The following is a 72,089-nucleotide window of genomic DNA, read 5'->3' on the forward strand; positions in this document are numbered from 1 at the left end:
GTACACACACTCTCGCAACATGCATCCATCAGTTTGATGATGGCTGAACTTGACAAAAAAAAAAATCTCAATGTATACATCGATGTCTGTATCCTTTGCTCTAAGTAATGTTTTTAGAGCTACATATTTGTATTTGAATATGCCATTCATTCTGTTTGTAGGACTGAATAATGTGACCTTATATGATTGTATCACAAAATATTTATCCATTCTCTTAATAATAGACATTTGGTTTAGTTCAAGCGTGGGTTATTATGAATAAATATTTTTGTGTATATATGCATGCATCTTTTTTCTAAATATCTGTTTTTATTTACCCTGTGAAATGAGTACCTGGGAGCAGCTCTGCTGGGTAGATATGTGCTAAGTGTTCCTTCATTTTCAAGGAGATTTCTTGGGGGATATTTTACATGCCATAAATTCACTCATTTAAGCACAAAATTTTTTGGCTTTTGTGTGTGTAAATGTGCAGAGTTGTGTCTCCCTCACAATCCCATTTTAGAACAATCCTATCACAGGAAAAATTTTCTCAATCCACACTTTTCTTTATCGGCTTCATTTGACAGAGTCAGTCTCTCTCCCTCTTTGAAATGCTTCCATGATATAGATTCCAGTTCAATACATTCTACCATTTTTATAATTTTTTTGTTGTTGTTTTCTGCATTTTTTATTTTAAGAACTCAGTGGCCTTTCCTTCTGTGACTCCGCTGATGGTTTCTACTTTTCTTTCAAACCCTTTAGCATTAGTTTGACCCAGGAATTAGGTCTTGATTCAGTTTCCTCTCCCAGCCACTCATCTCCTTGCTGACCTCATCCAGACTTGTGGCATCCATGACATCTAGACTGTCATGATTTGAAATTCACTTCTTCATTCCAAACTTTCCCAGACATTCTAGATTTATGCCCACCCAGCTGTCTCCACACCATCTGCCGGTGGACATCTAACAAGCCAAAAACAGATTAACCATCTCCTCTGAACCTGCTCTCCCTCATTCTCCCCATTTTGTGACAGTAACTCCATCCTGACAGGAGCTCAAACCCTGGTTTTGTGGTCTTTCTTGACTTCTCCCCTCTCTCCACCTCATCTCCTCCCCATCAGCAAGGCCTTCATGTTCAATTTCAGACTGTGTCCCTCATTGGCCTCCCCCTATTCTACCTGAGCAGAGCTGCCACCACCTGCCACTAACCACGCTCCTTCCCGGGCCCTCACTCCTGTAGGCTGTTCTCCACCCAGCACCAGAGGATCCAGTCAGGTCACTGCTCAGCTCCTTCTGCCCAAAGCTTTCCATTCCTCACAGATGAAGCCAACATGCACACAGCACCCGTGAGTCCCACGTCATCTGTCAGGTGGTTCCCTCTCTGGTCTAACTCAACAGCCTGGCCGGACCGCACTCTGCTCCAGCCTCACAGGCCTCCTTGCTGCTCCTTGATTGTGACGGGGTGCTCCTGCCCCAGGGCCTGGCATTAGCTCTTCCCTCTGCCTTGAATCCTCCCTGGACACACACATGGTGGTCTCCCTCCTTCCTTCAGGTCTCAGCTCAAATGCCTGCTTGTCTGTAAGATCCTCCCCAGTAGGAACAGTGATGACTGCCCCATGCGTCACCATCCGTCCCACCTCCGTGCCTCATTTCCCGTCAAGGTTTTCTTACCATTTCCATGTAAAGTACAGGCTTGTGAATTGTCTAATTATTAACTGAATTGGAAGTTTCACAGGGGAAGGTTTTTTTAAACTGCTTTGTTGCTGCTTTATCCTGAATGTCATGTTCATTACATAATAAATACAGTATAAATGCAAATGAAAGGATGTCTCAATTGCATGGGAATAAAATATATGTTTCATTGTACTTTAATGAATTTCTCAGTTTTTCCAAACTGCGTGTGGACACACATGCCAGCAGAGTTCAGGCGCTCTGCAGTCCACTGATATAAAGTTAATTTCTTCAAGATCTTCTTGGGAAGTAACTGTAGGGTCTGGAAAATTTAATGAAAATATTTGAGGAAAATCTAAATGAAATGAATAAATGATTAATAAAGACTAAAGACGATTTTTTAAATAACAATAGAGTTAATAAGCCACAAGCTAACTATTTATATTTAAGTATATAAACTTAATAATATAAAATAATGTTTACTGCAGCACAACAGGCACTAACTATGGGTCAGGAGTTGGAACTAAATTCTCTACAAAACAGAAACAGACTCACAGACACAGAGAACAAACTGATGGTATCCAGTGGGTAAATGTGGTGGGAAGGGGTAAATTGGGAATTTGAAAATTGCACCTCTTGGGGAGCGATGAGAATGTCAGCTGTCCTGACCGTGGTGGTGGTTCATGGGTGTGTACATCTATCACAGTTCATCAAATTGTACATGTGAAATATGTCTCATTTACTGCACAGGACTCGTGCCACAATAAAGCAGCTTAAAATATAGAAATAAACTTGAAAAAAAAAAAGAGCTGCAGCTGACGCAGTGCGGGAGCTGAGGTCCGGTGCTGAGATGGCGCAGGTGGTTGCTGCAGCCCAGGCCTGACGAGAGCTGTGATGTGCGCATGCTCTGTCCCTGGACCTGGAGCTGCCACATGTGCTCATCCTACTTGCTGAGCTGGATCAAGAACCCTGACTTGCGCCTGCCTTTGCACTGGAGCTGGGTTTGGTGCAGGTGGTTGTTCCATGTCTTGAGTTTGCATGGAAGCTGTGGCGTGAGCCCACTCTGGGTCTGGAGGAGCTGATGCTGGTGCCTGTTCTCGCCACTGGGACTGAACGGGACCTGTGGCTGCAGCCTGCCGTGGGTCTGCAGCTGTCGGGGGCACTAGAGTGGGAGCTGGTGGTAGCTCCTGAGGTGGTTCTACATCTTGCTCTGGAACTGGTGCTGCAGCTCCAAGAGCAGAAACTATCATCGACGTGAGTGCCTTTGCATGTGCCTGCCAAGTACATTCATTCCAGTCAATGAAGTGTGAGGCCAAGATCCCACCCCTAGGAAGTCTTCCAAGACTGCAGTCCATGGGAACAGTGATCTGAGCCTGCTCACTGCTCCTGACCCCACCCCAGCCTCTGGAGGCTGGAGAACAGCCCTGTATCCCCAACACATGCCCACAGCACCCACCCTGATTTCCTCACCCTCATTCTCTGCCTCAGCAAGTTTGAGTTGCTCCATCAGTGCCAGAAGACTGTGGACATGGTGTTCCAGGCCCAAGTTGGGAATTTTGATACCTGAGGGCCATGTAGGTCAATGGCAATGTTCTCATGGGGAAATTGGGGAGCTGGTGAAAATCCACAGGAAACTGGTATGGCCAGGATGGAGGAAATGGCCCTGGGGCAGAGAGGTGGGCAACAGAGTCAGAGTCCAGGCCTTTCTTTCTTCACTAAACTTCCAGGGCCTGTTGGGGCCAGGGCAACTGTGCTTCTTGTTCCTGCCCATCCAGGGGCCAGTCGTACCCCTTGTCCACCTCTCACCTGGCAGTCCTGGCAGACGCAAGCCTGGTCACCAAGGAGGTGACGGCAAAAAGCCTCCATTGAAGGGAGGCTTTGATCAATGGAGTGAGGGCCTCTCCCCTTCTTCAGGGAAGCCTGGCACACTGCTGTCTGTCTCCCTGGTCTGCTTCCCACTGGAGTGTCACCTCTGGTGTCAGCTGTGTTCCTGGCTGTCACTGGCACGCTGGAGGTGCTCCATGAAGACCTGATGGGCCAGGGAACAAATGGTCTCTTTCTCCTGCCCAGGCTCCCAGGTGCTACCTGAATAGCTGCAACATTTACTCCTGTGTCTGCTTGTTGCTGACCCCACTAGGTTCCCCATGCAGGGCTTCTCCTCCTCCCAGACACTCATCTTCCACAGGGAGGGCTCAGCCCGCCCCTGAGCACCCACTGAGCCCTTGCTGCAGAGGTTCCACCAGATCAGTGAGAAGGACGCTCTCCACTCCCCCTATTATAGCTCCCAGGACGGGGAGGCAGGCCGGGATGGGAAAGGGATGGGTATGGACTCTGACCTCCAGCCCCTCTCTGCTTTTCCGGGCACCCAAAGCCTCAGTTACAACTTTGACTCCCTTCCTCAGACCTTTGCCTTCTCTCAAGATCCATGATGTGTGGGATCCAAGATTCTGCCAGCACCTCCCATCCACAGTCCCCACACTCCTTTCAGCTCTTTGGAGAAGGGAACCCCTCCACTTGATCCAAAGCTCACTCACATGGCAGCTGGTCCAGGGCTCTGCTGCCGTCAGCAGAATGCATCAGGATGCACCCACGTCTGGAGGAGGCGGCCAGCTGGGGGCACACGGACTGCACTGTGGGCACTGCCTGCTGGTAATGTGTCCTGGGACTGTGTGACTCCCGACTAGGGTGAAGCCCTGAGGGCAGGGTTGTCTGCTCTGTGCACTGGGTTATGGTTTGTGCTTGGAAAAGGGCCTGCACCCAGCGGGGATTGCTGTACATTTGATGAGTGAATGAGTCCCAGCCAGCCCCACCTCAGCTGTCCGAGTGGGCCTGAGGCCTCTCCAAATGTCCCCAGGGATCCCTGAATGGCTTCACCCAGGACAGGAGCACCCTAGGTGGAATCTCATCTCTCCTCTTCAATAGGAAAAAACAGCTCAAATCCAAGGCCATGGAGACAGCGAAGGATGAGGCCAAGCCCTGAGGAAGAAAATACATTGGCACAAGAGATCCTCCAGCAGACCTACCGCAGGGCCAGGAACCCAGACAGCACTTTCAAGGAGGACCACAGAGTCCCCACAGTAACCCTATGGGGTTAACCCTCTATTCACCCCACTGTGCAGAGGAACAGCCTGAGGCTCTAAGAAGTGTAGCGACCTTCTGAAGACTCACAGCTGGCAGGTGCCCGAGGTCCCACTCTGCTGTGGAGAGACAGGGCCCTCACCTTTGGAACAGCAGGTGTCAAAACTGATGGGAGATGATAGATTCTCGGTAAGTGCATGGAAGGTTGGGGACACAGGGGATCACTTACCATGAAATTGGGTACCAGGTGTTCCACTAGTTTTCCAGCCTGCCTGGCTGGAAGGTGCACACCATGCAGGCTTCATTCCTGTTCACCGTTGATCCACTTTTGCCCTGGGATGGTGCAGAGGAGGGACATGCAGTCAGGGAGAGCACCATGGGCCACCAGGAAGGAGGGTTAGGGGCTGGAGCTCAGGCTCAACCCCCAAACCTCATGTCTTGTGACAGGAAGTGGGCCAACGAGACAAAATTCCTAAGTATTAAATGTAGAATTTGAGGTGGAGAATGACTGAAAATGTTAGTCCTGAGGTCATTTTGTTAGCTGAGTGCTGACAGCACCTCCCTGTATCAAGCACATCATTTCAGTGAGTCCTGATGAAACATCGCATTGTGGAGATGAGAACCCAGAGGCTTCTCCTGGGGAGGAATCAGGTATCAGGACATGCAGGACGCTCAGGGCAGCGCTGCTGAGATGGCAACAGAAGGAACCACATCACAGCCCCACATCAGGGAAGGGCTGGATGTGGTGGTAACCGGTCTCCCTTCTGAAATCTTGTGCAGCTCACTGAGGTCCCAGATATCTTTGGGCCTTTTGACCCCTGAAAGTTCTTGGAGTATTGTTTAAGTAGAAGTAAACCTTGATGTCTAAAAAACAAACAAACAAACACAAAATATAAAAACAAACAAAAAACAGGATCAGCAAAATGCAGAGAAATAAACATAGTTCCATGAGCTCCATGTCCTTTTGGGTAAAAGCACTCCCGCCAGTCACAGGGAGGGGTCAGACTTGGAGACGAAGTGGAAGGATTGTCTCGCCAACAAGGACACCGGGGGGTAAGTGTTAAAATAAGAAAATCCATAGAAAAATGCAAAAATACTCTTGACTTAATGTGAGATGACTGCATCTTGCAAGTCTCTTTTCTGACATTTGTACAAACATGTGGGCAGTCACTTTCCATCTGGCTAAGGGGGGGGGCTGGGCGGTGAGGGCGGGTTTGGGGAGGAGGTGAGGCCTCAGGTTCCTTTTGGTGAAACACTCTAGGAGGGAGCCTTGGGGAGCACAGGGTGTTCTGGGGCCCCCTCAGCACCAGCACTCACCCTGAGCCAGCGCTGGACTCGGGGGGGCGGGGGTGGGCACCTGCCCCTGTGGCAGGGGGATGGAGCAGGCGAGCAGGCGGCAACATGGACCAGGTCCTGTCCAGTCTCCTGTGTGCATCCCAGTAAACCCAGTGCCCAGCAGCCAGGCAGAAAGCTCAGAGCCTTGCCCGGCTGGATTTGCTGGTTCTCAGACCCACAAGATTTGTCCATCCAGACACGAGCACACCACTGACTGCACGCATCTCCACAAGGAGGGAGAGAGATGACAGCCTGAGGGTCTATGGTTCCCACTGGCACAGATAAGAGGTCCCTCAAGAATCCTCCTTCCCCCACGCCAGCCTGTCCTGGGGGGTGAACATGACAGGACCACGAGCTTATCAGCTGTCCGCCTACCTGTTCCTACCCTGAAGGGACCCTCCCCTCCTGTCCCTCTTCCTGTGACATGAAGGGGAGAGGAAGGGGCACCCAGGGGGGGCTCCCAGAAGTGCCCTAGGCCACCCTGTGCTGCTACCGGACGTCCCGGTAAATGACCAGAGGCGTCGGGGATGAGGGTTGAGCCAATATCTGCAGCTCTGCAGCTTCTGAAAAGCCTTTCACTCCAGCGTTTCCTGAAGCCGAAGCCCTGATAATTCGTGAAACAGCAGGAGGACACTTTGCACTATGCAGTGTCTCTGGCCCTGTGAGCTGGGAATGAGGCTGTTGCTAGAATGTGGGTGCCTGTTTACAAGGGTTCCAAGTTCTGTTAGGGCCATTGTCATGAGAGCGTCTTCCCTTCTGAGGTCCCCTTACCTGAGGCCTCTCTTGGACAACATCAATCCTAACAGTCTTCTCCACAGCCCCATGGGAAAGTCTGGGTGCCCCCAGGGCCCCGGCTTGAGACGGACCTGGGTGCAGACTCAGCTCCCCATTCTTACCTGCTCTTGGTCCTGGAGAAGCCGCCGTGCCTCCCAGGGCCTGTCTCCTCACCCGCACAATGCGGACCGTTCCAGCGATACTTCCCAGGGATGTCTTCTCATGTATGTGGGACAAGACCTATAAACCTGGAGGAGTTGTGTCACATGCAGGTAGGAGCCTCCAACCTCTTTTCTTCCTCTTGTCACCTCCCCTGTGTCTGCCCCTTTTCTGACCCAAGGCCACAGTCCTTACATCTAATGTCGTCTAGTGTGTGCGCTTGTGTGTGTGGGTGTGTGCGTGTGTGGGCGCGCACATGCCAGTGCTCGTGTCCTGGGTGCCTGAAAGAAAGTAGCCTCATGTAGGGAGGAAAGGGCAAGTGCTTTCAAGATCTTAAGCTTTCTAATTTCCAGAGCAAACCTTATAGAAGAGGGTGGAGCCTTGGCTTAGGAGGTCAGAGCATCCCATTACCTCGGGGCTGCACCTGTTGTGTGCCCTGGGCCAGTGCCTGCCTCTCTATGGGCTTTAATTTCCCAGTTATCCAACAAGGATGAGATTCAGAGCTGCAGGAGTGCGAGCTCAGCAGTAGGGTGGGCCCAGGGCCCTCCCCCCTGGGCGGGGTGTGGGTGGGAACGCACTGAGGAGGCTCCCCCGACCTGGGCTCCTCCTCAGAAGAGAGCTGGCCAAACACCCATCTGGGCTGCTGGAGGCTCATCGTCCCCCCCACGGCCATCTGCACGTCTGTGCCCAGTTACACCAGAGCCCCTGCGACAGCCTGGATGCAGCCAGGGCCCAGCTTGAGGACACAGAGATGGGGTCATACCTGCTCCGCCTTCTTACCAGCTGTGATTCTGAGCAAGGCCTCTCTCAGGGTCTTCCCTTCTCCCCTCAGTGACTCCCCACAGTTCCCACCTCCGAGCACACACATCCCTGTGCAATCCCTTCCCCTCTGATGTAGACTGGACTTAAAATTCCATAGAAGCTGGCAGAGTGAGCCAACATTAGTTACTTCCGTGATTTGATTATAAAAAGCCAGTGTCTGAGCACATCCTCACTCTGATGTGAGCTCCCTGTGTAGGTGTGTGTCTCTCTCAGGCCCCTCAGTCTGGGGGGCAAGACTCTGGCTTATGAGTTGTGGTTAGAAAGGCCCACGTGTCCCAGCACTGAGGGAGAGCGACAGACAGAGAGGGACTCAGGCTTTCAGCCCAAACTGAGTCCCACAAATGCCCGCTGCACGGGCTCCAGGCTTGAGTGGAGCAGATCCTGCCGCAGTTCAGGCCCCAGCCCCAGCCTCCTGAGAGACTCAGCACAAGCTCCCAGCTGGGGCCTGCGGGGCTCCTGGCCTACAGGGACTGGCAGTAACAACTGTTTGGTGGTTAAGCCACTACGTTCGGGGAAGCATTGTCACATAACAATAGACATAAGTCACTAATGCTGTCCTCCTGCACCAGGCCCTGCCCTGCCCTCCCCAGTCCCCCCCACCCCCGGCTGTCGTCCCCAGCTCCTTCCAGCCTCACTGGCCTCCTTTCCAACCTCCTCTCTGGCCAAACTCACTTCTGCCTCCACGGTCCTGCACTTTTGTGCCTTCTGCAAGGCTACATATCCCCAGGCTGTTGACCAGCTGGCTCCTTCTTGTCATGCTGCTGGAGATGCAGATGTCACCTCAGGGCAGCCTCTCCAGAGCCCCTCACCTAGTGGGCCCCACGTCAGGGCAGCTCCTTGCTTTGGTTCCACTTAGCATTCGCTCTTCTCATTCACATGTTTGAGGGGTTCTCATGGTCCTGCCCATCTTCCTCTCCCAACTGTGAGCTCCGGGAGGGCAGGGCCTTGTGGGGGCTTCCAGCACTGGCACCACCTGAGTGCTCGGGGCACCGATGCTGAGTGGGTAAGAGGATCCGCCCTCGTACTGACCAGCTCGGCTGTTAGAGCCAAACTGACTTCAGTCTTTTAAATCTACTAGGTTCATCACGAGTTAAATTAATCCTGTGACTTAAACCTATTGGGGGTATATTATAAGTTTATGGTGAATTACCAAATAACCCCCCAAATCTCAGTAGCCTATCACTCTATGGTTTCCCACGTAACAGTGCTGGGTGGGTGTTCAGGTAGGAGAGACTGCACTCCTTGGTGTGGTCCTTCAGGAACCCAGAGTTCTTCCATTTTGTGCCTTCTCCACCCCTAGGACCTCACCACATCTGCACCCATCAGCATGAGGGAAAGAGGGGAAAGAAATGCGTGGAGCGGGAGGATATTATCAGTCAGGTCTAGAAGGGCACATGTCACTTCTTTCCTCTCCCACTGGCAATGACATCAAATGCCTGCGATGGGGGCCGGGGCTGGACACAGAGCCCAGCTCTGTGCTGCAAGAACGGGGAAATGGATTCTTGATGGAAAATTAAAGCAACAATGTGTAACTCATTTAGGTCTACTGTGTTTTTCAAATCGTCATTGAGTTTACTGATGACAAATTCAAATTATAATGGAGTAATCACAGTTCAAGCACACAAAAATGGATCAGGGCGGCCACTGGAGTTTTGGTCTCAGATATGTCCTTGCACCACTGAAAACCTGAATTTTCTCTGAGCTGTATCAAACTCAAGGACGCCACTAGTGGTTTCCAAAACAGTATCTGCCAGCAGCTGCTAGCTGCAACCTTGTAGTTCCAGAGTTCACTCCCCTTCACAACTGTGTAACCATTTCAAATCCACAACCAATCCTTACTTAATAAGCACCCTTAAATCTGGTGAGCTCCAATCCTAATTATTTTTTGTTTGAGTTTTGTGTTTTATTATACAAATACAATGTTATAAAAGATTATTACTTTTATTATTTTAACTTCTGTGTGTCTGAGATCCCTCAGCCACGGCAAAATCATAAAATGAGGTGTTTTGAGTTTCTTCAAATGGTGGGAGGAACACTGACCTTCTTACCAGGAGAATGGGATTCCTGATTCTGCCACCAGACTAAGCTGAACATATTTAATCCCCCTTGTGTTTAGATCTAAAAAGAAAATCTGGACCACGCTTTCTAAAAACCCTTTGTCTTTGATTTTATGAGGGTCTAGAAATGAGTTTCAAGACATAGACATCAGTTTGCAAGACTATCTGTAAATGGTCCAAGCTCTTCTATTTACTCTACCAGCACCACAGGTCCTTTTTCCTTTCTCGTGGCCTAATTTAAGGATAGGACATGAACTTCTACAGAACACTGGGCAACTGGAGTGCAGGTTTCTTTCTTTATTCAGATACAGTTGATTTATAATATTACATTAGTTTCAGGCATACAATATCTTGATTCAAAAATTTTATGGATTATATTCCATTGATGCTAGTATAAAATTTTGGCTGTGTTCCCAGTGCTGTACAATGTATCCTTGTAGGTTGTTTATTTTATACCTAGTAGTTTGTGCCTCTTAATCCCCTATCCCACCTTGCCCCTCCCACGTTCATCTCCCCGCTGGCAACCACGAGCTTGTTCTCTATACGGATGAGTCTGTTTCTAGTTGGTTATAGTCGCTACTTTGTTTTATTTTCTACATTTCAGATACAAGTGATATCAAATAGTATTGTCTTTTTTTGTCTGACTTCTTTCACTAAGCATAATATCCACCAAGTCCACCCATGTGATTGCAAATGGCAAAATTTCATTCTCTTTATGGCTGAGTAATATTCCATTGTGTGTGTGTGTGTGTGTGTTTGTGTGTGTATACATGAAGAGATACATTTATATATATTCATTTTCCTTTAATCTGTCAATGGATATTTAGTTTACTTTCATATCTTGGGTATTGTAACTAGTGCTGCTATGAACAGTGGAGTGCATGCATCTTTTCAAATTAATGTTTTCATTTTCTTGAGGAAAATCAGGAGTGGAATTGCTGGCTTATAGGGTAGTTGTCTTTCTAGTTTTTCAGGGAAACTTCATACTGTTTTTATGGTGGCTTCATCAGGTATACTCCCACCAACTGTGTATAAGTGTTCCTTTCTCTGCACATCCCCCCCAACATTTGTTACGTGTGGTCTTTTTGATGATAGCCATTCTGACAGGTGTGAGTGGTTTTGATTTGTTTTTCTCTGATGATTAGAAAGGCTGGCCATCTGTATGTCTTCTTTGGAAAACTATTCAGGTTTTCTGCTCACTTTTTAATCAGGTTTTTTTGGCTTTTTATATTGAGCTGTATGCGCTGTTTTGGTATTTTGGATATTAACTTTTTATCAGTCATATGATTTGCAAATATTTTCTACCATTCAGTAGCTCATCTTTTCATTTTGTTGATGGTTTCTTTTGCTATACAAAAGCTCTTAAGTTTAATTAGGTCCCATTTGTTTATTTTTGTTTTTATTTCCTATGCCTTAGGAAACAGATCCAAAAAATATTCCTACAACATGCATAGAGTGTTCCCACTATGCTTTCCTCTATGCGTTTTATGGTTTCCAGTTTTAGATTCAGGTCTTTAATCCATTTTGAGTTTATTTTTGTATATGATGTTAGGGAATGTTCTAACTTCATTCCTTCCCATGTGGCTCTACAATTTTCCCTGCACCACTTATTAAAGAGACTGCCTTTCCCACTGTATATTCTTACCCTCTTTGTCACAGATTAATTGACCATAAGTATGATTTCTTTCTGAATTCTCTATTCTGTTCCAATGATGTATGTGTCTTTTTTTCTGCCAGTACCATACTGTTCTGTTTACTGTAGCTTTGTAGTATAGTCTGAAGCCAGGGAGTGTGATTCCTCCAGCTCTGGTCTTCTTTCTCAAGATTGTTTTGGATACTCAGGGTCTTTTGTGTTTTCATGCAAATTTTAAAATTATTTGTTCCAGTTCTATGAAAAATGCCATTGGTATTTTGATGGGAATTGCATTGAATTTGTAGACTGACTTGGATATTATGGTGATTTTGACATTAATTCTACCAATTCATGAAAACAGCATAACTTTTCTTCAAATAATGAGAAGCATATTTTAATTGGTCTCTAGAGGCCTCTAAATGTAACACCAATAAAACTGCCTCCCTCCAGGCAGTAAATGAAGGGTTGACTCACACTCTCCCTAAACTTGAAAAATCAACTGAACTTTCTTGTCCCTCTTCTACCTGCCTCCCAATTCTGCATCTTCTCCTCCATCCCTTTACCGGCCTGTTTTCTAAACTCTTTTTCTTTATTTGACTGCCCCGACCTTGTCCTCCTCCACTACACCCTCTTCCTCCTCCTCTTCCTTCTCCACCATTGACACCCAAAGCCCCTTTTAGAACTAAACCCACTAGATGGGGAGAAAACCCACCCATGTCCTCAGCGATACCCCAGAGTCTCCTAGAAATAAATCAGCAGGAGGCCAATATTCAAAGGCTAATGGCGACAACTGTCTTTGTCTTGCAAATATCTACAAAACTAGAAGTACAAGTCTGGAAACAAGTCAAGTCCTACTTATCTTTACCAGTCCTGAGGCCTCGTGTAGTTCTCTCAGAATGCTTGTAGGTATTAGGAAAGATCAGGATTTTAGGGCAAAATTGTCCTGTACTTAAAAAGAAAACTAACCAAAGTGTTTTCAAGTTCACATGGTCTAGCATAAACTCCAAAAACTGAAAGCTAATTTTAAACTTGGTTTAATTAATTCACATATGCCTTCAAGGTTAGCATTAAATATAGTTGAGAGGAACAATTTTTGTTGTACCTGCGTTTACTAGTCAAATGGGATAATGTTGTTTTTGTTAAATGGGAAAAGAAGCAAAGGACAAATTAAAATAGACACAGAAAGTTGTCAAAGATTTGTGAAAAAAGGAAAGTGAAAAAAGGAAATATAAGAAAGAAACTTTAATATGAAAATGCATATATGTATATTCATGCATGACTGAAAAATTGTGCTGTACACCAGAGATTGACACAAGATTGTAAACTGACTATATCTCAATTTAAAAAAAAGGAATTTTGTGTGTAGTGAAAAATGGATAATATTGGAATAAAGTTAATTGAGTTTTAATATCAAAAATATAAAATTGGATTTCTCTTTGTAAAATTTGTTTTTCTGTTGTTATGCTCTTGACAATAAGAGATTAGGATGGACTTTTTTTACCTTTAAACAATCCACCTAGGGTGGAAAAAACCAAACAGATTGTATCTCATCAAAATGTCACTTACATTCTGTGTTATATGTGTCAGGCTTTGACGGCTCAGGTGAAACCAGCCCTGTCAATAGTAGAACTAAGCTTTGCTCAAAGCCATTTAACCTTCTACATTTGAAATTTTTGTTATTTTGCTTCAGTGAATAAGTAAGCACTGTTTCATAGTGACCTATTTGGCTACATGTTTTAAAACATTTTTGATATTATTGACAAAATTCCCCCAAATCAAATTCTAAATGAAATGTTTTTGACTTAGAACTCACTTTGAGACATGTTCTCTCTCCTTCTAAAAAGAACGATATTAAAGCAATTAGGCATATTTGATGTATTAAATGGGAAGCATTATCAAATAAGGAGTAACATTAAGCATTTCCATGATGTGTCTCTATGGGTATGTTTCAAGCTCCAGAAATTGTATGAAATTCCTGAAAATCTTATATATCCTGACATAAAATGTAACTTGTCATCAAAATTAAGGCTCATGCTAAAGGGACTGTGGTCAAACATCAGGGAAGGGCCCTCACTAACTTTCAGGCAAAGCAGCAGTAGCAGAATCTGTAAGGATAATGGCCTGTGCAGGTGAAACCCACTCTGCTTCTTTAAAAAAAAAAAATTGACCCCTCATTGTAAGAATTTTCCATCCTGATGTCCTTGTAACAGAACAGCAGTCTGCTCCTAAATCAGAGATATTAAGGTGGGTAAACAACTGTGAATTACACACACAGCAGGAGCGATTGGAATCCCATGAAGACCACTGGGCTCCTCCCAGGTCCCTGGCAAACTCCATGTTTCACTTGATGGGTTAAAATGTCCCTATGCTGCAAGGCTGATGCCCTCCGAATGGCAAAGAAGCCGTTAGAAAATATGTTTCCACAGCCTTCAGTGACCAAGACCCCCACTTCACAGGGCAAATCTTACAGGCCTTAAGGGAAACAAAACAAAACAAAACCTTACAGACTTCTTGGAAGTATCACTGCCCCATCACCCGCAAACAGCAGGCGAAGTACACAGAGATAATGGAAAAACCGGACTTGAGCAGAATGAGAATTAAGTACATGGGACTGAATGAACTGATCAATATAATTCTATTTTTTATGACTTTTTACCTAAAGCATTACTGGTTTTTAGTCCTTTATTTACTAGATAGGAGAATTTTGGCCACACAGGACTATAACTAATGGAGAAAGGATTAAACAAAGTGTTACATCAGGAGGCAACATACCCAGGAGCTCGGGCTTTATCTGAAGGGGGCCTGTTAGCTGCTCAGCATGACTGTGGCCTGAGGGGCCAGTTTCTAACCGAACACACAGCTGGGGGCTGGGCACACTGCGTTTCTGAGGCCTCAGAGGGCAGGAGCGCCATCTCCCCCCTCCCCGCCATGCTCCAGAGCAGCGGTGCCTTCCCGAGGGGCACATTACATGTGCCGAGTGTCCTGGTTTTTACGCCTGGTGCTCTTGTTTCCGTGACAGGCAGCGGTGACACCGCTCGGTAACCTAGCTCTGGAGCAGGGCGGGGCTGCATTCCTGAGCCCCCAGGACCTACGGCATCAGGGCCTGGTTACTGCCAGGCTACCTCCCCGAGGGCATGGCACAACAGTGGGCTGAGTCACACTCCCATTTGTCTGTGAAGGAGGCCTCCCATCTTGGAGCTTCTACCGGAGGGACAGGTTTCAGGTTTGGCGGAAATTCAGTGGCTGGTGGAGCTGCTCCAAGGAACGTGGATTGTGGGTGCTGTTGTGGTGCCCTCTTTGTGCCCAGCCCCAGCCCACAAGAACCACCCAGAAAAGTGCTTATTCACTTGTTTGGAGCCCCAGTCTTGGCAGTAGCGTTGGCTCACTCTGCCGTCCTCTATGGAGTTGTAAGTCCAGTCGACACCCGAGGGGAAGGCATTGCACAGGGATGTGCGTGCTCGGAGGTGGGAACTGAGGGGAGTCACTGAGGGGAGAAGGGAAGACCCTGAGAGAGGCCTTGCTCAGAATCACAGCTGGTAAGAAGGCGGAGCAGGTATGACCCCAACTCTGTGTCCTCAAGCTGGGCCCTGGCTGCATCCAGGCTGTCGCAGGGGCTCTGGTGTAACTGGGCACAGACGTGCAGATGGCCTTGGGGGGAGGATGAGCCTCCAGCAGCCCAGATGGGCGTTTGGCCAGCTCTCTTCTGAGGAGGAGCCCAGGTCGGGGGAGCCTCCTCAGTGCGTTCCTACCCACACCCCGCCCAGGGGCGAGGGCCCTGGGCCCACCTTTATGCTGAGGTCACACTCCTGCAGCTCTGAATCTCATCCCTTGTTGGATAATTTGGAAACAAAAGCCCATAGAGAGGCAGGCACTGGCCCAGGGCGCACAACAGGCAGAGCCCCGAGGTAATGGGATGTTCTGCCCTCCTAAGTCAAGGCTCCACCCGCTTCTATAAGGTTTGCTCTGGAAATTAGAATGCTTAAGATCTTGAAAGCACTTGCCCTTTCCTCCCCATGTGGGGACTTTTTCTTTCAGGCACCCAGAACAGGAGCACTGGCATGTGCGCGCGCACACACACACACACACACACACACACACACAGTGACCGCAGATGCAAGGACTATGCGTGGGGTCAGAAAAGGGGCAGACACAGGGGAGGTGACAAGAGGAAGAAAAGAGGTTGTAGGCTCCGACCTGCATGTGACACAACTCCTCCAGGTTTATAGGTCTTGTCCCACATACATGAGAAGACATCCCTGGGAAGTATTGCTGGAACGGTCCGCATTGTGCGGGTGAGGAGACAGGCCCTGGGAGGCACGGCGGCTTCTCCAGGACCAAGAGCAGGTAAGAATGGGGAGCTGAGTCTGCACCCAGGTCCGTCTCAAGCCGGGGCCCTGGGGGCACCCAGACTTTCCCGGGGGCTGTGGGGAGGGGTGTTCGCTGTGACTGCATGGATGTGGTGTTGCGTGGAGAGCGCTGTTAGGATTGATGTTGCCCGAGGAGAGGCCTCAGGTAAGGGGACCCCAGAAGGGAAGACACCTTGTTCACAATGGACCCTAACGGAATTTGAAATCCTTCTTAACAGGCATCCACATTCTAGCAACAGCCTCATTCCCAGCTCACAGGACCAGAGACACTGCATAGTGAAAGGGTTTCTCCTGCTGTGTCACAAATTACCAGGGCTCTGGATTCAGGGAACCCTGGAGTGAAAGGCTTTCCAGATGCTGCAGAGCTGCAGACATTCACTCAACCCTCACCTGCGATGCCTCTGGTCATTTCCCTGGATGTCCCCTAAGGTAACAAAGGTGGCCTAGGGCACTTCTGGGAACATTCCCTGGGTCCCCTTCCCCCTCCTCTTCATGTGGCAGGAAGCGGGACAGGACAGGAGGGTCCCCTCAGTGTAGGAACAGGTAGGTGGGCAGCTGATAAGCGGGTGGTCCTGTCATGTTCACCCCCCAGGACAGGCTGGCGTGGGGGAAGGAGGATTCTTGAGGGGCTTCCTATCTGTGCCAGTGGGAACCCAGGCCCTGTCATCATCAGGCTGTCATCTTTCTCCCTCCTTGGTGGAGGTTTGCGCAGTCAGTGGTGTGCTCGTGTCTGGATGGGCATATCTTGTGGGTCTGAGAACCAGCAAAGCCATCCGGGCAGGGCTCTGAGGCTTTCTGCCTGGCTGCTGGGCACTGGGTTTACTGGGATCCACACAGGAGACTGGAAAGAACCTGGTCCATGTTGCCGCCTGCTCACCTCCATCCCCCTGCCACAGGGGCAGGTGCCCATCCCCGCCCCCCAGAGTCCAGCGATGGCTCAGGGCAAGTGCTGGTGCTGAGGGGGCCCAACACCCAGGGTTCAGATACCACCAATGGGGGCCCCAGGTCTCAGACAGCCCTGTGCTCCCCAGGGCTCCCTCCTAGAATCTTCCACCGAAAGGGCCCTGGGGCCCCACCTCCTCCCCAAACCCGCCCTCACTGCCCAGCCCCTCCTTAGCCAGACGGAAAGTCACTGCCCACATGTTTGTACAAATATCAGAAAAGAGACTTTCATACGATGTCACCTCACATTTAGTCAAGAGTATTTTTGCCTTTTTGTATGGATTTTCTTCTTTTAACACTTACCCACCGGTCCATATTGTCCTGAAAATCCATCCACTTCTTCTCAAAGTCTTACCCATCACTGTGACTGGTGGGATTGCTTTTACCCAAAAGGACATGGAGCTCATGGAACTATGTTTATTTCTCTGCATTTTGCTGACCTGAGGAACATATCCTGTTCTTTGTTTGTTTTTATATTTTGTATTTGTTTGTTTGTTATTTAGACATCAAAGTTTATTTCTACTTAAACAATACTCCAAGAACTTTCAGGGGTCAAAAGACCCAAAGATATCTGGGACCTCAGTGAGCTGCACAAGATTTCACAAGGAAGACCGGTTACCACTATATCCAGCCCTTTCCTGATGTGGGGCTCTCATGTGATTCCTTCTGTTGCCATTTCAGCAGCGCTGCCCTGAGCGTCCTGCATGTCCTGATACCAGATGCCTCCCCAGGACAAGCCTCTGGGTTCTTATCTCCACTATGCGATGTTTCATCAGGACTCACTGAAATGATGTGCTTGATACAGGGAGGTGCTGTCATTACTCAGCTAACAAAATGACCTCAGGACTAACATTTTCAGTCATTCTCCACCTCAAATTCTACATTTAATGCTAGGAATTTTTTTTCATTCACCCACTTCTTGTCAAAGACATGAGGTTCGGGGTTTGAGCCTGAGCTCCAGCCCCTAACCCTCCTTCCTAGTGGCCCATGGTGCTCTTCCTGACTGCATGTCCCTCCTCTGCACCATCCCAGGGCAAAAGTGGATCAACAGTGAACAGGAATGAAGCCTGCATGGTGTGCACCTTCCAGCCAGGCAGGCTGGAAAACTAGTGGAGCACCTGGTACCCAATTTCCTGGGAAATGACCCCCCTGTGTCCCCACATTCCCTGCACTTACTGAGCATCTGCCATCACCCAACTGGTCCTGCGCCTGCTGTTCCAAAGGTGAGGGCCCTGCCTCTCCACAGCAGGGTGGGGACTCGGCCACCTGCCAGCGGTCAGCCTTCAGAAGGTCACTACACTTCTCTGAGCCTCAGGCTGCGCCCCTGCACAGTGGGGTGAATAGAGGGTTAACCCCATAGGGTTACTGTGAGGACTGTGACGTCCTCCGTGAAAGCGCTGTCTGGGTTCCTGGCCCTGCGGTAGGTCTGCTGGAGGAGCTCTTGTGCTAGTGTGTTTTCTCCTTCCCCAGGGCTTGGCCTCATCCATCACTGTCTCCATGGCTGTTGGAATGAGATGTTTGTCCCTATTGAGGAGGAGAGTTGAGATTTCTTCTGGGGTGTTCCTGTCCTGAATGAAGCCAGTCAGGGATCCCTGAGAACATATCGAGAGGCCTCAGGCCAACTCAGACAGCTCTGATGGGACCGGCTGGGCCTCATTCATTCATCAAATGTATAGGAAGCTACCAGGCACAAGCCCTTTTCCAGACACAAACCATAATCCCGTGCACAGAGCAGACAACCCTGCCCTCAGGGCTTCAGCCTAGTCGGGAGTCAGACAGTCCCGGGACACATTACCAGCAGGCAGTGCCCACGGTGCAGTCCGTGTGCCCACAGCTGGCCGCCTGCAGACGTGGGTGCATCCTGATGCATTCTGCTGACGGCAGCAGAGCCCTGGACCAGCTGGCATGTGAGTGAGCTTTGGATCCAACAGGAGAGGCTCCCTTCTCCACAGAACTGGGAGAGGAGTGTGAGGACTGTGGATCAGATGTGCTGGCAGAATCTTGGATCCCACACATCATGGATCTTGTAAGAGGGCAAGGTCTGAGGAAGGGAGTCAAAGCTGTAACTGGGGCTGTGGTTGCATTGGGAAAGCAGAGGTGGGCTGGAGGGCCATACCCATCCTTTCCCATCGCAGCCTGCCTCCCCATCCTGGGAGCTATAATAGGGGGAGTGGAGAGCGTCCTTCTCACTGATCTGGTGGAACTTCCACAGCAAGGGCTCAGTGGGCTCAGGGGCTGGCTGAGCCCTCCCTGTGGGAGATGAGTGTCAGTGGGAGGAGGAGAAGCCCCGCATGGGGAACCTAGTGGGGTCAGCAACATGCAGACACAGGAGTTAAAGTTGCAGGTGTTCAGGTAGCACCTGGGAGCCTGGGCAGGAGAAAGAGACCATTTGTGCCCTCACCCATCAGATCTTCATGGAGCACCTCCAGCGTGCCAGTGACAGCCAGGAACACAGCTGACACCAGAGGCGACACTCCAGTGGGAAGCAGACCAGGGAGACAGACAGCAGTGTGCCAGGCTTCCCTGAAGAAGGGGAGAGGCCCTCACTCCATTGATCAAAGCCTCCCTTCAATGGAGGCTTTTTGCCGTCACCTCCTTGGTGACCAGGCTTGCCTCTGCCAGGACTGCCAGGTGAGAGGTGGACAAGGTAGGTGTGGCTTCTGGATGATCAGGAGCAGGAAGCAGCTGAGACCTGGTGCCCCACAGGTCCTAGAAGATTAGTAAGGAAAGAAAAGTCAGGCCTCTGACTCTGCTGCCAACGTGTCTCCCGCAATACCATCTCCTCCATCCTGACACCTGGCCGTCCCCGTTCACTGTGGATTTTCACCAGCTCCCTAATTTCCCCACAAGTAGATGCCGATCGGCCTACATGGCCTACAGGCCTCAGTATTTCTAACTTGGACCTGGAGCACCGTGTCCACCCTCTCCTGGCACTGATTGAGCCAATTGAACTTCCTGGGGCAGAAACTGAGTGTGAGGTAGACAGGGTGGGTGCTGTGGGCATGTGTCGGGGATACAGGGCTGTTGTCGAGACTCCAGAGACTGGGGTGGGGTCAGGAACAGTGAGCAGCCTCAGATCACTGTTCCCATGGACTGCAGTCTTGGAAGACTTCCTAGGGGTGGGATCTTGGCCTCACACTTCATTGACTGGAATGAATGTACTTGGCAGGCACATGCAAAGGCACTCATGTCGATGATAGTTTCTGCTCTTGGAGCTGCAGCACCAGTTCCAGAGCAAGATGTAGAACCACCTCAGGAGCTACCACCAGCTCCCACTCTAGTGCCCCCGACAGCTGCAGACCCACGGCAGGCTGCAGCCACAGGTCCCGTTCAGTCCCAGTGGCGAGAACAGGCACCAGCATCAGCTCCTCCAGACCCAGAGTGGGCTCACGCCACAGCTTCCATGCAAACTCAAGACATGGAACAACCACCTGCACCAAACCCAGCTCCAGTGCAAAGGCAGGCGCAAGTCAGGGTTCTTGATCCAGCTCAGCAAGTAGGATGAGCACATGTGGCAGCTCCAGGTCCAGGGACAGAGCATGCGCACATCACAGCTCTCGTCAGGCCTGGGCTGCAGCAACCACCTGCGCCATCTCAGCACCGGACCTCAGCTCCCGCACTGCGTCAGCTGCAGCTCTTTTTTTTTTTCAAGTTTATTTCTATATTTTAAGCTGCTTTATTGTGGCACGAGTCCTGTGCAGTAAATGAGACATATTTCACATGTACAATTTGATGAACTGTGATAGATGTACACACCCATGAACCACCACCACGGTCAGGACAGCTGACATTCTCATCGCTCCCCAAGAGGTGCAATTTTCAAATTCCCAATTTACCCCTTCCCACCACATTTACCCACTGGATACCATCAGTTTGTTCTCTGTGTCTGTGAGTCTGTTTCTGTTTTGTAGAGAATTTAGTTCCAACTCCTGACCCATAGTTAGTGCCTGTTGTGCTGCAGTAAACATTATTTTATATTATTAAGTTTATATACTTAAATATAAATAGTTAGCTAGTAGCTTATTAACTCTATTGTTATTTAAAAAATTGTCTTTAGTCTTTATTAATTATTTATTCATTTCATTTAGATTTTCCTCAAATATTTTCATTAAATTTTCCAGACCCTACAGTTACTTCCCAAGAAGATCTTGAAGAAATTAACTTTACATCAGTGGACTGCAGAGCACCTGAACTCTGCTGGCATATGTGTCCACATGCAGTTTGGAAAAACTGAGAAATTCATTAAAGTACAATGAAACATATATTTTATTCCCATGCAATTCAGACATCCTTTCATTTGCATTCATACTGTATTTATTATGTAATGAACATGACATTCAGGATAAAGCAGCAACAAAGCAGTTTAAAAAAACCTTCCCCTGTGAAACTTCCAATTCAGTTAATAATTAGACAATTCACAAGCCTGTACTTTACATGGAAATGGTAAGAAAACCTTGACGGGAAATGAGGCACGGAGGTGGGACGGATGGTGACGCATGGGGCAGTCATCACTGTTCCTACTGGGGAGGATCTTATTGACAAGCAGGCATTTGAGCTGAGACCTGAAGGAAGGAGGGAGACCACCACGTGTGTGTCCAGGGAGGATTCAAGGCAGAGGGAAGAGCTAATGCCAGGCCCTGGGGCAGGAGCACCCCGTCACAATCAAGGAGCAGCAAGGAGGCCTGTGAGGCTGGAGCAGAGTGCAGTCCGGCCAGGCTGTTGAGTTAGACCAGAGAGGGAACCACCTGACAGATGACGTGGGACTCACGGGTGCTGTGTGCATGTTGGCTTCATCTGTGAGGAATGGAAAGCTTTGGGCAGAAGGAGCTGAGCAGTGACCTGACTGGATCCTCTGGTGCTGGGTGGAGAACAGCCTACAGGAGTGAGGGCCCGGGAAGGAGCGTGGTTAGTGGCAGGTGGTGGCAGCTCTGCTCAGGTAGAATAGGGGGAGGCCAATGAGGGACATAGTCTGAAATTGAACATGAAGGCCTTGCTGATGGGGAGGAGATGAGGTGGAGAGAGGGGAGAAGTCAAGAAAGACCACAAAACCAGGGTTTGAGCTCCTGTCAGGATGGAGTTACTGTCACAAAATGGGGAGAATGAGGGAGAGCAGGTTCAGGGGAGATGGTTAATCTGTTTTTGGCTTGTTAGATGTCCACCTGCAGATGGTGTGGAGACAGCTGGGTGGGCATAAATCTAGAATGTATGGGAAGGTTTGGAATGAAGAAGTGAATTTCAAATCATGACAGTCTAGATGTCATGGACGCCACAAGTCTGGATGAGGTCAGCAAGGAGATGAGTGGCTGGGAGAGGAAACTGAATCAAGACCTAATTCCTGGGTCAAACTAATGCTAAAGGGTTTGAAAGAAAAGTAGAAACCATCAGCGGAGTCACAGAAGGAAAGGCCACTGAGTTCTTAAAATAAAAAATGCAGAAAACAACAACAAAAAAATTATAAAAATGGTAGAATGTATTGAACTGGAATCTATATCATGGAAGCATTTCAAAGAGGGAGAGAGACTGACTCTGTCAAATGAAGCCGATAAAGAAAAGTGTGGATTGAGAAAATTTTTCCTGTGATAGGATTGTTCTAAAATGGGATTGTGAGGGAGACACAACTCTGCACATTTACACACACAAAAGCCAAAAAATTTTGTGCTTAAATGAGTGAATTTATGGCATGTAAAATATACCCCAAGAAATCTCCTTGAAAATGAAGGAACACTTAGCACATATCTACCCAGCAGAGCTGCTCCCAGGTTCTCATCTCACAGGGTAAATAAAAACAGATATTTAGAAAAAAGATGCATGCATATATACACAAAAATATTTATTCATAATAACCCACGCTTGAACTAAACCAAATGTCTATTATTAAGAGAATGGATAAATATTTTGTGATACAATCGTATAAGGTCACATCATTCAGTCCTACAAACAGAATGAATGGCATATTCAAATACAAATATGTAGCTCTAAAAACATTACTTAGAGCAAAGGATACAGACATCGATGTATACATTGAGATTTTTTTTTTGTCAAGTTCAGCCATCATCAAACTGATGGATGCATGTTGCGAGAGTGTGTGTACTTCAACTGAAATGTGACAGAGGGTGTATATTCTGTTGAGGGTTAGCAAAATGAAAGATTTGTAAAATCTAAAACTTAACATCGATACATTTCACTATTTTTTACTTTATATAGATCTAAACACAGAAGAAAGAGGTAAGAAAAATTACCATTGGACAGTAATGGAGAGAATGACACTTTGGTTACAACTGTGCCCTCTGACACAGCCCCTCCCCCACACACTGGGTAACTGAGCAATCCAGGATGTCAGTTGCTGGTTGGGTTCCAGGTGGAATGTTGGGGTGTCCCTCTGGGCTTGTTGTGGCTATTGGGTCCACAGTAACTGGGCAGCGGCCTGGGTGGGTCAGTGCCATGGAGGGGCTGCTGTCTTCTGTGGAGCTTGGTTTTGGGCTGATCCTGAGGGAGCTAATTGCGGTACTGGTGTCCCTGCTCCCTGATGGCCTGTGTTCTCAGTTCATCTTCCAGAGCCTCCAGTGGGAGACAGTGTTGAGTCTCCCTGTCTTCACCTCTTTGGTGGGTGTCTAATTTACCTGCAGACTTATTCAGTGTGTTAGAAGTCACCTTTATCAAAGCTATGAAAAGCAGCTGGCTGAAACACTGGCTGCCCAGATCAAAGAGAAGTGCCACCTCATCGACCAGCTTTATGTGGCTAAACAGGAGTGTGCCAGGATGGAGACGACATTAAAGAACGCCGGGCTAGAGAAGGAGCCAGTAAACGTACCCAGCGTCGCTAACGCTTACAGACAGTTGATGACGGTCAACCTGAGTTCGAGGAAGGAAATCAGTTTTCTCGTTGAAGAACTGAGGAAAGAGAGATCCCTGCAGTCTATTGAAGCAGAGGTGGCGGAGATGCTGAAAGGGCGCACGTTCCTGGAGGAGGTCACGAGAATCAGCACATCACAAGGGGCTGTTACAAACCAGCCAGGGGACTGAGCACCAAGCCTTGCTGGTCCCTTTCCCAGGAGTGGGCCCTCGTGTTAAAGCCATGCTGTGCCCTCCGCTCCACCCAGGCCTCCCAAGTTGCCGGGCTGCATGCACTCACTCGGTCAGATCCCCACCTGCGCCGCAAGGAGGCCAGTGGATGGAGGCGAATCCCCTCCTTCGGACCAGAGTACCTTCAACTTTAAAAGTGAGCACAGCAGTGAACTCCTTCATGGTCAACATCTCTCATCTAAAATATACTGGAATTCCCAGAACACAGCACGAAGTATGGGGCTTTTTCTATATTCAGCAAATGTGTGGATTCTCTCTTATTCATTTGAAAGAAATGCTGTAACTGAGACTGATCTTCTGCTTAGTTGGAATCTACATTAAGCCTCATTTCTCAAGACAGTTTGGGTAACTATTATATATCAGCCATGTCAGTGAAGTACACATAGAGTTATTCTGTGCACAAATGTTACATTATAATTTGAAATTGTATGCAACTTGTCAATATAAACTTTTAGATGGCCATAGCATTTATTTCTAGAGTTTAATTCTGAATTCATAAGTTTAAGTCAAAGAGCCTTTTTTTCACCTGAGTATGTATAGTTTTAAAAAAACAAACGTCTTTAAGATGAAGTTAAATTGTACTCTTAGAAGAAATTTTATAATTTAAGTTTTATATTCTGCTATAACAATATCCATATTAAAACTGAATTTGATAATTATGTGAGATTGTTTCATTTCTCTCCCTGCAAGAAATCTGCAACATGAGTTTCTGATCAAGAAGAATTTCAACTGGACAATTTGGAAAAATCATCACATCCCTGCCCCTCCTCTCTCATTCACCATCCTGCACTCAAACTTTGGTGGAAAACTAGGGCAGGGAGGTTTTTTTCATACAAAATTTAGTCTGAGGCCCACAACTACTATCTGTATTTACACATCATGCACTCTTCTAAGGCAATGAGCACAAATTGGTTTTTACTATGTCAGAAGTGAAGGAGACACAATACTTTTGTAACTGGAGGGAATCACATGAATAAATGATAGAGGTAGCATCATAAGATATGTCACATTTCCTAAAATTGATAAATGTATGGTGCTTGGGCTGGGGAAGATTAATTAAAATTAAAAACTATGTCGATTTCTTTGTGGTGCTGACACTGAAAGTAGGAAAGAAAGATTCTAAAGAGGAAAATTAAAGAGAAGATATTGCCTGTCAGGACGGCATAAGTTGTGTAAGAAATAGAAACAGGGAAAGAGGCAGCGGTGGAGTGGGGGCTGGTGGTCTTGGCAGAAGTGGGACTGGAAGGCCCCTCCGAGGAGGGGACACCTCAGCATGGCAGACACCTGGAGAGACACCCTGTGGGATGAAGGCACAAACAGGAGATACAGTGCTGATCATGCTGGGCGTGAAGACCTGTCAAAATCTAGCCTGGCCAGAATGCAGTGAGTGAATGGCAGAAAAGGGGGTAAATGCCACCAGGCATCAGAAGATGGAGGAAACTATCACCACAATAAATAGTTTGATTTCATGTAAATTGGTTTTTGGCTGCCACTCTGGAAAGAGGATAAACCGGGTGTGAGAAGGTGACAGTGTTTTGAGGCTGAGGACAGAGATGACTGGACCCAGTGGAAGCAAAAGAAGTGGAGATGGAGAGATGGAATCAAATCAACCAGGGGCCCTGCAGGCAGGGAAAATGTGATAGATGATGGTTGTGGGTTTGAGGGAAGAAAGGAGTGGGGATGAAGACAGAATTCTTATCTGAGCATCAAGATCAGAACCAGTGTCTTCCAGTGAAATGCAGATGAATTCAGAGGGGTGTATTGGGAAGGGAAATTGAAATGTGAGAGTTTGGAAGGAGACTTTTGACAAGGTTCCATGACAGCAGAGTAGAAATAAGATGTTCTAATGGGGATGCAAGGGTCTTGGGGTTACAGCGTAACCAGAGAGGCAGCTATAAATATGAAGGGTCATTGGTGTGTGAAGTTACTTTAGCAGAGATGGAGTCCAAGTACTGGGTTGACGTCACTGGATAAACTCCATGGGCCTGTTTGTGTTCACAGGTCAACTTAGGTTTCCCAGGATCAAAAATAAACCAGTGATCACAGTGGTGGTCTTCTTCAGTCTGTACACATGTTGGGGCTTGAGTTGTGCATAACCTGGTCCCCAAACTGGTCCCTTTCCACCACAAGGGATGGGACACCTCACGTAGTCACAGGGCTCTGAAGAGAAATGAGGAACCTGGCTGGAACCATCACACAAGAGTCATGGTACACAGAGTGCTTCTCTTGTCTTTGGCTCTTGTAAAATGATGCCAACCTGTTTTTGAGCTGGAGGCTCAGCCTGTGATTGGGTTTAGAACTCTGGGATCTGCCTCCAGGTACCCTGTTCCCCTCTCTATCAAGTGAACTTCAGATCCTAAGAGATCCTAACTACTCTTGTGCTTCAGGAGCGTGAATTCAGGCACTGTCATCCTATGAACCATTGACACCATCACCTCCCACTTCAGAGCTGGGGTTCAGTGCTCTTTGGCTAGAAAGTCAGAGCCCATGCAGGCCACAGGAGTCCGCCATATCTGCCGACAGAAACTGCCTAGCCTTGCTGTGAGAACAGATTAGAAACATACTCATTATTTGCATTATCCCACTCCACCCTCGTGAGGACAAAACAAGGCAGTATCTGCTGTGGCCTCATAACACCCTGGTGGAAACTGAGATACAGGAAAGTTCACTCATTCCTAACTCGCCAAGAAAGGGCTGATATTCACAGGGCTGTGTGATGAATACTCTGCATGTGAATTCTGAACTCATGTACCCAGTGGGAGCCGATGGAATTAAAAGCGGTGAGAGATTTTCTAAACTACCTTGAAAAGTAAAGTTGGCATTAGAAGCATTTGTGATTATGTTGATTGGGTAACTGAAACTGATATATGTACTGAAGAGTGCATTTGGGGAATCCTTTTAGGGAGCGTAAATCCAGGTTGTTCTGTTCAAATTCTCGCAATAGGCCAGGACATTTCTTTCAATGCTGGGATGGAGAGCTGCAACTGAGTGTAACAAGCCTGTTGGTGGAAACTTCTGGATGACTGGGCAACCTTATTCATATACATATTATGTGTATATATATATCTGTACATGAATATATACACACATATATGTAATATATAGAGTGTTGTATGTAAACAACAGTGTCATTGTATAAAATACCTTCTGTATTTGCTTGGGATATATTAACAGATCATTTATTTCATGTTTTCCTATGATCTTTTAATTCTTTTCTGTTCCTTTGTTACCTTCCTTCAATGTAGGTTTTTCCTCCATTTTTCATGCTAGAAGACATGCTCTCATACCACATAGTCCTACCCTGCCCTTACATGTTTATGAGATGAGTAGAAATTAGCTGCACATGACTTCTGTGTGCCTGCGTCTCTCAGTGTTCCTCCCTGCGTTACTTACGGGCTACACATGCAACTGTGAGGCTTTGCCTTGGATGGCCCCCGATGTCTCAACAAGTGGTCCGTGATCTTCTGCGGCAGTGTCGAGAGAGTCTGCCAGGATTCTGGAATCTGACCACGGAAACGGGAGGTGAGGATTCAGGTTACAATCTGTAATGGAGGCTCTTATTTTCAACAGGACAGCATGTCCTGCCACCTCACCATTGCTCTCAGCATGATTTTAATGAGATTGTACCATTTTGTTGTATTATAAAGCTGTGAACATATTAATCATGTGTATTCCAGTTTAAAACTTTAGATGGCTGTACAACGTCTATGTATTCTCCCATCGTAGGATATTTAGTCTGTCTCCAATTTTGGAGGGAATGAAAAAAATATCTACTATAAATATCTATGGACACATTTTTTGTTTACCTACTTTTTCCTTGAGCAAAACCCTGGGGGCAGAGTTGCCTGTTGATGCGGAGTTTGTGTGCTTAAATTGATTTTTTCCAACATGTTCGTACCATTAAAACATCTCATCACCAAGACAAAAACTCAGATTGCTCCATACCATTCCCAATGCTTGGTGTTTTTCCTTCTTAGCTGTTATAATGAATCATGTTGTTAGTCTTATTTAACATAAAAATGAGTATGTTACTTTTGTTTTTATTGTGTTTTCCTCAAGAAAAAATACTGCCCATTGATTCATCTACTGGGATCAGGGAAGTCTTGATGACAAGAAAGTGCCCCATGAGCAGGGTTGAAGCCCAGATGAGTTACTTTTTGGTTCTTCAAGGTGAGTCCAAAGAACAAAAAGCAATTGGTTGACTCTCTGTCTTCTTAATTTTACTCTTCGCTGCTAAATTACTGTTTCTGGGTTTTTGCTACATTTAGAGGCAATAAGCTCATGTCCATTACTGGCAAAAATGGTTTCAAGGGGTTTTTTTAATTATTATTTTTGATAAAATTCAATATATAACTATTTTAAAGTATTCAATTTGGACATCAAGGCAAAAGCAGAACTGGAGGCTCCTGACTCCCTCCTCCCATGATGTACTAAATAAACAGCGACACAAGAATCAATTTCCTGTGAGAGGAATCTAAAAATGGGTTGGTTCTCCTACACACTGGATTACAGGCAAAATACTCACATGTTAGGAAAAGCTGACATACACGAGGGCCCTAAACCCAATGCCCAGCAGTGGCCCTTGCATTCAGGATGTAAACCCTGGCTCTCATCTTCATTCTAAGAAACACAGGATTGGGACAAGACTTCGAGGACACTAACATTTATAGGTGCCTTCTGAGGTCCCTAGATCACCTTGCTTTTGGAGGTCAGAGGGCCGAATATTCATGAGTCACCCAGGGACCACAGGTAATAAAGCGGTGATTTAAAACAGGTGCGCAAGGTCCTTCAGGGCTTATTTCTCCTATCTGAGAACAGAGGAAGTGGGGAAAAACACAGCTCCCATTTTCTCCAGTGCAGGGTGTAGACTACACTCTTCAGTCCAATGTTTAGAAATGCTGCCTGAAAGTCAGACATCAAATGACCTTGCACATGGGAGCGCTTCCTGTCAATCCTTCCTCCATTGTGTGCATGAGTGTGTGTTTGTGTGTTGTACAGGCTGGGATCAGGCTTTCAGGTTTCCCTAGGAAGAGGAGAACTATATATTACTCTGATTGTTTTGGCTGCCACCTGAGGGTCTGACTTCTAACTCACCTATTTTTTTTTCACTGTGAGCTTATGAGGCCCTGCACTCACTAGGCTGCTCAGCGTGTACAGAAACAAGTCAATGGTCTCTATCAGCCTCATGCCGTCTCCTGTGACTCCCTTCCCCAGCTCATGTCTGAAGTGACTCCAAGATCACAGCCCTTTCCGAGAAGATGCTTCCCTTCACCACTGATGCAGCAGTGTTTCCAGCTATTGAACAAAGGGGTCTCTCCTAGTTTGTCTCTCTCTGCAAATGATGAAAAAGACAATCCCCAGTCCTCTGGTAAATTTTTTGTGCAGGTGAATACTTAACGCAGCTCCTTCCCCACCCAGTTCCACAGATAGACCCCAGCCTCCAGCTACCCTGCCCACCTCTGAGAGCCCACAGAACCCAGCAGCCACCAGATTCCTGGCAGTGACAAAGTGCAAAGAAATGTTTTGAAAGAGTATGTGGTCTGAACAAAAGTGCAGGCATTTTCCATAGGTCCTGCCCCCAATTTATTGTAGAATGTATAGGAGGAAAATTCCAGTTCCCTGCCTCTACCTGAGGAGGAGAGAAGATAGACGGCACACAGGACATCAACTTTTCTGGCTGCTACTGAACAGAGAGGTTTCTATCTCGTTTACTAAGGATACTGGCAGGACTTGGCACAACCTAGTACCCTGTGCACACTGTGAACATAGGTTGTCATTTGGACAAGCACAAAGCTTTGAGGAAAGCAAAATTTATGGACTAGCTGATTAGTGAGGTTTATCTGCCATACAAGGCCAGTCTGTGAACATTTGAGTGGTGGTTATTTGTTAAACGTACAGAAACCAAAACAGAGATTTACAGAAAATGAAGAAACAAGGAAATATGGCCCAAAGAAAAGCATAAAGTCAATCTTCAGAACCCAATTCTAATAAAAGTGGTGATAACTGATTTACCCAAAAGAGAATTCAACATAATGGTCATAAAGATGTTCATCAGAATCATGAGATCAACGCATAAGCAAAGTGAGAAGTTCAAATGTAGAAAGAAAATACTTTTAAAACACCAAACAGAAAAGTTACATAAGCATCATGGCAATGTGATTTGTACATTTTGTTCTTTCTCCTATGATGTAAACAGAATGGGACATCCATAACCAAAAAAAGTGCCTCCACACAGCACACAAGGGAGCCACTCACCTACAGATCCTCAAAGAGGTAGACGGGACCTCAGCATGTACTGGAGAGAAGGGGCGTGGCAGTGATGGTGGCAGCAGCACAAGTGGAAGCAGCAGGCGGCAGTGGGACAGCTCAGCCTTTCTGGGAAAGCAGGTGGAAGGGGAAGCTGGGGAGTCAGAGGTCAGCTGTGCATGCTGCAGCTGGAAGGATCTGTTTCTCTCCATAGGAGAGATTGCACCACACTGGGAGAGGAATGAAAGGGAAGAAGGCAGACAAAAAAACTGAATGAATACCCTCCGGTTCACCCTTGGATGATCCCAAAGGTCATCCCATTGGCTTCTGGGACCACATTCCCAAAGTAGGATTTACCTATTGGTATGTGGGCACATCCAAAACCCAAGCCCCAAACACACATCTTCCTACTACTGAGTAACACACCCTCCTTTTTGTTTTCCTGCATGAGCCTTTTTTTTTTTTTTTTTTTTTTTTTTTTTTTTTTTTGGGCATGTTCCCACTCTTAGTAACAAATCAATTATGGTAAGAGAAGCCAAAAACGTATGCTACAGTGAGACTTTCAGGAAAAACGGTGGGGGGAATCTATTCCTTACCAAAACACAAAGTCCCAGTATCAGATGGCTTCACTGGAGAATTCTTCCAAACATTTAAAGAAGAATTAATACACATTCTTCTCAAATTTCTCAAAAATATCAAGGGACAAGGAACACATCCAAACTAATTCTACAAAGCAAGAATTACTTGAATACCAAAAGTAAATAAGGGTACCACAAGTAAACTATAGAGCAGTATCACTGAGGAATGTAGATACAAAATTTCTTAACAAACTAGTAGCAAATCAAATTCAAGTACATCTTAATAGGATTATACACATTATCCAAGTGGGATTTCACCCTGGGATCCAGGGATGGTTCCACATATGCAAGTCAATAAATGTAAAATATTGTATCAATAACTGAAAAGTTAAAAAAACCCATCTCAGTTGATGTGGAAAAAGCATTTGACAAAATGCAACAGCGTTTCACAATAAAGACCCTTAACAAATTAAGGATACCTCAACATCATAAAGGGAATATATATCAAACACAGAGCTGGCAATATACTCAGTGAAGAAAAATTGAAAGTGGGTCCTCTAATAACATGAAAAAAAAAAGGATGCCTACTCTCACCACTTCTCATCAATAAATATAGTACTGAAAGTCCTAGCCAGAGTAATTAAGCAAGACAAAGAAATAAAAGGCATCCAAGTCAGAAACAAAGAAATAAAATCATCACTATTTGCTGATATGATGTTACATCCCAATGAGCCAAATAAAGCACTGTTGGAATTACCTAACAATTTCAAAAAAGTGGCTCAATACAAACATCAACATACAGAAACCAGATGTATTGTTTCGTATTAATGATGCAGCAGCTGAAAAAGACATAAAGGAAATGATCTCATTCGGAACAGCAACTGAAAAGAAAGCAAAACAAACAAACAAAACCAGTAATGAGTAGAGATTACTTTAAGAGATTAAATATCATAGGGGTAAATTTATTCAAGGAAGTGAAAGATCTATACAACAAAAACTACAAACTTTCTGAAAGAAGTAAAAAAAAAAAGTAAAAAAGAAAAAGCACCCTTTATGTATGTAGATCTGGAGAATTAATACTATTAAAATGGCCATAGTACGCAAAGCTGTCTACAAATTCACTGCAATCCAAATCAACATAGAAAAGGGAATCATTACAGAAATAGCAGAGTTTTAAAATTTGTGTGTAAATGCGTAACTCCCTCAGGAGCCAGAGCAGTCCTTAGAAGGAAAGGAAGCATGGAGGTATCATGCTTCCTGACTTCAAACTATACTACAAACCCAAACTACTAAAAACAATATGGTACTATCAAAAAAAATTGTCACATGGACAAATGGAATAGGAGATGCCAGAATTAAATCTGGCTATATATGGTCAACTAACATTAGACAGGAAAACCCAGAACACCCAATGAGGCAAGATAGGCACTTTAACAAAGGTGCAGGGGAAAACTACACAAATGCATGCAATAAAAATATTGAACGCCTGTCCCACACCATTCGCAAACAATTAACTCAAAATGGATTAAACACTGGTTATCATAAAACTCCTAGAACACATCCTAAACAACTGCATTGATATTGATTTTGCAAGGATTTGTCTTGACATAATGACAAAAACACAAACAGCAGAAGCAAAAATCAACACATGGGACCACATCAAACTCAAAAGGTTTTGCACCACAAAAGAACAATTAAAAATTCAAAAAAGATAATCTACAGAATATGAGAAAAATTTTGAAAATGTGTATTCAAGAAGAGGTTAATATCCAAAATATGTAAAAACTCATACAACATAAAATCAAGAACAAGGAACAAACCCAACCAATTCAATCAAAAAATAAACAGAATAAATAAATAGATATTTTTGCAAAGAGCTCCAAAAGTCATATGAAAAGATGCTCAATATCTCTATCAATCAGAGAAATACAAACCAAAGCCAAAATGGGATATGACCTCACACCTGTTAGAATATCTATCATCAAGAAGACACAACAGGTGGGGCAAGAATGTGGTGAAAAGAGAACCTTACAAATTGTTGTTTGGAATGTAAAATGGCCTAAACACTTTGGAAAACAATATGACTGTAGCAAAAAAATTAAGAATAGATCTACCATACAATCTAACATTTCCATTTCTGCATATATACACCCAAAGGATATGAGAACTTCGATGTGAATTTTGGTGAAGTGTATGCATGCCCATGTTTACAGCATTATGTACAACAGCCAAAATTACAGAAACCCAAATGCCATTCATCAGCAGATGAATGAATAAAAGTATGTGGAATGTGCACAATCGGACAGTATGCATCCATGAGAAAGAAGGATATTCTCCAATTTGCTAAAACATAAATGGAGTTTAAGCACATTATGTAAATGAGATAATTTGGAAATAAAAGACAACTGGTATATAAGATCACTCATATGTAGAATAATGGAAACCATGAAAATAGCTATAAATGTATTATATATAACATAGATGTTTAAAATATATATGCAATATCATATAATATGAGGGGTGAAAAGGTAAACTTTATCATTATTTTATGCAAGTGAAGTTCAGTTGTTATCAGCTTAAAATAAGCCATCGTTATAAGACATTTTATATAAGAACCTTGGTAATTCCAATATAACTGCCTACATCATTTTTACATCTGAAAAAGATACCGGAATCAAAAGTTATCCATGCAAAAACAGTCATTAAACACAAAATAAGACAGCAAAAGAGAAGAGGTATAAAGAATGCAGGACAGGGAACATTTAGCAAAACAGCAAGCTCAAAACCTTTCCTATAAATACTTACTTTAAATGGAAGTGAATGAAACTCCCAATATAAAGATAAAGCCAACTGAATCCTGTCTTCAAGAAACTCACTTTAGATTAGGGACAAACAGACCAAAAGTGAAGCGATGGAAATTTATATACTATGCATATGTAACTGAGAGAAAGCAGAAGTGGATATATTTATATCAGAAAATATCAGCTTTACATGAAAAACTGCCTCTAAAAGAAAATAACGCCATTACATAAAGATAAATGGGTCAATTCTACAGGAAGATAAACAGTTGTACATATATATACACACCAAATATCAGAGCAAATACATATTTAAAACAAATGCTGACAAATTAGAAAGGAAAAACTGTCTGCTATATAACAATAATAGGAGACTTCAATGCCTGACTTTGAGTCATTGATAGTTTATCTAGATAGCAAGTTCATAAAGAAACCGTGGACTTGAACTACACTATAGTGAAAACAAGACTGACTAACATATACAGAAGTTTCTGCCCAATAGCAGAAAAATACACATGTTTATCAAGCACACACAGAATGTTTCCCATGATAAAATATATGCCAGGGCACAAAACAAGACATAACCATTTTAAGAAGTTTAAAACCATTCCAAATATCTATTTTGGCCACAACAGAGACAAAGCAGAAATTGACAGCAGCAAGGAAACTGATGAAAAATTACCAAAACATGGAAACTAAATGACATAGCCTTGAACAACAGAGGGTCAAAGACAAAATCAAAAGGGAAACTTAAAAATGCCCACAGACTAAAGAATATGAAAACATACTTACCAAAAGTTATGGGATGCAGCAAAAGCAGGATGTTTATATGGATAATTTCTTATATTATAAAAAGAAGAAATGTCTCAAATAAATGACCAAGCTTTACACTTACGCACTAGAAAATGAGAACAAAATAAACCTCAAGTTAGAAGGAAGGAAAATGTAAAGATTAGAGCAGAGACAAAGAAAATAGAGAAATCAAAATGCCAAAAAAATCAACAAAATTAAGAGGTTATTATTATTATTATGATTATTTTTTTTTGGAAAATAAACAACACAGAGAAAACTTTAGCTAGACTGTGAAAAAGTGAAAAGTCTCAAATAAATAAAATCAGAAATTAAAAAAAGAGAAATTACAACAGATGCCTGAAAAAGTGAAGAGTTATATAACAACAAATTAGAGAACCTACAAGACATGGATAAAATCTTTGTCTCATACATCCTCCCATCCTATCTTTTTTTGAATAAAGAAAAATATAGAGGCTAAACAGTCCAATAAGAAAGAAGAGGATTTAAATCAGAATAAAAAACTTCCCAGCAAGAAAAACCGAGGTCCAGAATGTTCATGGATGAAGTCTACAAAACATTCAAAAAATAATTGTCACCAATCAAACAGGATGATAATGGTACAAAATCAGACACAAAAACCAATGGAATGGAAGAGAAAGCCCAGAAATAAATGCACACTTTTGGTCAATTAACCTAAGAAAAAGGAGGTAAGAATATATTATGGAGAAAAGACAGTCTCTTTAATAAATGCTATGCTGGGAAAACTGGACAGCTCCTTGTAAAAAATGAAACTAGAGCATCTCTTAATACCATATACAAAAATAAACTCAAAATGGCTTAAAGACTTAAACAGAAGACAAGATGCTCTAAAATTCCTAGAGGAAAACATAGGCACATAAATCACAGCAATAACTTTTTTTCCCCCAACAGTGCCTAGAGTAATGGAAATAAAAGCAAACATAAGCAAATGGGACCTAATTAAACCTAAAAGCTTTGCATAGCAAAGGAAACCATAAACAAAGTGAAAAGACAACGGACAGAATGGGAGAAAACATTTGCAAATGATGAGGCTGACAAGGGATTAAATCCAAAATATATGAGCAGCTCATACAACTTAATATAAAAGGAAACAACCAACCCAATCAAAAAATGGGTAGAAGACCTAAATAGACAGTTCACTAAGAAGACACACAGATGGCCAACAGGCACAAGAAAAGATTCAAAATATCACTAATTATTAGGGAAATACATATCAAAACTACAATGAGGTGTCACCTCACACCAGTCAGAATGGCCATCCTTAAACAGTCTACAAAGAGTAAATGCTGGAGAGAGTGTAGAGAAAAGGGGACCCTCCTACACTGTTGGTGGTAATGTAAATTGGCGCAGTCATTTTGGAGAAGAGTACGGAGGTTCCCCCCCCCCCAAAAAAAAACCCTAAAAAACATGTTACTACATGACTGAGCAATCCCACTCCTGGGGATTATCTCGGTAAAACTATAACCCAAATAGACACATGCCCCCCAGTGTTCACAGCATCGCTCTTTATAATAGCCAAGATATGGGGGCAACCTAAATGTCCATCAACAGATGAGTGGATAAAGATGTTTTTATATATGTGTGTTATATATATATATACACACACACACACAGTGGAATATTACTCAAGCATAAAAAGAATGAGATTATGCCATTTGCAGCAACACAAGTGGACCTAGAAATTATTATATTAAATGAAATAAGTCTGACAGAGAAAGACAAATGTTATATCATGATATGATTAGTGCTATCTAAAACAAAATGACAAAAGTGAACTTGTTTACAAACCAGAATTAAACTCACAGACGCAGAAAAAAATAATGGTTACCAAAGGGAAAAATGGTGGGGGGAGGAATAAACTAGAATTTTGGGATTAATATATACACACTACTGTAAATAAAATATATAAACAAAAGGGCCTGCTGTATAGCATATGGAAGAATGTTAAATATTTTGTAATAACCTATAATGGAAAAGTTTTGAAAAAGAATATATATACATATATATGAGAGTGTGTATATATATAATTGAATCCCTTTGCTGTATACCAGAAACTAATACATCATTCTAAATTAAATATACATCAATTTAAAAAAATCATAATAATTATTCTCACCAAAATAGTTATAGGATAATTTGAACAGACAGATCACTAGAGGGGAAATCGAATCAACAATAAAAAAACCTCCCAGCAAACAAAAGTCCAGGACCAGATGGATTCACTGGGGAGTTCTACCAAACATACAAAGAACTCATACCAATCTTTCTCAAGCTCTTCCAAAAGACTGAAGGAGGGAACACTGCCAAACTCATTCTATGAAGCCACCATCACCCTGATACAAAAACCAAAGACTCTACCAAAAAAGATAACTATAAACCAGTATTACTGGTGAACACAGATGCAAAACTTTTCAACAAAATATCAGCAAAGAGAATCCAACAACACCTAAAAATATCACACACCACATCAACAAAAGAAAAGGGAAAATTTACGTGATCATCTAAATCGATGTGGAAAAAGCATTTGATAAAATTCAACACCCATTTATGATAAAAACTCTTACCAAAGTATGTATAAAGAGAACATATCTCAACATAATATAAGTTATTTATGACAAACCCACAGGCAACATAATACTCGATGGTGAAAAGTTCAAAGTTTCCCATTAAAATCTGCACAAGAAGAGGATGCCCATTCTCACTGCTTCTATTCAACACAGCACTGGAATTCCTAGGCATAGAAGCCGGACAAGAAAAAGAAATAAAAGGGATCCAAATTGGAAGAGAAGAAGTAAAACTGTCACTATATGCAGATGACATGATACTATATATAAATAACCCTCAAGACGCCACACAGAAACTACTAGAGCTAATAAAAGAATTTGGCAAGGTAGCAGGACACAAGAGTAACATACACAAATCAGTCACATTTCTTTACTCTTACAATGAAATAACACAAAAGAAAAGAAACAATCCTTTTAAAATCATATCCAAAAAATAAAATACTTTAGGAAAAAGTTTGATCAAGGTGGTGAAAGACTTATACACAGAGAACTACAAAACATTGATTAGGAAATTAAAGAGTACTTAAAGGAATGGAAAGATACCCCATGCTCTTAGATTAGAAGAATTTTTCTTAAAATGGCCATACTACCCAAAGCAATGTACAGATTTAATGTGATCCCTGACAAATGACCCAGGACAGATTTCACAGAACTAGGACAGATTATTCTAAAATTTATATGGAATCACAGAAGAGACAGAATTGCCAAAACAGTACAGAAGAAAAAGAACGGAGCTGGAGAAATAACCCTCCCAGACTTCGTATAATACTACGGAGCTACAGTAATCAAAACAGTGTGGTACTGGCACAAAAACAGACATATGGATCAATGGAACAGAATAGAGAGCCCAGAAATAAATCCATAGACTTATGGTCAATGAATCTTCCACAAAGGGGGCAAATTCAGTGAAAATCATCTCCTGAGAAGTGGTATTGGGAAAGCTGGGCAACTGCATGTAAATCAATGAAGTAAGAACACTCCCTCACTCCATACACACAAATAAACTTAAAACAGCTTAAAGATGAAAACATAAGACACCGTAAATCTCCTAGAAGAAAACATTGGCAAAACATTCTCAACATAAATCTCAGCAATGTTCTCCTAGGGCAGTCTACCCAGGCAATAGAAATAAAAGCAAAAATAAACAAATGGGACCTAATTAAACTTAATAAGCTTTTGCACAGCAAAGGAAAACATAAGCAAAACAAAAAGACAACATATGGATTCAGAGAAAATACTTGCAAAAGAGGAGACTGACAAGGGCTTAATTTTCATAATATATAAAGAGCTCATACAACCTAATAAGGAAAAAACAAACAACCCAATCCAAACATGGGCAGAAGACCTAAACAAGCAATTCTCCAATGAAGACATAAAATGGCCAATAGGCACATGAAAAAATACTCAGTATTGCTAATGATCAGAGAAATGCAAATCAAAACTGCAATGAGGTATCAACTCACACCAGTCAGAATGGCCACCATTAAAAGTCCACAAATGATATATGCTGGAGAGGGTGTGGAGAAAAGGGAACCCTCCTACCCTGTTGGTGGGAATGTAGTTTGGTGCAACCATGGAAAATAGTATAGAGATTCCTCAAAAGAGTAAAAATAGACTTACCACATGATCCAGCAATCCCAGTCCTGGACATACATACAGAGGGAACTCTAATTTGAAAATATACATGCACCCCAATGTTCATAGCAGCACTCTTTACAATAGCCAAGACATGAAAACAACCTAAATGTCCTTGAGAGATGAATGGATAAAGAATTTGTGGTATATTTATACAGTGGAATACTTCTCAGCAATAAAAAGAATAAAATGCCATTTGCTGCAATATGGACGGATTTGGAGATTGTCATTCGAAGTGACGTAAGCCAGAAAGAGAAAGAAAAATACCATATGATATCGCTTATATGTAGAATCTTTAAAAAAGATACAAATAAACTTATTTACAAAACAGAAACAGATTTAGACATATTTATGGTTACCAGGGGGTAAAAGAAGGGATAAATTGGGAGTTCGAGGTTTGCACTCACTAGGTACTATATATAAAGTAGATAAACAACACATTTCTTCTGTATAGCACAGGGAATATCAATATCTTGTAGTAATGTATAATGGAAAAGAATATGGTAAGGATTTTATATATATATTTATATATATACCACACATGTAAATGAATCATTATGCTGTATATCAAAAATTAATACATTGTAAATCGAGTTTACTTCAATAAAAATATATATATATATTCTCCCATCCTAAATATTTATCTTTTTAATGGTCAACAATGCAATCAAAAAGGTAAAAGCATCACAAAACATAACACTTCTCGGCGTTGGACATTTGCTTTTCCCTAACTTCAGAAGGCAACTTGGTCCCGCTTGGAAATAGATGTTTTGCCACATGTTTCCTTTAAATGTACATATATAAGATACTCACATACTTCTGCCACTAAAATGGATCATGCGTCACCTATACTATGAGAAAAGATGAAAAAAAGTATCTACAAAATCAAAAATGTTCTATTTATATTTCCATCACTGTGCCTGTTCTGAATTACAACCATCAGCAAAGTAGCCAAAGGAAAGGTCTTAAGGAATTTTGATACTCAACAATAGAGCTGTATACCTAAGTCCATGCATAAATTCAACTTAATTTTTTAAAATAATGCTGCTTTTTGAATACATTAATGTGATGAATCATGACATAATGTGTCACTTACTAAAGACTGTTTCCTACTGAAAATAGGATAGGACTATTTCTAGCCGTTTCCCTTTCCAAATCATATGGCTCTTCATGGGAACAACTTTTGATTTCTGAGAATAAACAAATTGTTAAATAAACATTACTATTAGCTCAGAACTTTTCATAGGAAGGCAAATAAATTGTAGAAGTTTACAGGAATTCTAAAGATGACACTGAGAGACTACAAGGAAAGGTAAACTGGGTTTTCCTATAAACTTAACCTTTCCTATAAGCTATAACTATAATTAATTAGTTAATACTGATGAATGCCTCTCATAAAACATTAAAGACCAAAGTAGCTTAAAATGGAATTAAAGGTATACCAAGCTTGTTTTAAAGAAATGTATACACAGGAATGACAAGCTTCAACCAACAGAGAAGGAATAAGGAAGTTAGAAGTTTTAACAGATGCTCAGTCTAGTGGGTGAAGGAGGATGAGGACAGGGTATTTAGATACCCTCAAAGAATCACCACACAAATGACTTACTGATTCTAAATGGAAAAAAACATAACTTCATAGTGGAGGAACAGGCAGACACCACCTAGACAAAGTGACCAAAGTGTTTATCCTCATTAGCAGGAATGAGACCGACAGCCCTCGGACACAAGTCAGCCAACAGACAGGACACGGATCGCTCAGCAGACAAACCCAGAAGAAGAGACGTGTGTGTACAAAACAAGCCGCTGTGCGCGCCCCGATGGCACCGTCAGAAAGACAAAGACCGTGGAGCTGCCACAGGTTCAAGAGGCCTCAGGAGACGTGACAACTAAACGCGATGTGTGATCTTAGATCAGCAAAAACAGCTATAAAGAACACTTCTAAATGCGGGCTGTGGATGAGATAATAGTACTGATCGATGTCAAATTTGTCCAATTTGATCATTATACTGTGTACATGTCAAAGGACATCCCCGTTCTCAGAACATATGCACTAAAGTATTTGGGGTAAAGGACTGTGTTATCTCTGACTTGCTGGCGGTTGGTTCAGGAAAAAAGTCATGCACGCCTGCATATGTACATACCAGCACACATACATACAGGTCTGTATGTGAGGGGCAGGAGGGAAGGAATGGTAGAAAAAAATGGGAAATAGGGAAATTAGGCAACTGGTTGTCCAGGTAAACCAAATGTAGGATTTCCAAGTCCCAGCTTGCAACTTTCCTCTAAGCTTGAGTTACATCAAAATAAAAAGGGATATACAAACAATAACAATAGAAAATAACAAGGAGTCCCAGTTTGTCTTACCTGGAATTGTACTAATTCTAACCAAAGGACCCGAGGCCAGGGCGCTGCTGCAGAACTCCTGGTTTAGAGTTAAGGGCAGTCAAACACGCCTCACAGACAGTGTAAGGCTTGGCTTTCATCTGCTTCTGATGTAAGTTTTAGAGGCTGAGGGCGCTGTAGCTGCGGACACAAGTATCTCTTTAACTGATGGTTTGGCTGCTACTTCAGAGCGACAGCAGACACGCTGGGAAGGCATAGTATGAAAGATGATTTCAAGCTCTACTCTTCTAAGTAATTAAAAACATTCAACTTTCCTAAAGTGGTTGTAAAAAATTATTACTTCACTGATTTAAGCCATATTTAAGATGACAGATACAACATCTTACAATAAAATTAGAACATTCTTACCACAAAAATGCTCATAATATTTCACATATGGTTCTAGAATTCTTTAAATATGTCCATCCTTAACCATAATATTTTTAAAAATTAAAAAGTTGCTTTAACATTTAGGACTTGTACAAATGAATTCTTTGATTAAATTCTACAAATAAAATAGTACAATGCCTTGAGTATCAAAGTTTCAATTTACATAAAACTGAAAATATTATGCAATGTACACCAATACACTACAAATATTAACTTATTCAAAGTGAAGCTTCTGACATTTTCTAAGGGTATAGTAAAATCATACTTCTAGGACTAGGTGATAATGCTTACCAAGGGCAGACATGACTATCCCAGAAGCTTTCACAGGATCATTATAATACTGGCCAGGGGCTAGACCACATACTGCCCCTAAAAGTCATTAAATAATGCCTTGAAGTGTAAATGCAGGCATCTCTGACTGGCCTAGAAACCTCAGAGACTCCTTCAGAGCTTCTGGAGTAGTTCTGTCACTACAGTTCCCAAAGTCTTCCAATTCTGAAATGCACCAATGCTGGAACTGGAATAAGTATTGGATCCAACGGGTTTTCACCGACATGAAGGAGTTTAGTGAATGTTCCACACGAGCAAATGGCAATGAGCAACACCCATCAACTGAAAGAGACACCACTGTTATTTGCTTCACATGCCCTGATTTCAAATCATATTACAAAAACATAGTAATCAAAAGAGCATGGTATTGGCAGAAAAATGGAAACATACATCAGTGTAACAGAATTGAAAGCCCACAGTGAAACTCACACCTGTATGTGCAATTAATTTCTGACAAAGAAGAAAAGAACATACAATGGAGAGAAAGCAGAGTCTCTTCAATAAATGGTGTTGGAAAAACTGGAAAGCCAGGTTTAAAAAAAAAAAAAAGAAAGAAAGCCAGACCACTATCTCACACCATACACAAAAATCAACCCAAAATGGGTTAAAACTTCAATGTAAGACCTGAAACCATCAACTGCTAAAAGAAAGCATAGGCACTATGCTTTGAGCATTGCTATTACCAACATTCTTTTGGTAATACCAAGCAAGGGAAACAAAAGCAAAAATAAATGAATTGGACTTCATTAAACTCAAAAGCTTTTGCACAATAAAGAAAAATATTAATAAAACAAAAAGCAGCTTACTGAATGGCAGGATATATTTGCAAATGACATATCTGATAAGGGGTTAGTATCCAAAATATACAAAGAATTCATACAACTCGACATAAAAAACCAAACAACCCAATTAAAAATGGGTAGAAGACCTGAACAGACATTTTTCCAAAGAAAAGATACAGTAGGCCAATGGACTCTTCAAAAGATATTCAACATCACTAATTATTAGGGAAATGAAAATCAAAACCACAATTGCCTCACTCCTATCGGAATGGCTATTACCAAATAAATAGGAAATAACAAGTGTTGGTAAGAATGTGGAGAAAAGAGAAACCTTACGCACTGTTTCTGGGAATGTAAATTCATGCAGCTGCTACGGAAAACAGCAGGGAGATTCTTCAAAAAATTAAGAATAGAATTACCATATGACTCACCTTTTCTACTTCTGGGTCTTTATCCTAAGAATACTAAAACACTAATTCAAAAAGATACATGCACCCTTAGTTCACTAGCATTACTTATAACGGCCAAGATATGGATGCAACCTAATTGCCCATCAATATATGAATGGATATAGAAGATATGGTACATATATACACAATGCAGTATTACTCAGCCATAAAAAGATGAAATTTCACCCTAGTCAACAACATGGATGCATCCTGAGGGTGTTCTGTGAAGTGAAATAAGTCAGTGCAGAAAAACAAATACTGTATGATTTCACTCATATGTGGAATATAAAAAAGAAACTAGCAAACAAAAAAGCAAAATATATGAATAAACCAAACCTACTAAAAATAAACATGTAGCTACTGAGAACAGAGTAGTGGTTACCAGAGGGGAAGGACAAAATGGGTAATGGTGGGACAACTGGATAGTGACACATGGAAAGTATTTTTGGTGACGAGGTCACTGTAGGGCACCAAGAATTAGAAGTACAATGTTGTACACATGAAACTTATATAATGTTATAGACCAATGTTTATTGAGTAAAAAATTTGAAAAAAGAAATCTCAGTGAAGTTGCAACTTTCAGAACACTGCACAAGAACTTTAGATGTTTTTGTGAAATTATCGATTTCTTAGGAAAATTGATAAGGCTTATCAGAAACCATGAGTTCCAACGTATATACATTCAGAGGGCTTTTTTTTTAACAGTTTAATTGAGTTATAGTCATTTTACAATGTTGTGTCACAGTTTTAAGATACAGAAACCAAGACCACAGGTATCACAGGAAGGTGGCAGAGGTATAATAAGAATGACCTGCAAATCACATGGATAATTGACTTAACAAGTAACTATTATTAAAACCGAAGAGGATGTGGATTATGGCTACGTGAGGTGTGCTACTCAAACAAGCTCAACGCCTTTCTACAGCTCCAGACACTGGTCAGAATCCTCCATCCGTGCTCTGTTCTGACTTTTACTTTTCAGAGTTTTAGCAATGGGTATGGTCATCTGTGAGGCTGTCTACAAAGCAACAATGAAAGGACTAAATAAAGTGTAAAAATAACACGAAGAAATGTTAACCAGGAGAAGACAAGGTACAGTATGGTTTAAGTATCTCCACAAGTGATGCATTTCTTCCATTTATTCTTAACTTTAAGAACCATAAGAGAGACAGGTGGGGTTACATTAGAATAATGGAAATAAAAATGTAAATTAAAGAATTAAAAATAGAAAGAGACTCACAGACATAGAAAACAAACTTATGGTTACCAAAGAGGAAAGGGAGGGAGAATGGATCCATTGGGAGTTTGGGATTAGCAGATACAAACAACTATATACAGAATAAATGAACAACATAGTCCTACTGTAGAGCACAGGGAGCTATATTCAATAATTTGCAGTAACCTCTAATGAAAAAGAACATATATACGTGTGTGTATATAACTGAATCACTATGCTGTACACTAGAAACAAACCCAACATTGTAAATCAACTACACTTCAATAAAAAAGAAAAAAAGAATAAAAGAAGTAGTAAGTTATTAAGATTTTGCCTCTTAGTCCCAAACTCCTAAGGCTTGGGATGCTGGTGCTGGGAGTCAAACAATTACCTTTGTCCTTTGCCATCTGGCTCCCTGACAGGTTTCACTGAGGAGAAGGGAAGAGAGGGGTTGGAGGAGGGGACGGGAAGCTAGGGGATTTGCTGCTCTGGTGAGCTCTGCCCCCAGACACTTCTCACGAATCAGCAGGTGGCTCCCGTTCCGGCTTGGTTTTACAGGCCCAAACCCAGCATCAAAGCACCCTCCAAAGTACCAGCCCAGTCAGTACCACCTCCTCAAAGCTCCCAGGCTCAGCTCTGCGAGGCTCATTCTCTGAGCTCCTCGGGCACTGTTTGCACAGGCAGCATCGTCTCCACAGACGTCTGGGTCTGAGCCCCACAGAACGCTCTCCCTCACGTGCTAGGTTGCTGGACAACTCCAACCTCTTCATGTCATTCCTCTAGCCCTAGGCATGATGGCTGCTCCCAATATTTACCTGAGAGTCCCTTTTTGCTCTAACATGTGGTAACAAAATTACCTGTGTAAAATGATTTCCATTACACTAACAAATATGGTTTCTGTTTCTCTGACTTCACTCAGAACTAGTAAAAACAATAATCTATTAATTTAATGGATTATATTTTTCTAAGTACTTAACAGCTTTCTGGTACTAGTATTTAATTTATTTTTATTTATTGCTTATTCAGAATATCTGTTTTAACTGTTCACCAGATAACTTGCTAGTTTTTCAAGTTACTCTTTCCCCAAAAATGGTTTTATATATAGTACTGTTCATCTGCAAACATATATTTGAAGTCTTCTTAAACATAGTTTGTTCTTTTAATTAAATTTCACATGGTCCTTAATTGTGTTTACGCTTGAATTTGCTAAGCTATATAATTTCATCATAAACAATAAAAAAAGGCTGTATTGTCACACATTTTAAATTAGTAAGACCAGATGATTACATCTCAACTCTAATTCAGATAGATTCTTGGATGGTTACCTATTTTTATTTCTTCTTAAATACAATGATTAAAGATATATATGAACAGAGGAGCATATATAACATGTATATAACATATACCCAATTTCCAACTTAAGACACAGAACTAGTATTTTGGAAGAGTCCCATATGCTCCTTACATTCCACCCTCAGGCCCAGAGGCAACCACTACCTTCAAGGTTGTCTTTTTCATCCCCTTGCTATCCCTAAATAAGTTATATAGATATATAAACTTTGAAAATTGAAATCATACTGTTTGTATTTTCCATGCCTTGTTTTTTCTTAAGATTGTATTAATAAGAGTTATCTATTTTTAATGCAGATAAATGTAGTGCAATTAGTTTCACTCTTCAACAGATGCTTTTTGAGAGAAGATACTAATTTACTCAGCAATTATTTTATTGAAAAATATCTGAGGGGTTTGGTTGCTGCTGCTATAAATGTAGTTAGCCTGGTCACCTCTGCACTGGTATATACATCTAGGGACCAAAAGCTGGGTCAGAGAATGTGGATTTTAAAAAGTTAGTGAAATATTGCCAGATATTTTTCCAAGAAAGTGTGTTAATTTATATTTCCACTATCAATGTAAAAGAGATCTCACTAATCCATATTTTTGAAAATATTTCACATTCTCTGACTTTTTAAATTTTTTAAAAAGATATTAATCGGTAGTATTTTGGCGTAATTTGAAAAGGTATTGATACTTACACCCTCACTTTTAACATGCTGTCATTTACCTCTGTAAATGTCTACTTATAAAGCAACCAGTGTATTTTTATCAATGTTCTCCTGCAGGGCAAGTTCATCCAGACAGCTTTACTGAAGAGTCTCTCTAGCTGAGTACAAAGGGTGAACAGGGGTTTACAAATTGAAAATGGAAAAAGAAATCATCACAGCACCTCAGTCACAGAGAATGAAACATTCACAAAGAGATTACTGTAAATGACTTGAATCCCATGGTGACAGTTTACTACATATGTGAAGACTATATTCACCTGATAATTTGTTTATTGCGTTCCTGTGGGAGACAGCATCTTATGGCTATGAATTAATCTAAGTTGATTATTGCATGAAAAGAAAACATTTTTGCAAAGTACACACTGTAACACAATCAGGGATAATTTCTAAAATAAAATAAATCTTCACTTGAAATGTCAAATAACCACCTTTAATTACTGTGGGTTTCTCAAGGCAGTCAGGTCAGAAAAGCAAGTGGTTAGTGAAAACGAGGAAATGCAACTTTACTATTTTTTTCTAATGGGAATAAATGGCATAAATCTTAAAAGTAAATGACCAATGACTTGATTTTCTTCTCATTAACTCTCCCTTCTACTAGCAAAGTTACCACTGAAAGCAATGGAGAGTCAAGAGATTTACAGCATGAAAAGTCTAAACATCCAGAAAATGTTTATCTGAATTGAGAACATGTGCATATTGGTACAGGGAAGGGGAGGGAAATTCAGGAGAGAGAGAAAGATGATTAAAGTTTACTAACTTTGGAAAAAGTATGACAAATTAAAATGTATCTTTCAAAGCCTATTTAAAGTTATTTAAACATCTCAAACAGAAAAACTTTATAGTAACCTAAAGTCTTTCACCTGGAGGAAATTATGGAGTGATAAAAAAATTTTTAAGAAGTACTAATATATTACCTTGTACATTTAAATAGTTACTTTATATCAACCTCACTGGCCCTCAAATTAGAATCTTTTTTTTTAAAGTTCTTTGCATCACTTTTGTCTCCCTTCTTTGTCAAAATCACTATCATCTTTTTTTTTTTTTCACTATCATCTTTTATTTGAGTTCATTACTAACTGGTCTCTGAAATTCTATGCTTGTCAAAGCAATATTTTCAAGACACAAATCATATCACTCCAATTCCCTGAACAGAATTCCTCAGTGGCTGGATATTGATTTGGAATAAAATGTAAACCCCTTCTAAAGTATATAAACTTGTGTGGTCTGCATGATCAGAAAACCTTCTCATCTTATGTTTACTGCATTCCATGAATACAGGGGTATATCTGGACTATTCATTCCTCCTGGATTCCCTTCTGGGAAATCCAACCAGCTATACGGGCTATTAAAGAGTCATCTTACCTCTCCTTCTTCCTTACCCTGTGTATCTGTTTGGTTAGAATCTTGCTTCAGTACATCTCCAAGGACTCCCAGATCCCCTTCTCCTCTTCATCCTAACCCAGGGTCCTTAGCTTGCACCAGAATATCTGACTAGCAGGTCTCCAGCTTCAAGTCTCCCCTCTAAACCATCATTCACAAGTGCCTCATGATGGCCTTTCAGAAAAGCCTATCTGAGTGCACTGCATCCTGGCCTAGAAGCATTCCCGTGGCTAAGCAGTGACTGCCCAATGGAGTCCAAACTCTTCAGCAGGCCCTTAAGACCCTTTGCAAAGATGGCTTGCCATCTTCTGATTCCATGTCCCTCAGCACCTTATGTTCTAGCTGTATCAGGTTTCACCATCCATTTCTTGTCACTTTATTGGTTACTTTTCAAAATCCAATTTAAATATAATTCTACAAGTATATTTAATCATTCCTCTCCTGTGTTTCTATAGTATTTTATTTATATCACTAACGAAATACCTTTATACTGGGTACTGGTTACTCATATAGCCATCAGTCTCTACTAGTCTATGAACTATGAAGGAAGGGTCTATGTTTTTATTTTTTATTTTCTATTAATTTAATAAAACACTTATTGAATGATAGATGTTAGACAATAATATCTCTGAGATTCCTTACTGATATAAATGTCATAAATTTTTATTATTCAATTCTATTTTAGGAGACAAACCACCCTTTAAATTCTTAAGTTGCCTTTCTAGAAAGCATTTTGGTAATAAAAGTACCAGGAATCTTAAAAAATGCCCATCAAATCTGATCCAGTATTTATAATTCAAATAATCTATATTAAGGAAATAATCAGAAATATAGTAAAAAAAAAAAAGCTATCAATAGGATGTTCAACACAATATTTCTTAACAGCAGGGAAAATTGGAGTCTAATTTCTTATAACAATCTAATGACTTACTAAATTACAGCACAATGATAAGATGGATTATTATGAAACTATCTTAAACAGTTTTTGAATTATAGTAAATGACATAGGAAATGCTCATGGTATAATTTTCAGTGGGAAAACATGTATAAAGGTGAATACAGATGTCCAGTCAAATGGAATGATGAATTCATAGGCTGAGCCTTTCTTCTGCTGAAAACACATAGCAATGAATGGGAACATAAAAGAGAAAATCAAACCAACACAATGTGCTTTACAAAAAATGTTAATATCTCTTTGGACCAGAAATAGCAGAAAAGCCTAAGTTAATAAATAATGTGGAGGTGAGAGGTCACTGGAGTGTGCACATGGAGGAGAAGGTAAAGATCTTGGCTTACATGGAAACTGGTGGGGTGAGACGTCACACAGCAGGGAATGGAACTGGTCTCACTACTGGAAACCCAGAGCTGTGACTCGGCTCCACTCATGAAAGGAAGGTGAAAAGAGATATGGTCCATACACAGCTGTGTGTCTAGAGCAGCAACAGCAGACAGATAAGCTTTCCAGGCAAGTCCTGAGCCAAGTCATTCACTAACTTGATGTCTGAATCTGCAATAACCTAACATGTCCACATGGCAGGACTTTCAGGCAGGCTAAGTCAAAATAATTGAAAAAATTAAGAGAGTGCAGATGTGTGGGGTCAGGGGACAGGAGAGAGCAAGGGACAAACAGATTGACAGACAGTATCTGTCAAAACTCCTCAACTCTTCAGTTGTAACACAAAAGCAATCATAGATAATTTATAAATGATTGGATGTATATGGCTATGTTCCAATTGAACTTTACAAACAGCCTGCAGGCTGTAAACTTCTGACATCTGACACCTGTTTTAAATCTACATTTTAATACCTTAAAGAAAACTAATGAGTAGAAACAAAGCTTACAGCTATTAACAAATGAAAGATGAAACAAAAATTATAGAAAATCCAAATAAAATTTTAATGTATTTTTATAAACATCAAAGAGATAAAGAAAAGATAATATTCAAAATAAGAAAAAGAAATTTTAAAAGTAAAGATATGGTAAAAACCATATTACAAATCATAAGAAACAAAAAAATTATCATGATTTTAAGACAATTGCATTGATAATATAAACACCAGGTTGGACAGAGTCAGAGAGAGAGCTAATGAACTGGAAGACACTGTGGAGAAATGCATGAAGGTTATAGCAAAAGGAGTGGGGTAGATTTTAAAAATATAAAAGACAATTTAGGAGACATAGCGTGTTGAACCAAGTGGCTCCAATGTACATCTAAGAGGAATTTCAGGAAAAGCAGAGAAAGTGATGAATACATGAAAAGGTAATTGTCAAGAATTCTTAAAAACATTTAGGTAGACATCAGTCTTTAAATCAAAAGTTCTAAGTACAGCGCAAGATAATAAATAAATAAATAAATAAATAAACAGATAAATAAACAAATAAATTCATACTACATATACTAAAGCAGAGCCAAAGATGAGTAAGGATGAGAAAATTACAAAAGTCAACAAAAATCAAAGACAGATTATCTAAAGCAGATTCAACACAGATTTATCAGTGATAAGAGATGGCAGAAGAAAAAAAGTATCTTCAAAATATTGATGAAAATGTTGTCAGTCTACAATTCCATGTCCAGCAAACTAATCATTCAAAAATAAGAAAGAAAATTTTTTACAGTTATTTCCAGAATCAGAACTTAATACCTACCAAGCCTCACTGAGCAAATAACCAAATGAGAAGGGAAAAATAGGATACAACATTTGTGGTAGAGTCACTAAATATATTGGTAAATATTATTATTTAAGGATCAGTAATTTTTAAAAGAAAAATGATAGTAGTAAAAGTCAGGAAAAACATCAGAAGAAAGAAAAGAGTAATTATTAGTTAGAATGTTCTAAAAGTTTCATCTTATTTGGGAAGATAAATATCATGAATAAATTTATGACATGTTTTAAAATTATACACATTCAGAAAATATGTTAATAATTAAGATTAGCCAACAAATTAATAGTAATACTGTCTATAGCTTTCAAAATGTATTACAGGAGTCAGGGAGAGAATGTTGACAAAATTTTAAGATAATAGAAAGCCAGAAAAAAGACATAATGTAAACATAAATATATTATCCAACTATAGAGCAGAAAATGTAAGAATGGACAAAAATTACAAAAATTGTATGCATCATGGTGTCACTGGAATAATTCATGCATGTGCAACATATACACATACTAGATAAAAACATACCAAAATATTAACCTTATGATATTGGACTACAGGATGACAGATGATGGAAGAAATTTTCACATACTGAAATACGGATAAGTCATTCTGGCTTATACATGATTTGGCTTAAAGTTTATGCTAGCTACAACAGACTGTTTTGAGGCTTTCAAACATGCACTGTACATCTGCTTTAACTATTAAAGAAAAAAGTGCATTCAAGAATCAAAATGGATCAGTACCATACTGTTTTAATTACTATAGCTTTGTAGTATACTCTGGGAGCATGATTCCCTTAGTTTTGTTCCTCTTTCTTAAGATTGTTTTGTCTACTTGTATTCTTTTGTGTTTCCACACAAATTTTAATAATTTATTCTAGGTCTGTGAAAAATACCCTTGGTATTTTGATAGGGATTGCATTGAATCTGTAGACCGCCTTGTGTAGTATGGTCATTTTAACAATACTAATTCTTCCAATCCCAGAACATGGTATACCTTTCCACCCATTTGTGTTGTCTTCAACTTCTTTCATCAGTGTCATTATAGATATGTTCCTGTATTACCAAAAACTTGAATTTTCTGCACTGTAGCAAACTCAAGGACACCAGCGGTCACTCTCAGAACAATATCTGCTAGTAGTTGCTAGCTGTTACCTCATGGTCTCAAGGTCTCCCCTTGTAATTATGCAACTATTTTGGACCAATCTTTGCTTAACAAATACCTTTACTTCTTGCCAGCTCCAATTCTAATTCTTGACAAACAACATATGTAATTTTGCAGTTTTTGCCTTTATAATCCTTCCCCATTTGTGGTTTGGCAGAATACAATCCAAGTGCCTCTTGACTCTTTGTCTCCCAGGATACAATCCTCAGATTGGCTCAAATAAAACTGTTCTCTGTTCCTACTGCAAATAGTTTATTGATTATTTCCATTGATAAAAATAAATATATTTTCTTCTCTACATTTTTCCATGTTGTCTGATGTTCCATACTAAAATGTTACTGATTCTAAAATCATAATAAAAAATTATTTTAAAAAAAGCTACTGGTTGCATTTGAATTAAGTTTATAACATCATTTTTTCTTTTCTCAAACAAAAATGAATAAAATCAGACATCTACAATTATAAATGTAAGTGTTCCAAATAAATATAAAACAATACAAATAAATCTATGGCTGATTTTTCCTGTATATGTCTGGGCAAAGACATTATTTCAACTTGAACATACAGGTAATGAATTTTAAATATTTTCAAGTCAGATACTGAAGGTGGGGGAGGGCAGAGGATACAGGGAAGTATGTGCATGAGAACATTCATGCCCAGTTCCAGTAACTTAATTACTCAGTGCTCTGTTCATGTTAAGTCATGTGGCAAGTGGAACGATTTCTACCCAAGAAAGGAAAGGGAACAGAAGCCATCATGGGGCACGACGGCATCAAGAAGAGCTGCTCACAGTCAGAACAGGGCACAAGCTGACCAGGCTGGTAAACCAACTACACGTCACTGAGCTCGGGAAGCCAGGGAGCTCCCTGAGGGGCCGGAGAAAGCATGGCAACAATATACATACCAAACACAGCGGATGCTCGTATAAAGCGCTAAAATGAGATTCAGTTGTCTTATTAAAATGCCAGAGCCATGACACATTATTTCTCGGTCTTTCCTTATAAATAAAAATTAAGTCTGGAAGCAGAAACAGTGACAGAGCCAGAAGATGGGTGACTTAGGGCTGACAGCTTATCTGTCTTTATCAAACTAATCACACTCTTTATTCTATTTTCCTTATCATAAATAGCCAATGTCTTTGAGATATTTATTATACGGAAAATATTGGGATAAATTCTCTACATATATCATCTAATTTTCTAAATCTTCTTTAAAAATGTTGCTTCTGAAAAAAAGAATGGTCAGGCTATTTGAATCTTCGGAAATGAATTATCTAATTTGATCACTTAAAAGGGATCATTATTAGGGTACATTTATCAAGGTAGATATTAATGTAAAGTAACTGTATCCAAAATAACCTCCTATTTGACTCCTATTTAGTCAAATCAATGTATATTTATACCCATCAAATTCCATAAAGGGACATGAGGCAGTTTTATTCTACATCTTGTTGATATGGAATGATGCCTTCATGCTAGATCCTTCCTAGAAATGGGATTTAAATTCCAGATCACAAGATTTCCTTCCTTGTGTCACAAAACATCTCATTTTTATGAAAAAACAAAAACAAAAACAAAAACATTTTGGAAAAGCAAAAAATAAAAGGCATAATTGGTTCTGATTTTTGTCAGTTTTTCAAAAGATCCCTCAGAGTTTGACAGCCTTGTCAACAGCCATTCAAGCTGCTCTCATTTTACAAGAACAGTAACATGTAATGAGACTATACATGACCTAGTTTCATTTCCCCACCTTTACTGTAAGCCCCTCTGAGGCACACGCCATGCTTCTGTTACTCACAGGGCAGCAGGCCTGCATTTCTTGAAGCGAGTTCCTCCGAGTACAGCACCTACTAGACATACTGGGAAAAGTGCTCTGTGGTCAAGTGAGCTGGGAACTGCTGCTACCCTTTGTCCAGAGGGCCCTGGAAATGCCTTCAAGCTTAGCTTAGCCCAGCAGTTCTCATACTCATTTAGCCATGAAATCCCGCATTTCTAGGGCACCAAATTGTAACAGCCTATGGACAAACTTGAGAAATGTGGTGCTGAGTACATGTAGCAGGTGCTAGTTGAGGGAACAGACCATTCAGAATAGTTCTTCTTATCCCAATATAAAGTATAAACTCTTGGGGTTAAAATCATCACCTTCTTAACCCTCTGAGATGCTCAGAAATTGCTAAGATGCTCCTTCAATAAGCAGTCATTGCTCGAGAAGACAGATGTGCAGGAGGAAGTAGTTCTCATCGGTACTGCCTACTTGTCCTTTACAAATCCATTTCCCAGTGTGTGTTAGTTCTCCCTTTTTAACTCTGAGTCTTGAGAGTTAGAAATGTGAGCGTTTTCATGACTTTATGTAACTATAGCAAGAAAGCATGTAGATATGAAAAGTAAATGAGGTAACATTCCAAAGTGCAGCAGCAACCAAAGTAAACATAAATCCCCTGTTAATGAGCTCACCATGACACTTGTTTATAAAATCATTTGTGAACTATGAAATCCTGCTTTGCAAGACTGAATTGATTAAAGTGTTAAATATTCTCCAGATAGCCCTGAAATGTCCAGCACTACATCAGAGGTGGTGGTGCGGGAAGAGAGAGAGAGGGAGAGAGAGGAATTTCAGAAGGAAATCAAGATAACTGGCAAAATTTTGTGGTATGATAAATACTATACATGAATGGTTGAGATGTGTATTGCTTTAAGAAATCATACTTAAATGCATAGTAATGTAGCATTACATAAACATAACACAGTTTTAATTGTTACTTTTAAAAAAAACAAGGCAGTCATTCCTGGACTCAATCAATGAGCACTTGTATTAGAGGCTCTAAGGAAGAGTATCTTAATGACAAGTCTTCACCCTCCCTGGACAGTTGACTGTAACTTTGGGTACCCACATCACCTAGCAGATGCCTATCCTGCATCAGGCCCATAATAAATGCTTAGTGTTTAAGAACTACAGGCAAACTACACAATGTTACTACTTTGATTTAAATCCATATAAAAGCATCTGTAACTGGAATATAACAACTCCATAAATTTGATTATAGATCAGTATCTTTGGATAAACACTTTAGCACTGAGACTGTATCTCTTAAAATTTTTTATCATCTTTTTGGTTTCTGGGCAGCAGTAACCAAGCCTCTTCTTCTCATCTAGTGAGACATGAAATGAAAATCTCACATAAACTTAGTCACTCCCTGTCTGTACTTAAAAAGATAGAAAAAGGCTTAAATAGGTGAGGTGTCTCAACTCCATAACAAGAAGAAGCCTCATGAAAAGAAGGTAAAAGGGATGAATAAAAAAGGTGAAGGGAATTAAGAGGTACAATCTGCCAGTTATAAAATTAATAAGTCACAGGGATGTAAGGTACAGCATAGGGAATACAGTTAATAATATTGTAATAACTTTGTATGGTATGTAATATATGAAAAAACTGAATCACTAAGTTGTGCACCTGAAACTAATATAATACTGTAAGCCAAGTGTACTTCATCAAAAGCAGGGAGGGGATGAAAGGGAGTTTTTTCACCAAAAAAAAAAAAAATTGTAAACAATTTGCTTTTATGTATTACTTTCAATTTACAAATTCAAAGAATTTCAAACTCTCTTCAAAATGATTTGATATAAGGCTTGTCAACTAACAATAAAGCATTACACATATATGTGTTTTTTGATCAAATATGTGAAAAAAAACATTTTCTTCCCAGGCAAGTTCACAAGCCACAAAATCTTGGGCAGGTGCACCAAGGGCGGGGTGGGGGGGGGAATATTTATCTTTTAACAACGATGTGACAGAAGTCTGTCCTCTCACTGAAAATGCACAAATATCAATCATGAGTTGCTTTAAGACTGTACATTACCTCTCAGGTCTCTCTTTAGTTTTCTGAGGTCTTTTTGAAAATCTTCAAACTTCATCTGTGAGGTCTGAAGGAGGTCCTGGGGTTCAGGCAGTGGAAACACACACTGTTCCTTTCCAGCATTCTGATCAGCAAGAAGAACAAAGTGTTCATATAACTGAGAAGAATACAACAGCAGCAGTGACAAAACAATGACACACACTGTCAAATTGCTTACCAGTAAAGAACAACACAACATGACTCTGTGAAAACCGTCTGACCTCATCAAAATTACGCAGATAATAGGAAACAACATACGACAAAAGGCCTCTGCTATTGTCCTAGGCAGAAAGACCAAAGTAATTAGAAATAGATTTTACAAATTATTACATATACAGTGTCAAATAAAATTAATTCCAGTAAATCCACATATTTAGATGAGAATATTTAGAATGAAAGGTGAAATTCTGTGTTTCACGTTACTTTAGCTTAATAGCACAGAAGACCTTGTGTTCCCCACTGTTCCAACCTAATCTCCAAGTGGACGCACAGCGGTTTCAGGGTGGGGTCTCAACTGTGTACACTTTCCTGTTTTCACCCTCTTCGATCAGAAAATTAGCTCATTAATTTTTATGTTTTATTATTAAAAATATAACTACCATCTAAACTGAAAAGGCAAACTCTCTCCAGCATTTCTGCACAGCTGGACCAACAGTGCCACTCCAACAGTGAGTCTGACCGAGGCTTGTTAGTATGTGGATTAAGAAAATTTTAAAGTTAAGTATTATTTCAAATAAGCTGGAGATTTAAAAAATGCAAATACATATTATTAATCATGTTAGCAACTGAGATGTCAAAATTAACATCCAGGCATCCAAAATTAACATTAATGCAAAATGTGTGTAGTTCTAAAGAAAAAAAGTAAAATTGTTTCGTATCTAGCAAAGAAGAAGATGTTCACCTTCTTTCTGGCACATTTAGAGATATTAATTTTTATTTTTTTTCATTGCTCAAAATCTGGATGTGTGAAACCTAATATATATTTTAAAACACCCTCTGTAATACAAGCTTTGTTTTCTATAATATTCAATCAGTCAGGACTTTTTCCCCCATTGATAAAAAGAGCAACATCGCTTTATAATCAAGTTTGACATGACATTATAATGTACCTATTAGATTACCCATATAGTAATATATTCTATACTACTAACATATCTATATACAGAATATGCACAGTTATGATAATGAAAGTGATATATTTATAAGAAACAGGATTGTCTGTAAAATGATGTAAGCAACTTGATTCGTTTGTCTTTCCTAACTTGTACATCAGTGAAATGACTAGCAATACCTGAATCAATTAACAGAACATGTAGTAAATGCCTGCTGATAGGCACGCTGAGCAAAATTAATTCCGAGTGATCGGATCCACATGGGTATACAAATAGGACTAACTATATACATGTATAACTATACAAATATAGTTTTATGTGTTTTATAGAGAAAGAATGAAATCAGGAAGACTTTGCATAGCTCTTGTGAAATTATAAAAGAATCTTGCTTCTTGCTTCATTGCTTTTTATCCAGATTACTTCTTAATTATTTAAATTAATGAAATTTAACTTATTGGAGGATTGAATAAGATATATTTACCAATACAAAAAAATCTCTTATTCATATACAGTTATCATTCTCAGACTCTGTTTCAGATTCATTTTTATAAGTAACATTTACAAAAAATGATTTGTTTCATTCCAAAAATCAGTTGTTAAAAACTATTCAAAAGCTAGCATATGTTTAGAAGAAAGTGGGTTTTTTTTTTGAAGAAATGTGATTTATCAGGTTGTCAAAGTGGAGGTTCCTATGAAAATGTGCATCATACAAATAAACAGCATTTGAACAAATACAACCATAAAAAATCACAAAAAGTGCATGCTGTTGGTGTTCTAAGCAAGGATGACGTCTTCCCCAATTTTGGGAAAGCCCACTGTCTGGCATTTCATAGAAGCCCGATGAAAGCCAAGTTAAGAGGTAAAATACAATGCAGAAAAGCACAGTTATCCTCACATTTATTCATGACATGTGTGCACAGAAGATACTGCATTTTCCGAATGGAAAGAGCCCACCCGTAGCCTGGATGCCATCTACAGGCTGCTATGATATGCTCACTGCTCAGGTTTGTCCAGAAACCTGGCATTTTCCTTGTCTTTGGAGGACTGGCCATGCTTTTCCATTATTTCCAGTTCATCTCATTGTGCTCTGTGGAAAAACAAAAGCCAAGTGGTTGTTAGATAATCATGATCTAAAATACAGGAAAATTCTATATATTTTGATATTTTTAACATCTGTTTGAGGTAAAATTTGACTTAATTCATGACACATTTTAAAATGTTTAAATATGTTTAATGCAAACCAGATCATCTCCAAATCTTCCAAATGCTATTGGCTATTAGTGACGTTCCCATATAAATAATACATATTTTTATTTATTACAGCATGCTTTAAAACAGTACAGCTTTCCTCCCTTGTTTTTAGCTGTTTATAATGCTCTCTGGAATGCAAGACTTTCATTTTAAAGTGGTATTTCTCTCAGAAAGTAATCAAGTTAAATTTGAAAGTAATTTGATCCTAAAGGTGTTATAACATTTTTAAAGAAAAAAATATATATTGAACTATTGCAATCATTCTTTCTGCCTCTTTGTTTTGGGAAAAGTACAATTTAATTATTAAGTCATGGAACAAAAATAAAAGATTTTGATTCTTTCAAAAATTTTTCCAACACAAAAATGCCTCCAGGCTTCTTTTCTTTTTAACTGTCCTATTTCACCCTTTAAAACCCAAGCTAAAAATTTGTTGTCCTAAGTTCGGTTCTTTATAGGAGAGGATCCTCTGCATTTTAACATAAAGCAGAATATTTTATAGGTTTCAAACAACACAAATTTTATTCTTAATACAGAATTTAGATGATTTTTATTTTCAGTCTTATCTCTATAATTCACAAAGATGTTTCAAAATATTTTCTACATTTTCTAAGTGCATTAAGAAGTCAGTAGACCACCATAACTTGGGTTTGAGTCTAGTCCCCAGAAGTTAAAATCCCTTCAACATTTTTTGTTGTTGGAACATAAAGGCAGCTCAGCCATAAACTGCTGTAAATGATAGAACCTGAGAGATTTCTAACAAAGCTATTTTGTGTTTCCTATTCACTGACTGATTTGAAATGCAGACTTTTCTGTTAATGGGATTAGCTAGCAAAGACTAGCTCCTCAAAGGAAGATTCTTTCAGCAGGGAAAGATTTAATGACAGACCAGTAGATCTTCTGAGGGGCTTGATCCATTTGGCTTTTGGAAGATAATACAACAAAAGGATACAGAGAAGTAAAGGAGATGGTTTGGCTTCAGTATAACCTCCACTAAAAAGCCTGCCTTGCCCACCTTGATCCTCATTATAACAAGTCTCTGTCCAGAATAACACAGAACCTTATATTTGTTCTGTTCTGTGCTTACTACAATGTCTTACTGGTGCTACACATGTATGTCTACTTCTTCTACTGACTGGAGCTTATTGGAGAGAAGGGCTATGTCCTGTGTATCTCTGTGGTCCTAGTGACCAGTATGATTCACGGTACAGTCAGCCCTCTGTATCCACAGGGTCTGCATTTGTGGATTCAACCAAACACAGGTCCAAAATACTCAGGGCAAAAAATTCCATAAAGTTCCAAAAAGCAAACTTGAATTTTCTAGCTCCAGTAACAATTTAGATAGCATTTATGTTGTATTAGAAATTATACATAATCAAGAGGTGATTTCAAGTATACAGGAGGATGTGTGTGGGTTATATGCAAAATATGAACAATTTTATTTAAGGGATTGAGCCTCTAGGGATTTTGGTAGCAATCCCTTGCAGATACCGAGGGATGGACTGTATGTAGTTAGAAGTCATTAATTGTTTTTAAAGACAGAAAAATTAAATCAGTAATTGAATAGGAAAAAAGAAGGTCTCCATCCTGGGAGAAGGGACAGGTAAGAGGAGGAAAGTTAATGACAAGACAATCAAAATAAGAAATATTGAGGATATAATGATATACAGATAATGTCAACTGTTTACCATCATCCTACAGTAAAATGAGGGTCCTTATGAGGTAATTTGAAACCCAAATAGTTACCTATGCATGCTTGAGACAGAACTGGTCATGTCAAACACTAAGATACAAATAGATAGATTAAAAAAATAAGAAGGCTGCGTCCAGAAAAGGTACATGTGAATTCACTCATCTATACATTCATTCAACACAATGTTCTCGTGTACATATCGTTCATCTCTTATGCAGGAATACGTATGTGTAGGAAGTTACAAAAATTAGAACTAAAACTTAATGTTAATCAAATCTGCAATATTCCGCTATTCATTGCTATAGCAAGACCAACTGTTTCTTCTTGCCTGACATCTTGGTTTTTTCCTTGCAAAACATGTAGGATCAAGCAAAAGTCAGTATTTTTCTACCTGTTAAAAACCCCAGTTTCTCATTCTTATCAGCAACTATCAACTATGTCAAACCAGTGCTACAAATTCATACCAGAACTTAGAGGTCATCTTGATAATTTTGGCTTTGTCTGACCTCCAAAGTTAATATAGACTCAAGTGTTCTCCCCTGGTTCTTCTTTTTAAAAAATGAATTTTAGGGATTATTTATTCATCCACCTATTCAATCAAAAGCTGACTGTTTACCAGGCATTACACTAGGCACTGGAGATAACAAGATAAATGCTGGGCTTCAGATCCCAGCAAAATCCCACCTCACAAAATACCCAGTTGCGCATAATATCACTCTTGTTTGCTTAAACCTTCTATAGTGATCTTCTTCCTCTGCTTTTTAAAACTGTATATAACCCTGTATGAAGAGGATGTTGGTGATCTCATTGCCATACCTGTGGTGATGAGAGTTACTTATTGAAATAGGTTCATTTTTCCTTATGGCCAAAGCTATGTGCAAAGTAACTACACACTAACACATCAATTACCAACATAAAGGAACCTCCAGGTTATAAACATTTAAATAACAAACTTTCACTCTCCAAATCCCAGGCACATACCTTCTAAGTTTAAATCATTTCAGTCTCCAGGACAGGGGTTATCTTTTGGTTACTTCCTTTCTTTTACTGTTCACCCCTTCCCACCCCCACCCCGATTATCTGCAGAACATTTCTTCCAGAATATCCTTTTCTCAAGGTTTCCTGTTTGCCTGTAAATGAACTAGAGCCCTGCTGCTAAGTCGGAGGCTTTCACTGGTTACCAAAAATTCATCCCACCCAACATCCAGACACACTATTCACCCAACCACTGGACAGAATGAATCCAGATTCCTGGCTGTCATCCCTGATTTCACCAAATATTTTGACCTCCACTGCCCTAAACCCACAACACCCTGACACTGAACCCTGCTATTTCAACGCCTGAGAAAAACTGTACCTTTCCCAGAGAGGGGGTTGGGGAGCAGGGGTGGAGAGACTGAGGAGGATGTTGAGAGGGACGGATGCACAGTTCTGTGGCCGAGTCTGTTAATGACACCCAGCAGGTGTCTCTCCAGTGCTGTTCCAGAGAACGCGGACTTGGATCCCTGAGAGTCGGTAAGTATTGCTGCATGGGCCGTCCACCTTGAGACACAATCGTAGACAAACACTCTTAGAAGTTATGTTGTTGACAAACTGTTTCATCGTAACAGCGATCCCCATACTTACTCCATCATGAAACATGTTTGTGTGTGAGAGAGAGAAAAAGAGAAAGACAGAGACAGAGAGACAGAGACAGAGAGAGAGAGACACAGAGAGAACATGACAGTAACACTCCCAAGGACCCAGTGCTCTAAGGGATATGGGTGAAAACACTGTGCCAGGCCAGCCTTTTACCACTTTCTTCATTCAGTTTCTACAATGTTCATACTATTTCTATTCTAAATCTAATCTTTAAATCTTTGCCTCTCTCCTCAGACACTGCCATGTCTCTCACTCTTGGGCTTGCCTCCTAATGCTGTCCCCTTTGATGACAGTACTATACCCTCTGTCCTGGATTTCCTCCCACCCCTCTGCCGACCTCCTCAGTCTTCACTGCCCAGGCTGAAGCCCCTGTTTCCATCATAAGCCTTTGTTTTCCCTTCATATCCACACAGGCAACTACTTTCTCAACACTTCCAAGAAGCATCTTGGATCAAATGAAAATCTAAAAATAAACTCATGTTTTCTTCCCCCAAATATTCAGTGATCCTGATTACTGGAAACTGGAAACTAGTCACCCAGCCACAAAGCTGAGAGTCGTCTGAACATCTCTCCCTACTTTGCCTCCGTATCTGATGCATCACTAAGTCTCCAGTTCACTTACCTCCCTCCATTTCCACGGCCATAACCCTTGTCCAAACTACCTCCTCTCTCAATTTGCCTCTTTGATACTGGGCTTGGTCTCCTCATACCCATCCGTGGCTCTCTCTAATATAAGTCCTACAGGGCACACACTGTCATTTCTTAAAGATGTGGACCAGAACATGTACTCTATGTCACTCTACTTATGACTGTGTAACAGCTAACCGCCATTCTTAGAATAACACCCTAGACCTTGGGTGCCTACGATGCCCGCATGGCCCGCCTTCCTCCACCTCCCATCTCAGGTCTTGCTTCTACTTGCTGAACACACTGGTCTTGGTGGCTTTCATTCAGTTCCACAAACATTTCACATTCCTCTTTCATAGATGCTGTGCCCTGTGTCTAGAACATTCCCCACGCTTCTCAGCTTCCACAGTACCCACTACCTCATTTCAGCTCCAATCTCTCTACCTTGGGGAGGCCTTCCTTACCCTCCACATCCATGCAGAATCCCCCTGGTAATATAACCCCACTGTACAAATTCCCTTCCCCTCACAGCACGTGTCACAACTGTGCATGAACACGTAAGGCTTGACTCCCACATTTGAAGGAAAGCTCCATAAGCACAAGGATAATGTCTGTTTTGTCATCATCATAACCAGAGCACACGCCTGAAATAAAGCAGATGCTTAATAAATGGCTGATGGCATAATAATAAATGACTGGAGTTTATTATATAAAAATTCCTGATGCCCCAGCTCCTCATTCAGTCTCACCTTTCCTCTGTTTCTCTCCTTTTTGCAACAGGAGCTGCAGACTACCAGGAGCTGAAGTGGTGGGTGACAGTTCCAGTGGGTGTCTGATTTGGAAGTGGTAAAGGTCAACATACTTGGTGGCATCAGTGATGACAGCCAGGAACTGGGCTCTGTGCTGGACGGGGGTTCAGGGCAGAGTGTGCCTGTTTTTGGAATAGTTTTCTTTTCTTTATACCAGGTATTAAATCCAGCATCAGCAGCAACCTGGCTCTTTCTGTAACTTACCTGTTTATATCTCCCTCTTCAGTCCTTTATTCTTTCCTATCTAAACTTCACACTCCTTTCTCCCCCAGTCACTTCCCTGAATCCCTTCACAACCCTCTCTCTACTTCTCCAGCAAAATACCTTGAAGGTACACCGACTTCTTTCCTCATCTTTTGCTTGGTTTTTGAATCCCTGTAATCTGGCTTTTGTTCTCATTAAATCACTCTCACTAAGCCCAAAAATGATCTTCTTAGAGCCAAGAATCTCATCTACAGATAAAGCAAGAGCTCAGTTTTACTGGGCCCTTAGTAACGATCAGGTATCCTGCAACTCACTCTACATGTATAATGTCACAGACACAGGCATTATTAGTAGCAACAGCATCATCTCCACTTGAACGATGAGAAAGCTGGGTCTTAAGTCCCAACTAGTAAGCACAGGTGCCAAGGTTCAGACAAAGTTGGAGTGGCTCCCAAGCCCTCATCCCTCATCTCCTGGTGTCAATGGCCCTACAATCAGATCTCTTCACAAAGCTCTACTGAGTCTAGACCGCCTCCTGAAGCAGCTCAGGTCCTTAAAAACCAACATGGGGCTAAGATGGAGTCACTCCATTGCTGGAAAGTCCTTCTTGTGACTAAAAATCCTGGCACTAAGACCACAAACAAACACAGGAAAGCTTTGAAAAATGGAGCGAAGGCTGACTGGCCAGGAAGCTGACAACACGAGGAGTGGTGAAGCTCCCTGGGTTTTCTTTCCTCCTTCATCCCTGAAGAGGTGCTGGAGAAGCCTGGACCTTGAACCACCAGAAGATAAGGGTTGTAAATAAAGCCTCTCCCTCCCTCAATCCAGGGACAGGGAAAGGGATGTCTGGCAGATAAAAACCTTGTTCTTAATGCTGGCCCTACTCCAGCCAAAAACTGAAAGAAAAACTGAACCCTTGTAGAATCAGTGTGGCCACATGCAGAACTGGACCTGCCGCCTGACCTGGCAGCGTTGAGGTAAATGTGGTTAGTGGGAGGCAATGGTACTCAGCAACCTGCTTCACTCAGCCTTCCCCCAGGTTCTGGGGGGTCAGCAGGCACTTCCTCCCCGCCAGCAGCAACGAGGCAGAACACGGTAGCTCACAGTGGTGATACTGAGCACTGCCATCTAACTAGGACATGGGCAAAGACATAGATATTTTTTATCAAAGAGAATACACAGAAGACAAACACATGAAACATTTGCCATTAGGAAACTGCAAATTAAAGTCACAATGAGATATTACTCTGTACCTATCTATTAGAACAGCTAAAACTGTTTTAAATGGTGATAATACCAAGGATGCGGCAAAATTCAATATCTCATATATTGCTTCTGAGAATGTTAAAATGATACAGTCATTATGTAAAATAGTTTGGCATCTTCTAAAAATACATTCTAAATATACATTTAATATACACCACAGCCGATGCAATGCCGGTCACTTATCACAAAGATATGAAAACGTATCCACACACAAAAGTTAGTACATATGAATATCCATAACAGTTTGATTTGTAATAGCCAAAACTTCAACACAACTCAAATGTCCCTCAATGTATGGAACAAATTTTGGTGCATTCATACCACGGAACACTACTACTCAACAATGCAAAGAAGTGAACTTTTGATACACTCAACAATTTGCTAGATCTCAAGGGAATTAATTATAGTGTGTGAAAAAAAGCCAATATCAAAAGGTTACATACTATATGACTGCATTTATTTCATACTCTCAAAAATGACAAGAATTAGAGATATGGAAAACACATTTGTGACTGCAAGGGGTCAGGAAAAGGAAAAGGGAAACAGTGTGAGAGATTTTGCAGATGTGGAACAATTCTGTATCTTGATTGTAGTGATGGTTACACAAATAAACATGTAATAAAACTGCACAGATACATACAGGCATACATGCGCATGCACACACACGGGTGCATGGGAAACCAGCAAAATCGCAAATAGGTCTATGGATCATACCAACATCAATGTCCAGATTTTAACACTGTACTACACTTTTGTAAGTGTTATCATTCAGGAAAACTGGGTGAAGGCTACCTAGGATCTTAGTGTACTAGTTATGCTATAATTATTTCAAAATAAAAACTTAAAGGAAAAAAAATCAATGTGACCAATTGATCATCTGTTCCTTTATGTCCCCAGTGTCCATCCTCTGAATATCCAACCTTGGCTTATTCCAATCCGGTCCAAACACCCAAGCAAGAAATCTTCGTCCAGTTTCGCCCCTCCACATCCAGTTAGGCAACACTTCCTATCTAGGTCAGCTCTGAAAAAAAGTCTCAGAAGCAGATTTCTCCCTCTCCAATCTCACTGCCACTCCAGAATGCTATGGCCACATCCATCTCTGCCAGTCTCAATCCCTACCCAAATCCCATTCCAATTCTGCCGTGTATTACCTTCCTCCAACTCAGAATTCCTCACCCCAAATACATTACAGCTTTCCATATCTATGCCTTTGATCAAACTGCTCCATGTGCTGCGAAAGTCTCACATCTCTTCTCTTAAGTTTATAAGAACACCTCTTCTCAAGTTTATAAGAACAGCCCCAAATATTGCCTCACCATGAAGATTACCCCAGGTCCCCCAAGATCAAGAAATCGTGGCCTCCTCAGCAACTATCCTGTTCTTTCCATAGAACTCTAGCCTAGCACTTACCACATTAGGCTGTAATTATTTAGTTGTGACCCAGGGAAATACAAACACTCCCAGAAAACTCCCAAGGACTGAACCTAATTGTCAATCTACACAAGGCCAGGCCAGGAAAGAGCAGAAGCTGGTACTGAAAGTTTCCAGACCTGTGATCTTCCAGCCTGGTCACACATGCATCCATGGAAATGCAAGCTTCCTCACACTCAGAGGGGAGACACAGTGGCAGATGATGACCCTTCCCAGGAGCTACCCATCCTCAAGCTTCAATCAGCTCAAGTTGTACCACTGGTAGCCACATTTAAGTCTTTATTAAGTAGTAATTTATTTATTTTAGCTTTTCCTCTATTATTTTCTATTAAATCTTCCAAAGCCAAAGGTTACTTCCCAAGAGAAATAAAGAAATTAGTTTTGTATCAGCCGACTAAAGAATGACTGAACTATGCTGGCATATACATTCACATGCAGATTTGGAAAAAGTCATAGGTTTATTAAAATAAAGTGAAATATACTATTGTCCCTTATGCAATTCATTTATTCTTTCATGTGCATTCATACTGCATTACATAAAGTGAATTACATTTGGGATAAAGCAGTAACAAACTGGTTTAAAAAATACTTATGAAATATCCAATTCTGTTAAGAATTAGACAATTCACAAAAGACTGTACTTTACATGGAAATGGTAATAAAAGTCTGAAGGGAAATGAGGCAGGGAGGTGGGACGGATGGTGATGCATGGAGCTGTCATCATTGTTCTTACTGGGTGATCACTACAAGGGATCCTGCGAGATCTTACTGACAAGCAGGTATTTGAGCCAAGATCTGAAGGAAGGAGGGAGACCACCACGTATGTGTCCAGGGTGGATTCAACGCAGAGGGAAGAGCTAATGCCAGGCCCTGGGGCAGCATATTCTCAAGAAAGTAATGGACAATACACAGAATGAGAGACTATTTTCCACAAATCATATTTCTGAAAAGAGCCTTTTATCTAGAATATATAATTTCTAATACATACTGCTCCAAAGAAGATATACAAATGGCCAACAAGCATATGAAAGAAGCTGAATATCAGGGAAGCGCAATCCAAAACCACAAGGAGATGCCACTTCAGAACCATGAGGATGACTATCATCAAAAAGACAGATGATAACAGGTGTTGGCTATAATGTAGAGATAAATTGGAACGCTCATAGTCTGCTAGTGGAAATATGTACAACGGTGCAGCCACTTTGGAAGCAGTCTGGAGTTTCTAAAAAGGCCAACCATAGTTTCCTTATAACCCAGCCATGACAACCTCAGGTATGCAGCTGTGAGAAATAAAACATAGATCCCCAAAAAACTGGTATAGAAATGTTCACAGCCAAATTATTCCTAATTAAAAAAAAAAAAAAGAATACAAATTGCGAGGGCACCAGTTCACATACGAGTCACCATCTTGAGGCGCAGCCCCGCCCCCAGACTACAGGAGCCAATCCGCGCGCTGCTGCCAGGACAGGCCCCGCCCCAGAGCACTCCTCAGCTGCGCCCCTCCCTCCGCCTACCGGCCCGCCGGTTGGTCAGGCAGGGAAGCAGCAGTAGGCAGTTGGTCTGAGTGGCCGGCGGTTCCGAAGCCCCGCAGCTCTCCCGAGGCGGCTGCTGTGGCGGCGGCGGCGGCGGCAGCGCGGTCCTTCCGGGAGGCACGGCGCGGGCCGAACGGCTGCCGTGGAACGTTGAGCGCAACGCGCCGGCGACGGCAACGGCGGCAGCGGCGGCGGGCGCGGGCCCCGAGCTGGTCCGCGGGCAGGTGTTGGACGTGGGGCCGCGCTCCAGCAGCCTCATCCGCGAGGGCTCCTACCGCGTGGTGTGGTGAGTGTCCGCGCCCCGCTTGCCGGCGGCCCCCTCCCGGCCTCCCGCTCGGCCTCGTTGGCTGCGGCAGTGGCGTCGGGCCCGACTCGCGACCCCGACCCTGGCCGGACCGCAGTCGGGCTGCCCGCCATCCGCGCGCCGGGGGTCTCGGGCGGGGCCGGGCCGCTCCGGCCGGGGCGTTACTCGCGGCGCTTCCCGGGCGGCCCTCGTTGGCGTGCGGAGTTGGGGAGGAGCGCGGGGGGCGGAGGCCGGGACCCGGGAACCCCGGGACCCCGGGACCCTCGGGACGGGAACAGCCCCCAGCCCCAGGGTTCTCGCCTAGCGGCCTTCCCTTGACGTCCCTATAGTGAAGCCGCAAATTACTTAAGATGCTTGAAGAGGTGGCTGTGGTCTGGGCAACGGTTCTCAGCGGCGGGTGTGCACAACTCCGAAGTCATCATCTTGTTTGCCTCCCTCCCCTGCCTTTTCCGCGGTCGGCTTTGGTTCAGCACCTTCCATGGTGCCAGGGGTGCTTCGCTGCGCTGGCTTTCTAAAAGACATGTAGTGGCACCAGTGTGGGTGTGGAATGTCTCCATCTTCAAGTGTTTAAGTGAATGTGGGCATGGTACTGTTCGCGTTTCAGGAAGGATAAGTCAGCATGGCTGTTGTGATTTATTTAAGGAGTCTTTTGGAGTTGGGCCTAAATTGACTTTTTCCCTCTTTTACACCCCCCCCCCCACCCGTGAGCTCTCATACTAGCATAAAGGCATCCAGAGGTTTTAGCACAATGACTGTGGACTTTTCCTGTTAAAGCTTTAGTAGCCAGTGCGTATGCCGCCCTGATGGAGTTCTTGCAGAACCACATGCAGGCTCCCTTGTCTGGCTCCAGGTCCCTCAGAAGTGTTCGTGGGATGGGGGTGATGGTGTTTTTTGTTTGTTGTTTTTTGTTTTTTATTAGAACCAATTACCTGTGGTATTTTGTGCTGACAGAGACTTGTGGAAGTGTGGGCTCCCTTACATCTAAACCTTCATATGAGTGTGTCTTTTGTGTTGAATGAAGGAAGCAGACTATTTATGAACACTTCCTGTCAGGTACTCTGCTAGGTACCTTATCTCATGTTACCTGAACAGCCGCCTGCAGAGAGGGAAGGGCAGGGCTAGCTCTATTTCAGATGAGAAAGTGTTTTGAGGTGAAGCCAGTTCTGAAGGTCGCACAACTAAAGAGTCAGTCTTGAGACTGTAGCCTGAGATCCTATTTCAGTTGCCAGAGCTCTTTTCATTACCCCCTATTTTCCTTAATTAGGATTATTAATAATTTTGAAATTTTAGCATGTTTTACTCTTACGTGCAAATTTCTTTCAGAAACGTATTCAAATTTGAATGGTCATAATTTTAGAAATACGTAGAGGGAATATTTTACCACATATGCTAGCTAGGTACAAAGACTAGTTAAAATTCTTTAAAAAAATACTTGAATATTTGCATTCTCTTCAGGAGCAGAGTGCTTCACCGTACACAGCTGTGAAGATTCTCGTGAACTCAGTAGGTTAGGAGCCATAAGAGAAATTAAATTAAGTCAGGCCTAAAAGAAATAAGGTCCTAGAAGGTAACAGAAAGAGGGTACTACCCACGACATCACTTATCTGGAGTAGGTCTGATTGCTGTGCACCTGCGGGTATATGTGCTAGTCACCAGGTCTCATTGTGAGGGGCTCAGAATTGCCCATCACATCCTTGGGCCCTTAGAAAAAATTAACGCTTAAATGTGTACTGAAAAAGTCTAATTTTATGACATCTCAGTCAAAAGTTTTTTTTTTTAATCTGATAAGAATTTTTACTAGCCTGAAGATGATTTAGATCTGGTAACTTTCTATCTCGGCTGTGGACTTACGTGACTTAAGTCTCTATTAGGTGAAATGTCAAGTCCACTTACTACAATTTATTTTTCCTTTCTTAAGTAAGATCCAAGTACAAATAATATTGGAATTAGAATCCTGGGTCTAGATTATAATTTTGTATCTTCAGGTTGATGATATTTCATATGTTTAATTTACATTGTACATTATTAATATTTAGTAAATGTTGGTTAACAATGCTGGGTTTTGAAGGATTTCTTGATTGAAATATTAATAGTATTTGAAGAACTGATATTTTTAAAAGCTTAATGTTTCCAGGACTTAAAATTTTAATGAAAAAAAATTTTTGTTTAGTTTTCTGAATCTGTTCATTAGGAATTTTGCCTTTTCCATGAAAAGTCCTTTCCTAAACATTATGTAGGGGATATAAAGTGTGGAGTTGGAATTGAGCCTTTCTGAGTGGTGTGATTTTGATAGAAAGATAATAGGTGCAAGTGACAATCTAAGCTATGGAATCCAATCCTGGAAAAGGACTTAGGTGGCAAATTGTGGAGGACTCTGTAGGCAGAAAGGAGTTTGATTTTAAGTTTGTGCAATGGAGAAGCATCAGAGTTTTTGAAAAGAGGCAGGCACATGATCAGTTTTGAAATTTTGGGAGAATCTAGATTGACACAGGTGGAAATGACAGGAGGAAACTGAGGTGGGGAATCAGCTAGGCTAGTGACCTTCTAAAGGTGAAGTGAGGTAGCGGTGTGGAGGATGGAGATGTTAGAGTCAATAATGGGCTCTTGTCAGAGGAGTGGTGGACTTTTCATCATGGCAGGTATGGGATGCAAAGGATGATGAGGTCTTGCAGTGTGAGAGGCTTAAGAGGTGGGATTTGGATTTGGGAGAGATTCTGAGACAGGACCTGGTGATGTGGTATGGGGAAGGTTGTTAATTGCAAGGCTTCTAGCTTGGGGACATGGTGGTGCCATTATTAGAGGAGGAATACTGTAGGCAGAGGAGGTTTGTTAAGGAGAAATAGTGAGTTCTGGTTTGGACTTGTTAAGTTTATGATGCCAGTAGGTCCTTTAGGTTGTATCCACAAGGCATCCTGAAAATAAGAGGGACATAGAATCTGGAGAAGAAAATTTGTATAAGTGGTAGGTAGTCTGTTGTACAGGAACACAGAGTCTTATTTGAGATCGTTGGTTAGGTGAAATCACATACATATATTCTGTGTGTTTATCTTTTTAGTAAACAATCTGTATCATCTGGTAGATTTTCAAAGGGTTCATTATCCCAGAGAAGTTAGGAACCAGTGAGACAGAACAGAAAGACCGAAGAAGAATCCTTGGCAAGCAAGCAGTTTTAAGAGGTGGGCAAAGGAAGAGGAAGCTTAGGACTGGTGAGATGTATAAGACTCAGGAGAAAAGAAAAAAAAAATGGTATGAAAGAGAGAAGTTGAAGCTGTATGCTTCATCATCTAATTAAGGTAACCATCTATGTTGGATAAATTCAGCTTGAAACATTTTCTGAATGTGACTGAGAGGTCGTGGGGTCATCTCCATAAATCTGATAATTGAAGGCTTGAGAGGAGACAAGATGAGAAAAAATCTGTGAGCTGAGCCTAAGGAATGCCTGACTTTAGGTGTCCTTAGAGGGCAAGCTACAGAAGAGGAGGAGGAGGTGTGGTCAGAGACCAGAGACCTGGTAGTCTGCATTGTCGGAGGAGCCGGGGACATAGTGGTCACTACGGATCGGTACTGAGGACTGTAGAGAGCAGGGTGCGGCTGGAAGACAAGCTGTTGGATTTGTTGACTTTCAGCTGTCCTCAAAAAACATAGTTTTAACAAAAATTTTGTCGTGCTCATACTCTTGATGGTACAGTATCTGGTCCTGTTAATGTTTCTGTGATCACAGCAGGCTGGTAAGAACTACCATTTAGTCAATGTTTTCTGGTATTTTTTAAAGCATATGTTCATCAGTCCTCTTAACCACACTGCAGGGGTGGTTCCTTTCAGTAAGTGGGAGTCTGAGACACAGCGAGGTTGCTTGATTTGCCCACAGATACCCAATTAGGAAGTGGTAGAGCATCTGTGTCTGCTTCCTAAGTGATACTCAGCCAAAGATTAGAGTTGAGAAAATACATGCTTTCAATAGCAGAAAATATCTATTGTCTGCTTTTTGCATGGTTTGCTTTTTAGCCTTTTAAAAACCTTTCATGCAAGGTCATTCACTTAGAATTCATTCAGTACCAGTTCTCTGCAAGGACTCACGTGGCACCTGCCCTTCAGTAGCTCTTGTTCCAGACAATGGGGTGCAGTTGGGTGGGAACACAGAAGCCCCTGTAGAGTGCTGTGGGTGACAAAGGCCTGAGTGGCGTGCGGCTGTCCATGTCTGGCTTCACAAACCTTCCCGCTGGGTGTTGGTGTCTGGGAGTTTGCCGTGAGACGTGCACTCCGGGTAGAGGAGAGTGCACATGCCGAGGCACAGCAGTCTGAACACGGCACAGCTGGTCAGGAAAACCAGGAGTTGTCTGAGAAGTGAGGCTGTGGGTGGGTGCCTTGGGGAGAAAGCTGGAGTGGAGGCAGCTGGGGTGAGTGGGGCCGAGTTCTGAAGGGCTTTGTTTTCTGAAGATTTGGGACTCGATTTGGTCGGGGAAAGTCCCTGAAAGATGCCCCTTTTCTGCTGGTTCCTTGTCAGATTTTGTGTTTCTCTCTTTGTCTCTCTTTGACTCTCTACCTACTGCACTTGTCTTTTCTGTCTACTTACTTAGGGCTACTCAGCGGGTGTGATTTTTATCCAGTCTCCAGGGGCATTGAAATGTACCTGGGTTTTGTTTTGCTTTTTGTTGTTGCATTGACTGGAGGTGTTTTTGGCCTTCGGTGTGTATGTGGTGGAGTTGGATGTGCCAAATGACCTGCATGCAGTTTGCACACAGCACATTCAGTCCCTGCACCAGAGGAGCATCCTGTTTAGATGCCAGTGGAGTTTCCCTCCAGCCCATCCCCAAGAAGGGCTGGACCCTAGTCAGGTCCTGCGTTCCTCTGAGATTCATCTCCTCCATCAACTTGTCCTTTTTACTTTCAGCTCTAGCCCTCCCTCCATCCCTCCCTGGGACTTTGCTGGGTATTGGTACCACCTGTTTGAAAGGCAGGACCAG

The 72,089-nt window shown here is 41.7% G+C and overlaps 1 long non-coding RNA gene across 4 annotated transcripts; it reads right to left on the bottom strand.

Moving 5' to 3' along the window:
- Nucleotides 1–17,064: 17,064 nt before the first annotated feature.
- LOC105095361 (uncharacterized) lies at nucleotides 17,065–55,503 on the bottom strand. Of its 4 annotated transcripts, XR_010381851.1 has the most exons (5): nucleotides 55,223–55,503; nucleotides 30,155–30,375; nucleotides 27,293–27,402; nucleotides 19,218–19,525; nucleotides 17,065–18,857 (listed from the first exon to the last, which is right to left on the bottom strand). It is a non-coding gene; the product is annotated as an uncharacterized LOC105095361 (long non-coding RNA). The 4 variants fall into 4 exon arrangements; XR_010381849.1 differs by having other exon boundaries at nucleotides 17,065–19,525; XR_010381850.1 differs by lacking the exons at nucleotides 17,065–18,857; nucleotides 19,218–19,525 and adding an exon at nucleotides 23,037–23,776.
- Between the last annotated feature and the right edge of the window lie 16,586 nt (nucleotides 55,504–72,089).

The sequence above is a fragment of the Camelus dromedarius genome, chromosome 8 (genome assembly GCF_036321535.1).
Source record: "Camelus dromedarius isolate mCamDro1 chromosome 8, mCamDro1.pat, whole genome shotgun sequence".
NCBI lineage: Eukaryota > Metazoa > Chordata > Mammalia > Artiodactyla > Camelidae > Camelus > Camelus dromedarius.